General features: G+C 47.1%; 1 protein-coding gene and 1 long non-coding RNA gene across 2 annotated transcripts; one reads left to right on the plus strand and one right to left on the minus strand.

Moving 5' to 3' along the window:
• Positions 1–260: 260 nt before the first annotated feature.
• Positions 261–7,038, minus strand: Arsi (arylsulfatase family member I). Its single transcript, XM_034518611.2, has 2 exons — positions 6,415–7,038; positions 261–2,470 (listed from the first exon to the last, which is right to left on the minus strand). Exons 1-2 carry the CDS (start codon positions 6,723–6,725, stop codon positions 1,063–1,065), a joined length of 1,719 nt encoding a protein of 572 aa, XP_034374502.1. The 5' UTR covers positions 6,726–7,038; the 3' UTR covers positions 261–1,062.
• Positions 7,039–23,779: 16,741 nt separating this feature from the next.
• On the plus strand, positions 23,780–44,674 carry LOC143434397 (uncharacterized). The gene is made up of 5 exons (XR_013103868.1): positions 23,780–24,070; positions 24,745–24,922; positions 34,794–34,899; positions 43,733–43,967; positions 44,480–44,674. It is a non-coding gene; the product is annotated as an uncharacterized LOC143434397 (long non-coding RNA).
• Positions 44,675–64,260: the final 19,586 nt, after the last annotated feature.

Consider the following 64,260-nt stretch of genomic DNA (forward strand, 5'->3'; position numbering starts at 1 on the left):
AGGACTCTTGAATCATCCACTGTATGTAGAGAAACACAGAGGCCCAGAGAGGGTCAGGGGTTTGCCTGCAGCTACACTGTGAAGCTGTGGCAAGACCTCCCTCCCTCCCTTCCTTCCTTCCTTCCTTCCTTCCTTCCTTCCTTCCTTCCTTCCTTCCTTTCTTCCCTCCTTCCTTCCTTCCCACCTTCCTTCCTGTTCCTTCTGCTACCAGTGAGTTTGCACAGGTCCCCAGGACACACATGGACACACAGAGACCAGCATCTCTTGCCTCTGGATAATGGCACTTTAATCAAGTTCACAGGCTCCTCCACAACCATCCGCTTGGCCAGTTTTCTACAGCACCGTGAGGTAGGCAGAGCCAGGGCTAACATTTCCCTACGCCTTTGCAAGTAGGGAAATCAAGGCCCTGTAGGGAAGGAAGAACTGTGTTCAAGGCCAAATCAAAGGCTCCCTTTCACAGCTGTCTCCCCCCGCCCCCCACACCTCACTATGTATGCAGCGGCTCAGGCCCAGTTTCCCCTGGATGGTGGGGACCAAAAGAGGAGAATTCCACTAGGAATTCCTAAGTCTTGAGGCTCCAGGAATGTAACGATTCTCAGAGCCTACATGGTCTGTTTTCATTGAGTTGCCCAACAGAGCAGCAGCCAGCTGGACATTCTCCAGCTGATATCCAAGTGCACCACAGAGACCCGGAAAGAAGGTCATGGACTCCTGTCACCTGGAAGGTGGCAAGGTCAGCAAGGAACCCCGCCATGGCCCCAGACACAGGTGAACACTGGAGTCCTAAAGTCACCAGAGCTCATCTTAGGGGTGAGACTGAGGCAGAATGCTGCTATAGGTTACCTGAGGGCAAAGAACAACTGCATCCGGAGAGAGGCAGGACCGTGACCCAGGCTTCCCAGCCTGGTTTGTGTCCTCCCACAAATCCCACCCTATTCAGCTGAGGGCTTCTGTACTCTCTCTCCAGATGCCTGCAGATGAAGACTTGACCTTGGCCTTCTCCCTGAGAACAAAGGGACAGTATCTAAGGGGAACTGAAGATTCCCTGCCGCCCCCAAGCCATCAGATCCGGTGGGACATCAGCCTAGTATTGAGTTTACGGAAAAAAGACCGAAGCTTGCAGATCTTGCATTTCTTCTTGCGGTGACCCCGGGAGAAACTTCTAGCCCTGCCTTCCTCCTCTTCCTCCTCTTCTTCTTCCTCATCACTGGCCCAGGGCCCCCAAGCACCTCCATTAAAGTCAGGATGGGCCCGAGGGTTCGCAGCTGGGTAACGCACAGGGATGGCAGTACGGTTATAATCAGCCAGGCGAGCCAGCAGGGTGCGGACTACATCAGGTCGCTGGCCAGCCAGGTCCTCTCGTTCATAAGGGTCAGCACTGATGTTAAAGAGCCACACAGCCTGGCGGATGCTGGCCATCCGCTCCAGGTTCCACCAGCTGTCAGGGAAGGAGGCCAGTGTCTGAGGTGGGATCCAGTCACCATAGCCTGGGTCTCCAGTGAGCAGCTTCCACTCCCCCACTCGGATAGCAGCCTGTACTGCTGTATTCCAGATGCCAAAGCCACCCTCCAGAGAGCCATGCCGGGCATGGTTGTAGAGGGGGTCAATATTGTGTAGGATCTCTGTGCGTGGTGAGGCCCGGCCCTCGCTAATGGCTGGCCACACATCATAGCCATCCAGTCTGTCAGCCGTCGATGTAGTGCCGCCTGCCAGACCCACCAGTGTTGGGTACCAGTCTGTGATATGGACCAGGGCCCGACTGGTCCGTCTCTTTTTCTTGAGGAGTGGGCTGTGGACAAAACCTAGACCCCTCACACCACCTTCCCAGTAAGTACCCTTGCGTCCTCGAAGGGGCCAGTTGCTACCCCCTGAGAAAGTCTGGCCACCGTTGTCACTGGAGAAGATAATGACACTGTTGTTATAGAAACCATAGCGCTTAAGGGCCCAGGTGATGTTTCGCACTGCCTCGTCCATGCAGGTCACCATGGCTGCATACTTGCGCCGTGCTACATTGCCCATTGTGCGGTAGCGGTATAGGTACTCTCGAGGTGATTGTAGGGGCGTGTGTACTGCCTGGAAGGCCACATAGAGAAAGAGGGGGCTCTGGGGACTGTGGCTGGCCAGGATGTGGCTTGCACGCTGAGCATAGAGCATTGTGGAGTACTGGCCGCTGAGTCCCCAGGCCACGCTCTCACCCTCGTGCAGGTCAAAACCACAAACCCCTGGGCCATCACAGTTGTCATACGTGTAGTAATCCACATTGCCCGTGAGGGAACCCAGGAAGGTGTCGAAGCCCCTGCGGGTAGGCAAGCACTCCTTCCGGTAGAAGCCCAGATGCCACTTGCCCACCATGTGGGTGGAGTATCCTGCCTGCTGTAGCTTCTGGGGCAGCGTCACCTGGTCCAGGGGCAGACAGTTGGGCTGCCGTGGGCGGATGATGGAGTGCTGCAATCCCGTATGGATCTGGTACCTGGGAGGTGAAAGATTGATACATGGTAAACAAACGTAAGCTACAGACCCCCTGCTCTCCAATCAGCAACCCCTAGTTGTACCCTGAGATGGACCCTGGTCCAGAGCCACCCAGTCAGAACAGAAACAAAAGCAACGGATACTGCCAAAGGGCTAAGCACCTACACTACTTTATCTCAAATCATCACATCAGTGAAGCAGGTACATGTGCCAATTTATTGATGAGATGGAATAACTCAGAACAGTTAAGCCGCTGCTCAGGACCACATAGCCAGGAAGCTGGTAGGTGCATCAAGAGTCAAGGCAGGCTTGAGCCACGACAGCAGTAAGAACTAACACCAAGTTCTTGCTGTGTGTTCAGCATCACGCTCCCTTTGACTCTGCTCACCAAATCCTCACTGCAAACTAGGAAGTACGTATTATTACTCCCACCTCCCAAATAAGGAACCGTAAAGCTCGGTGAGTCATGCGGCTAGTATGAAGAACACAGCGCTGCATCTTAGCAGAGGCTACAGACCTGACTGAGTCCCTGAGCTCTAAGCTGGAAACTTAGCACAGAGTACACCAAGTCCCCGTCTCCCAGGTTAACTCCCACTCCTTGGAAGCCTACTGCAGTATTACTCCGTCTGTAGTCTCTCACAACTCAAAAGAGTGAGTTACATTGTTTCTTCCTTTCCCGCAGCGGGTGCACACCTTCACTGTCTACTTGGCCCTAGGATTACAACTGTCTATGTTATTGGGCCCAGATATATAGAATAGAATTGTCTTTGTATTCCTAATACCTCAGTGATACTTAAAGCTCGCTCAGTTACTTATGGAATGAACAAAGGAACAAATGAATGAATGAATGAATGAATGAATGAATGAATTCAGAGGGTTTGGAAGCCAGAAGTGAAACAGTCTAGTTTTTAGTTTTTTCATCTACTAAAAAAAAAAAAAAAAAAAAAGGAAAAAGCAACAACAAAGGTCAGAGGGCAGAAGGGGCTTTGTTTAAGGTCACTCAGCAGTCCAGGGTAGTGCTGAGACTTGAACATGAAACCAAATAGTTCAAGCAGCAATGTTTTCAAAGGTAGACCGCCCACCTCCTCCCACGTGGGACCAGTTGATGTTTGCAGGTATTAGTGAGCTGGCTGGAATGGCAAATCCCTGACAGCTGCCCTGCTCCCAGACTTTATGAGACCAGTGCCCCCTCTATCCCCAGCTGCTGTGAGCCCCCTCCACCCCCACCCCCAGGCCTATGCAACAGTCAATGCCTTGCAGGTCCCTGAGTTTCCTTTACACATTTGTACTGCATCTTCTGCTGCTGTGATTTGCTTGAGGTGAGTTGCAAGTAAAGCCACCTGGAATGTCACAGGGGAGTTAGAATTCCCCACCTGTCCTTACCCCTAGGCAGCTGAGTTAGCCTGGTATTTGACACTAGACTGTTTCCTTATCTTAAGGCCACTCTTAAGACTTTGTGCCACGTGAAAGCGTTATCTCGTTTAATTCTCTCTGCACCCTGTGAGTGTGGGTGTGCATGTGTGTGAGTGTGTGTGTGAGAGTGTGTATGTGTGTGAGTGTGTGTGAGTGTGTGTGAGTGTGTGTGAGTGTGTGTGTGTGTGTGAGTGTGTGTGAGTGTGTGTGTGAGTGTGTGTGTGTGAGTGTGTGTGAGTGTGTGTGAGTGTGTATGAGTGTGAGTGTGTGTGAGTGTGTGTGAGTGTGTGTGTGTGTGTGTGGGAGTGTGTGTGGGATTGTGTGTGAGTGTGTGTGTGAGTGTGTGTGTGTGAGTGTGTGTGAGTGTGTGTGGGATTGTGTGTGAGTGTGTGTGTGTGAGTGTGTGTGGGATTGTGTGTGAGTGTGTGTGTGAGTGTGTGTGTGTGAGTGTGTGTGAGTGTGTGTGTGTGAGTGTGTGTGGGATTGTGTGTGAGTGTGTGTGTGTGAGTGTGTGTGAGTGTGAGTATGTGTGTGTGTGAGTGTGTGTGAGTGTGTGTGTGTGAGTGTGTGTGTGTGTGAGTATGTGTGTGTGTGTGTGAGTGTATGAGTGTGTGAGTGTGTGTGTGTGTGTATGAATTTGTATTGGACTTCCAGCCCTGAGCATGCTCTGGAAGCACTCTACCACTTAGTTCTATTATGTCTTTGGCTTTTTTTTTTTTTTCTTTTTATCTTGACACAGAACCTTGCTTAGTTGACCAAGCTGATCTTAAACAAACTCTTGTGAAATACATACAACACATTACCATAGTCTCCATTCTACAAATAATGAAACCGAAGCTCCGAAAGCGTAGCATGTGACCCAAAGTCAGACAGCTGGCAAATAGTAGAACTGTTCAGACCCAGGTCTATCCAACTCATGCTCAAAAGTCTGCATGATACAGCTTCTCCTCCTCTCAGCAAGCTGAGGTGATTGGAACTGACAGGAGACGAATCCTAGGGCCCAGAATCCCAGCTGAATGTCTCCATATAAGGGTGGGGTGCCTGAGCACTGATTTGTAATGTGGGTGGGCCTGCTAAACCTTGCCAAAGTCCATTTGTCAGTGAGCAACATAAGACACTTTGGCTGTCTCCAGCAACACCAAACAGGACTGGCTGCATAAGGAAATGCCAAGCCATGGAGTAAGCATCCACGAGACAGAGGTAGCTGCCGAGGGTGGGCAGACAAGGCTGGCCCTGTAATGCTCAGCTAATTTCACCAGTAAGAGTCTGGAGCACTGTGCTAACTGTCCATTCAGCAGTTTACCAAAGTCACATCCATCTGGGGAAAGAAACATCAACAGGAAAACTCAAAATGCAGGTTCTCCTGCCTCTTCAGGGGCTAGTCACTGTCCCATGCCAGCCAGCGTCTGTCACCACCACTACCAAGCCACACCTGCAACACAAACCTCCCACCTGTCTCCCTCTCCCTTGCCCTTCTTCACAGTCCCTGGATCTAAAGGCAGACGGAATACAGGCGAGAAGAGAAAAGGCACCGCAGTTTGATTCCAGCTCCAAACCGCCAGCCCAACATCTAACTTCGCAACCCTCTCTTTCACAAAACTCTGAAGTTGGGAGAAGCATCGAGCTGACTGGCCTCTCTGATTCCAAGCCTCATTGTCCCACCCAGGAAACAGAGATGGGCCGAGAGAGAGATGGGCCATGGTCCTAAGGTCTCCGTAGTGATCCAGAGCATGCAATGGCCTCTTTCCCAAAAGGATTAGCTTCAGCCCAACCCCGGGGATTTTTTCCTAAGCAAAGGGAGTTTGCCTTCCACAACCCCTTTCTGATCTCCAGCTCTTTTACTCCAGTGATCCCCAACCCCATGAGGGAGCAGCCCCTTACAGAGCCCCTTACAGAGCACACAGAACCCCTGGGGTCTTTTCAAACAATTTGAAAGGATTCTTCGGATGAAAAACGTGGAGACTTGGAGAACGGAAGCAACCAGCTTCCTGCTACAGGTAAGTGTCGAATCTTACCAGTCCCTTGGTCTTCTTCCGATGGAGCCATCAATAGCATAGGACCCAAATCTTTCCAGTTATACAGACAGAGGCTGTCATTTATTGACTGCCAGGCAAGCTACATACAATTCATTCACCTTTCATTATTTCTCTTCAGGACAGAAACTGTCTTTCAGTCCATTTTACAGACCAGGAAACTGAGAGTTAAGTGACTTTCGAACTGACCCCATATCTGTCAATATACACAGAATTCAAAATAAGAGTCAAAGATTCCTCTGATTAAACAAAGGAACAAACTGTGGAACACAGAGGTCTCGAAGATGATCAGAAGGCTTGAAATAAGAGAGTTGGGGAAACAGAGGCCTAAAGAAGGCAAGGGACTTATGTTTGACTTAACAGATGTTGCAGGAAAGCTAGCCCGGTAACACGTGTTTCTCAGGTCCATGCACAGAGCTATTCTGCAGGGTTTGCAACCTACCAACTGGGTGTGCTGGCGGTTTGGACACCCAGTCCCGCGGGTCTGGGCCGTGCCTACCTGCCAGTGAGGAGTTGGCTCCTCGAAGGTGTACATATGGGTTGGATGTAATAATTCTCCAGTTTGACGCCCTCAGCTGCCAGCCGGTCCAGCGTGGGGGTCTCGATATCTGAGCCATGGTATCCCACGTCGTGGTACCCTTGGTCGTCCGTGAGGATGAAGATAATGTGTGGAGGCTGCGGTGGAGCCGCCGAAGGCTGATCGCCAGCCTCTGCAGGCCCATCAGCCACAAGGCCGGGCTTGGCCCAATCCCAGGACAGGTAGCCCAAGCTGAGTAGGCTGACCAGGGAGAATCCTGAGAGGGCATGCATCGCGACGCCGGGCTGGGCGAGCTGGGTTCCCAGGACCTCAGAGCCTGCCTCGCTAGGGGCGCAACGCCTGCCCTCCTGCCTGCCTGGATGCAGCGAGAGCCCTCGGGGGTCTCGTCCAGAACCCGCGGCCGGGCAGTAGGGCGCTCCAGGAAGGTCAGGCTCGCGCTGAGCCTCCTCCCGCAGCCCCCGCTCCCTCTCCCCCAGCTCTGACGGGCCAGCCCGAGTTGTGGAGTGGAGGCTTCCCAAAAGTGCTCTCCACCATCCCCGGACTCTCCGCTTCCCTTTTACCCGATCCCTCCTGCCTCTTAATTTCTCTCGCTTCTACTTTCCATTTCTTCTCCCTCCCTCGACCCCCAATTCCCCCAGCTGAGCTTCTGACCCCGCCTGGTGTCCCCGCAAAGCAGTGCTCCGGGCTTGGAGGCGGGCAGGACCCCACAGGGGGAAGGGGAGGGAGACACGGGCTGGGCGGGTCTGGGAAGGGACACAGCCCGAGATCGGGCGAAAGAGTTGTAACATCTGCCGGGCTGAGCCCCAGGTGGAGGGGTGGGACGCCCGAAAAAGGCCCCGCCCCTGGGCAGGCAGCCCAGACCCGCAGTGGCCGCTAGTTCTAAGGCCTGCTCCTGGCCCCGGACTCCAGAGAAGGGAGGGGGATTGCTAGGAATTCAGTGGAACAATTCCGGAATAGTCCGGCCAGAACATTCCTTGATTATGGAATCTTAGCAGATGAATGCCAGCCCTAGAAAAGTCCAGTTCGCTTTCTGAGCCAACTAGGTCATTTCTAGAGATGGAGAGACCAAGGTCCTGAGATGACAAGGAACTCACTCTGCTAAATCACAGAGCTCCGTGGTGCTGCTTGGGTGGCAGCTTACTTCTGGCTCTGCCAGCTTCCCTTCCCTCCATCTCTAATCCTTCTCACACCACTTCTTAGCTAGTTATAAGGTGCTTAGGGTTCACGCCTTGGTCTAGATGGCAGAGGTGTTGTATACATCTTATATCCACAGGTTCCCTCCATGCCCAGTAAGAACTCAACGCTGTCTCTTCTCAACACTGTTGCTTGAATGAATGCAATGGATGGTTGAGTTACTAGGCTCCTGGAATCACCTGGGCCAACTGCACTCTGAGGATGTAAGCTGGGACACTCAAAGTCAAGCCTTATGGAGACAGGGGTGGCTGTTCCAATTGTTAAATGTTTCTAACTAATTTAAGCACTGTGTGAGCCACAGCAAACCTAGCCAAAGACTAGAGCAGGCCACCAAGTGCCCACAGGCAACTTTGACTAGTAAGTGCCAGGGCCCAGTGAAACCACTGAGCTGGACCACTCCATGGATGTAAAGAAGGGTTTATTGTCAATATAAAACTGCTGAGTGGCGCTCTCACAGGTGGTAGAAAAAGAATAGGCAGAGGCATTTGGGGGAGCCCAAAGCTGCCATGGCTACCAGAAGTGCGAGGCAGAGAGGATAGTACGTCGGTGACTGCCAGGGCTATCGGGGTGGCAGAGAGAAGCCTTACTTGTTAGAAATAAAAACTGCTGGGCCAGAAGGGAAGTTTGCAGACCTGAAAACTCTGGAGTTAGCATAGTGAAGGAGTGGCAGGGTAGCAAGAAGAGCCATGCCAGGCAGTGGTGGCGCACGCCTTTAATCCCAGCACTTAGGAGGCAGAGGCAGGCGGATTTCTGAGTTCGAGGCCAGCCTGGTCTACAGAGTGAGTTCCAGGACACCCAGGGCTACACAGAGAAAAAAAAAAAAAAACAAAAAAAGAACCTGTCTTAAAAAAAAAAAACCAACAAAACAAAAAGAAAGAAAGAAAGAAAGAAAGAAAGAAAGAAAGAGAAAAAACATACACACAAGGCAAGAAGAGCCAGGAAGAGGGGCTTGTGGCCCAGAACAGTCAGTGGCTTTGATGTGCACCTCAGGTACATGTGAATAGGGAGGTTAGTGTGGGCTTTGATATGTCACATAGTATATGCCAATAGAAAACCATATACCCCATTCCCCACTGCCTGGGGAGGAGGGAAGTGACTCCTCCCAGCAGACATTTTACATGTATGTAAAAATGTAAAACCCATTTTACAGGTTTCTGAGGAATACTGAGAGTGGGTATTTCTCTCTGTCCGTCATCTCTCAATTTCCCCTGTCAGCATCCAGCCTGAGGTGACCACAGACTGTCATTTTGCACATAAGCAGTGGTACCAACCTTTGTAGAATGGGGGAAGGGGGGTGGAGGGGCGGGAACTGATGTGGATCTGCGTAAGTTCCAGTTTTTTTATTAAGCTGTATTTATTTGCTTATTTAGTTCGTTTTCTATGTGAGTATATGGGTGGGGTTGATACTGCTGTGCCTGCATGGCCCTCAGAAGACAACTTTGAGGGAGTCAAACTCAGGTCATTAAGCTTGTGGCTTGGTGCCAAGTGCCTTTACCTGCTGAGCCATCTTGCACCCAGGACTTCACTGTTTAAGGTGGACACTGCTAGACAATGAGGGGCACTAGCAATGCCAGACTTCCCTTTGTTATGTGACCACCATGTGATCTTCTTAAAGGCCAGTGTCTTAGAAACAAAGATTCCCAGGTATGTCTTCCCTCCTAACACCTTCCCCCTGCCAAGATCCCTCCTCTCCTACTGAGAACCACTGTGTGTGGAAGGAAACCAGACCTCCAAAATAGCAGTGCAATTCGAATCTCCATTTGGAAATGAGGGCTGCGTGGGGCCAGTGCTCCTGTTTGCTCCAAGCCCCATATTTAGGGTGACCAGATTTATCAAAAGGGAAAGCAGCCTGTTGTTCTGGCAAAAGAGATGCTGAGGACAGACAGGAAAAGCACAGCCTCCCGGGGGAGCAGTTGCTAAAATGGTGCTTCCGGAGGCTACAACAAGGTTGTCCTGGGTGACAAGGTGAGTCACCAGAGGTCACAAGAACCGGGGCTTTTAAGTCTCTACATTCATCCCAGACTATTGGCCAAAGTGGCCTTCCCCTTACTCATACACAAAGAGAGATGGCAAGGTGAACCGGCTGGAGTTCTAGTCTGCCCCCCTAAAAGGCTAAAAGGATAGGTTCACAAGGGTTCATAACCCCATGGGGGCTGTCATACTCAGACAGTATTCTAAGGACAAGGCTCTGATGTCAGACTGTCTGAGTTCAAATCCTGCTACTTAATTGGGGTCTGGCCTTCACAAGCTAGTTTCTTGTTCTCCCTGGCAATTTCTCCATCTGTGAAATGAGATAATCACACAAATGAGAGACATTGTCACGCTCTGTGAGGTGTCCTGCTCAGAGTCAGGGCTCAGCGGCTGCAGATGGCTCATTGTTCTGCTCCCTGCTTTTGAGAACTGAATCTTGTGGGTTAGAGTCACTAGGAGGCAGATTCCAGACCAGTTTAAGGGATTTCTTTTATAAACACTCTGGCAGCTTCCTTAACAAAAGGATGTCAACAATGGGTGAATGTCCAGGGAGGAGAGGTGGGTGGAGCACTATTGGAGCCCAGCCTTTTTTTCCCAGCACTCAAACACAGCCTTTTGGCAATCCCCAAAACCTAGAGTAGAAACCTAGCATGCCTCAGAAGTCATTGTCCCCACCAATGCTCTAGGGAAATAAATGCAGACCCACGACTCCATCTTAAATACCATTTCAGCTGCCTGGCTGGAACATTTGGAGCAGACATTTCCAAAGGCTCAGAAACCACAGGGTGGAAATAAACAGTGTAATGCAAGATCCAGGTCATGTGACTCACACGTTGAGCTGGTTATCTTCTTTTATGCTTTCCCAGGGTACTTGCCCTCTTTCCTGAGACAAAGTCCATCAACATGCCCCACCCCACCCCCACCTCCAACACACACACATACCCAGAATGTTAAGGTATCTCAAGTTCAGGGCCACTCTCTGGCCAAATTAATCCAGACTTTGAACATCCCGATGCCTCCAGATCCAGCTGCTTCCTAGATGACACGATCATGGGTGCCCATCTCATTCAGGTAATATCTGCTTCCCATTCACATAAGTGTGTTCCTATCCCTTACCCCCCCCCCAAGACATCCACATCAAAACACTGCAAGAAACTTAACATCTTCCCACGAAATGCAGATCAGACATGGCAGGGGTGTGACTCTGTTACTTCCGAGCTGTCAGAGATTTCATTTCCACCCATGAAGTCAGACTCAGAAAAAAGTGAGTTCCCCATTCCCAGATCTAAGCAAGAAAGGAGTGAGATGCCCACCTGTGTAGAGGTGAGGTTTCTGAATCAAAACGGAAGGCAATGCGAGAGGACTTTGAAAGGTTTCTCCAACTTAAAGGTGACATTATTCTAGCCCTTTGTCCCCAAGACAATTTATAGGGTACAGAGATAGTAAAGTGAAAAACTGGATGAGTCTATTCTGTGACTCTGTTGTTGCTATATCTGTGCATGTGTCTGTGCACCTTGCACATACACAACGTGTGTACATGTGAGTGAATATATGTCTATTTAGACATCTTTGAACTAAAATTATCCTATATATAGCTATATAGATCCTTCTGGTTATACTCCTTGGCAAAGGCCCCATATACTGATTATGTATGCTGACATCTCACTGAAGGGCATTTGTCTAGGCAGGACTGTGTCAGAGACTTACAAGATTTACAGCGGGCCTTTGACCATCAGAAATATCACAGAGTTCAGTCCCTTGCATAGGAAGAGAGCCTTTCTCTCCTTACTCCAAACCTTCTGCCTCTTACTTTATACACAAGTCTTACAAGGAAGTCATTTTATTCCCATTCCGAGAGTATCAGACACATCTCAGAGGACATACAGAAAGGCAGCTGGAGGCGATTGCCTATTTTATAGTAACGTAGGCACACAGAAAAGCATTAGAGAGAAATAACAGGAATAAACAAAATCAGGCAGGTGAATTCCAAAAACCTGGTAATTTGAGAGCATGCAGTGCCATAGCAAAGAGCTATATCTCCAAAACGGACCCAGGAGCATCACCCAGTCACTATCCTGAACAGAGAAAGTGATGGGTTATTTAAAACCTACTCTAGAGACTGATTATAAGACAAGAAATGCCTACTCATCGTGTGTGTGTGTGTGTGTGTGTGTGTGTGTGTGTGTGTGTGTGTCTGTGTGTGTCTGTGTGTGTCTGTGTGTCTGTGTCTGTGTGTATGTGGTGTGTGTGTATGTATGTCTGTGTGTGTGTGTGTGTCCATGTCTTCAAAGGTCAGAGTGTCCTTCCAAAGAACACTAGCTGCCTTGTCTTTGAAACAGCTAGGCTGATTGGCCAGTGAGCCTCAGGCATCCTGTTGACCCTGCCTCCTAGCAAATCACCAGTACACCACCATGTCCAGTTTTTAATGTGGATTCTGGGACTCCAGTTCAGATCCTCATGCTTACATGGCAAGGACTTTACCAACCCCGATATCCCATCAGCCCCTTGTCTGTTTTTTAATGTTTTTAATCCTGAATGGCTGATATGAAAGTGCACAGTGCAAGCTCCCTTTCTGCGGTAGGACATTCTTCCTTCAAACTTGGGTTCTGGAGATGAGAAAGTCTTCCGAGAGTTCTGTGACAACCAAGGAGCTGCACCGTTATGACACTGGAGGTTAGTCACAGTGAGTCAGTGTGTGTGGCCATCTCAGTGGCAGACCATGTCACTACCTTCTTCCTGTTCTTTGTAGCATCCACACAGGTACCTCCATTTTAAAGGTGTCCACATCTCGAGCCAAACACTCCTCCAGAGCTGGAAACAATGCATGTGGTCCCGAGTATAAGGGTACTGCACCCCTCTTCTGTTGCCCTCTGACAGCCCAACCATGACCTCCTAACCAGCTGCTCCTTTTGGAGGGAATCCTTCCGAAGAGAGTTGCCAGGTTTCCTCGGTAACCTGGTTTAGTGACGGCTATTCTTACCAGACCATCCATGCTCTATGGGAGGACAGTGATAATCACAACAGTTAATGATCATTAGAAAGATGAGAGGTGGCTTAAGAATGCCATGCTGGTTGTGCCATGGAGAGAGTGGTGGAGCACCTGGAGCACTCTTAGGAAGTCCTGGAGAGACAGGCCTGTTCATAGGTCACTGTCGCCAGAAGGCAGGCCCACTTGGCATCTTAGAGGCCTGTTCCTTATTAAATATTACTTAGACAATGTGATTCATGGAAGAAAGGGGGTTCCTTACTTTACATGGGGGTGGCCATTAGCATTTCTGGGGGAATTCACACGTTTTCTTGATCTTTGCATCCTACCCTCTGAGCGGTCTCCCCTGAGTCCGGTCTTAGTGCTCGGGAACACTGCATGGGACATATACCTAAGCCAGGAGCAGCAAGAGCCACAGCTACTTAGCCCCTGTCTTTAACCCTTCATGGAGCCCCAGCCCCAGGCGTTTCAATGGCTTCTTTCTCTGGCATTCAATGAAACATTCTTCAGAGCCAGTTATTGAAAGCAAGAGCCAGCTGCACAATGGACGCCCTGTGCTCACAGCCGCTGCCCAATCTGTTTTCCCAACCTGACTGCGGCCTCACCTCTCCACACGCTCCCCACCCTCCACCCACGACCCCGACCCCACCCAGAGGCCAGCTCAAAGGGAGGCCACATGAAAAGACTTGTTCTCTTGGCTCTTAGAAGTTCCCGCCAGGGCCTCTGCCAGCTTCGGAAGGAAAGCCTAGGGGGACCGAGGCCTGCTTCCAGCCCATCCATCCGGGGCTCTGCCCACTTTGATGTCTGGAATCTACCATCCCTAATGGTCAGCCAAGGTTTTCCTCTATGTGCTCCCCCACCCAACACCTCCCTCAAAGAAAAAGGTAAAATCCCAGAGAAACAGAGTGTGATTATCAAGACAAATGAAGTCTCTACCAAAAGAGAGGTTGACAGGCTGTCCTCTAGTCCCCCAGTCCCCGAGGGGTCTATAGCACCTCTGTATAAAGTAAGGGCTTCATGGTTTCAGAAAAGTAAAGAAGAACGTCAGGCAGGGAAGGTGGTTCAATCTATAAAACACAAGGACCTGGGGTTATTAGACAATAACCCACTCAAAGGAGAAAAAATTTCAAATAGTTTTTACAAATTAAAACTGTCATTATGGCACACACCTGTGATCCTGATGCTGGCAAGGCAGAGACAGGAGAATCTCTGGGTCTCACCAGCCAGCCAGTGTAGCTAAACTGGTGAGCTCCAGGTTCAGTGAGAGACCTTGCTTCAAAAAGTAATGCAGAAAGTAGGTGGTAAAAATGTCTAGTGTTGACCTCTGACTTCCATATGCACAGACCCACGGATCACAGAATGTCCTAGTTAACTATGAGACACCTAAAACCAGCTTTGCCATAGTTTAATCCCACTCTTCACTTGGTAGTGGTATGAATTTTACCAAAGTGAACATTTCTGTGTCAGAAATTTCCTTATGTATAAAGTAAAAATAACAAAGCCTGCTAACTAAGGTTGTCATGGGATGACGACAGAAAGATTTGCGCCACTCTTAGTCCAGAGCCTAGTGTGGGACAGGCTCTCCCACAATTCCACTGCTGTTATTCTGACAACATCACTATACTGTCATTACACTTAGATTCTATTTCTACAAAGATGAAAATCTGCAAGATCCCCTTGTTTTTCTGCTATGTTTTTGATGGGCCAAGCTGCCTATAGGGTAATGCTTACAGCTGCCATTCAATACAAGCTGTGTCCCTTCTTCCTGGGCACAAGGGAGGCAAATGGGTTCGAGCACCGTGTCTGTTTATGTCATCTACCTTTCTTTCTTTATTTTTTTTTAATATTTATTTATTTTATTTATGTGGCTACACTATAGCTATACTCCAGACACACCAGACACACCAGACACACCAGAAGAGAGCATTGAATCCCATTACAGATGGCTGTGAGCCACCATGTGGTTGCTAGGAATTGAATTCAGGACCTCTGAAAGAGCAGAGGGTATTCTTAACCGCTGAGCCATCTCTCCATTCCCTTTCTTAAAACAGGCTATTAGCACAAACTATTAGGAGGCTCTGCAAGGAGTAGGGACCCTGAATTCATACCAAGATGATATCCAGAAGCAATAATATTGGTTGGGGAGATAGCACAATCAACAAAGCCATTGTCTTGTCGTTCAAGCACTAGGACCTGAGCTCAATCTTCAGAACCTATGTTAAAAAAAAGGGGGGGGGAGTCACGTAGTAGTGTATGCTTAGACTGTTAGCACTGTAGAAGCAGAAACATGTGGATTCCTGGGGTTCATTGGCCAGCCAGTCTACTTAGTAAGTTCCAAGTCAATGAGAGAGCCTGTCAAAAATACACACACACACACACACACACACACACACACACACACACGTATGTATGAGCATGCATACATAAAGGATGGAGACCGAATACAAGACCTGAGGCTGTCCTCTGACCTCCACATTCACAGGTACACACACACGTACACTTGCAAGCATACCAACACAGACGTTAAGCATTCACTTGCATGTGTGCACCCCTCCACACAGAAGCAATAGTACTTTAAAAGCTCACGTTTACTGAATACCTGCGTGCCAGGTTACCAGTGTGACTCTTTATAAATTAGCTGTCCTACTTCATTCTCACACAGTCCTGTGAACTGGGTAAACTTATTATCACCTATGTCCCACTGAGGAACAAACGAAGAGACACGGGAAAAGCAGGCAGTTCGCCCAAGCTCACAAACTTGATAGTGTCAAAGCTAGGATTTGAACCTAGACCTCACTCCATCCTAATGCCTGTGTTAGGAGACAGTTTCCTGAGCCCAGCTTCTCAGGAACAGGCTCCACCTTGCTGGCAGAGTCAAAATTGAGTTCCTGATCCCAGGCTTGGGACCCAACTCCTGTCCTGCTTCTTCAGATGTCTCTGTCTGTCTGTTAACCAGTGAAGGATGTAAAGAGGGGAGATGCTGCTATCCCGTTCTGTAAACTAAAGCACACAAGTCATAAATGTGCTGCCTGTCTTGACTTAAGACTATGTGCCGCTTGTCCACTCATTTTTTCCCTTATTCTAAAATTCCAGGCCAGAATCCAGGAGGGGCCCTGGTTGCAAAAGCTGACTCAAGGACCCTGAAACCAGGTGACCAGGATAAGGCCTGGTCACCATCGTTAACTTCCTTGCTTAACCCCTTGTGTCAAAATACAATTGGTCAATGCGACTGCCTCCACCCCCACACGGCTTTGTGTTCCCATCCCTAAGTGCTCAGAAAAATAAAGCTTTCAAATGGACATCCACAGTGAGCACTTCCTGGAGGCCGCTCTTCAGCCTGTGTCCTTCCCACTCCCTCCCAGAGTTACCACAACCTGCTCTGGTTCCTTCAGGATGTCATTAAGCCCTCAGGAGGCAGAGGCTTCCCAGACCCAGGTGTCAGACCTGGCTCCCTGTTAAACACTCACACGCCCAGGGCACCAGTCTTACTGAGCTACTCTTCTCAGGGCACCAGCCTGCTGCCTCCTGGCCAGGCTAAAGGCTAGGAACCAGGGATGCTCACTACTGACAGGGATGAAGAATGTTTCTGTTGCCATGGTAACCACTGCCTATCTACTTAGGCAATCACTTTTGAAATTCCTGCTGGTGTGAAAGTTGTTTTGCATAGAAACACTGAAGCCTTACCCAAGAGCTCTAAAGAGATCGGTCTAACAAGTTGGTTACCTCCCTCCACACGTACACTCTTACACACATAGTTTGTTGAAGCCCTTTAAACTTTAAAGCTCAGTTCAAATGCCTCCTCTTCTAAGATAGCCTTCTAGACCTGCTAGCCTTCCCTCTGCACACTCCCTCCCCCCACCCCCCACCCTGGGGCCTGTTTATGGTTCTGGAGATCAGAGTGAACCTGTTTCACAGTTAGTTATGTGTCTCCTTTGGAGCCCCTGGTGAGCCCATAGTAGGTGCTAAACAAACATTTGTTTGAATTTATTTGAATTTCTCTTTCAGGGTTTTTTTTTTTTTTAAATTACTATTATTAACAGCACAGGCTGTTACTAATAATCCCTTATGCCTGTAAAATTATTTACAGTTTATATATAGTTTCATGCTTGAGGGCTCTGCTTTCAATGCCGGCTCCACCCTTCCTGGCCCTGTGACAGTGTTCGAGCCTTGTAACCTCTCTCGGCTGCTTTTTTATCAGCAGGATGGACGTCTGTAAAACAAAAATAAAGATGTAAAGGTTTTACTTCTTCACACAGGACCTGCCAGGCAGTGCCTCAGTGGGAGCTAATCCTATGACTCTTGATCTCACTAGGACCTCACAGTTGCTCTTAGAAGGGAGCCAGGACAGACTGAACTTTGGTAGTGTCACCAAGCTCTTCATGTTATACACAGGGAGACCTAGACTCTCAGAGGCTCTGCCCAGACCTCAGACTTCTGTCAAAAGTATGCTAGACCTGCTTGCCGTCTGCCATAGCCACTTCCTTCTTCCTGGTGTCGGAATATAGAGTTTCCTTGATTAGACTACTCCACCCCCCATTGGTGGGCCAGCTCTAGGAGCTCTTGGATCAACAGAATTTCATTATCTCTAGCTCCAGTCCCTAATTCAAAATTGGGGAAGGTTGGGGGAAGACCTGAAATTTGCTCAAAGGGACCGAATTGGGTGGGGGGGGTGGGGGGGGGAAGTATTTGAAACCATTTTAAGTAATTAATTAACCTACTGATATTTGTGTTGCTGGGGACTGAACCTAGGACCTGAGTTTCATCCCAGCCCGTCTTATTTTGCTAGAGAGCAGGCCTTAGAGTTCCCATCCTCCTGCTTCAACCTTCTGACTAACTACCAGAAATTAAAGACCGTAAGCCCTGTACCTGAAGTACACCCACTATGAAATTCACATAGCGTAACTTCCAGAACCCCTCCCCAAGCCAACCCCTTTCTAAGCCCCAAAGGGGCCCCAGCAGAATGTACTCATGGCCACTGGCTTCCTCCTAGTCAGCTTGGCTGCAGCTTCAGTTCACTTCAGTGCAGGGTTGACTACAGCCTGGTACGGACAGTGACTCTCTCCGCCCAACCTCCTTACTGTCATTTTTCCTGAAGTCTGGCAGTCTCAGAATAGCTGTGGCATTTGAGAGCTCTGACTCAGGGTGGATTGGGGGAGAGGGCACCGAATATTTGTATTTAGTGGACTTCTAAATCCCAACGTGAGAGCTAATCTTGGTTGTCAACTTGACGACATCTGGAATTAACTAAAAGCCAAGTGTGAAGGATTTTTCTTGAATGGATTATTGGAAGTGGGAAGTCCCTCCCCACATCTGGGTCTTTTAATGTTCAAAGGACCTAAACCTGGGCCATACCTTCAGGAAGATGGAAGAAGGAACAGAACATGGAAGAAGAAAGTGTTTGCTTTTTTTCCTCTTGCCCTCACTCCCACCGGCATTCATCTACCCTGTCACTGAGCCACCCCTTTGCTGGTGTTAGAACCTAGTCCTTCAGGATACCAACCATGGACTGAAGACTGGCAGCTCTCTGGGACTCCCTGAGACTCCAGCATCAGATTGGGACAGCTGAGACATCCAGTCTCATGAACTGAGCAACTACCGCATCCTTGGCCTTTCTACCAGGAGACAGCCATGGTTGAATAATCCCGTATCTAATCAGCTCTGTTCCTTTACAGGACCTTGATGAATACACCCACATATGCTTGGTTCTTTTCAGAATTCTCTAAGGTTTTTTTTTTTATAGACTTTATGTTTATTCCATGTACATTGATGTTTTGCCTGCCTGTATGTTGGATTCCCTGAAACTGGAGTTAGAAACAGTTGTGAGGGGCCATGTGAGTGCTGGGAATTGAACATGGGTCCTCTTCAAGAGTAGCAAGCAAGTACTCTTTTTGTTTGTTTGTTTTTGTTTTTTTGACACAGGGTTTCTCTGTGTAGCCCTGGCTTTCCTGGAACTCGCTCTGTAGACCAGGCTGGCCTTGAGCTCACAGAGGGAGATCTGCCTGCCCCTGCCTCCCAAGTACTGCAGAAGTCCTCTTAACCACTGAGCCAGCTCTCCAGTCCTCTCATGGTTCTTGATGCCCAATAAGATGACTTGCATTGTCTAGCAACACAAAGGTGCAGGCAGCTTAGGTGGTAATGACACCATATCCTCCCATGCCTAGCAATAGAACTAACGTTACAGGGAGCTCACCAGAGTTGATCACATAGACATAGCATATAGCCAATTTAAAGTTGTTATTCCAATCAACTGCACTACTTGCCTCCCCAACCACTTGGGTGTGACTGCAGCCTGCTGGAATAAAGACTTTCAATTAGCTATACACTGAATATTCATCTCTGGTGAGCTCCCCATAACATGTGGGGCTCAGTGGGACCTCCAAATGTTATGGGTAGTTCAGCAGAGATGGCCACTCAGGCACAACGTATAGCCAACTGAAAGTTTTTGTTGCAGCTGGTCTCCAAGTGTTTAGGGACCCAGATGTGGCCCCCAGTGTCCAGAACATAAGGTTTTTAAGGGCAAAGACCTTGTCCAGGCATCTCAGCAGCTGCAGTTGGAGGCTCACAGAACAAGCAGTTTGAAGCAAACAATTTTAACAGAAGCTAAGATGAGCGTTTAGCTGCAGGAGGTTCATACAAATAAGCAGTCTTAGCAACAGCTGAGATAAGTTAGCTAGGACTTCCTGACCTTTGCTTTCTAGAACAGAGTTGGGTACTTTTCCATAATATTCTCCATCAAGGAGATCAGATTCTAGTTAAATCTGGAAATGGCTTCAGCAAGAACACAAGATGGAGGAACCTTGGCCCCATCTTGCCCCATCACACTAATAGAAATGAAATCAGAGGAGCCAGACAGCAGGCTGTGGAAAATTCTTCCAATTATCAGACCTGTAAAATTGGGAGCAGAAGGTTCAGTGCTCAGAAATGCTTAGACAAAATGGGAACTATTTTCCCATCAGAAAGAGGCTCTCTAACATAATGTATACAGTTAGTTATAAATGTGCTGTAATTGGTTTTTCTTTTCTGATGGGGTTCCAAGAGTTTTCTCCCTGGAGGGAGACTATGCAATGTCACACCCTCTTCATAAAGTCCCAATGACAAATGGAAGCTTTATTCTACCAAAGCTCACCCTAGGGAACCAATGAGTTTATTAGACTGACTTTCAGAGGGTGAATGAGGGGTTACAGGCAGGAGCACAAACAAATCTAAAGCAGCTGCACTGGACAGTCTGCTCCCAATGTGGGTGATGGCTTTCTAACAGCTACACAGAGAAAGCCCCCTTCCCCTAGTCTTCCCAAGCCTGTGTACTCTAGACTCTCCCTGAGACCCTCAAGAGCATGTGCAATTCGGGCAGAATTAAAACAACTAACTGGGAGGAGTAGCTTGCTATTCAGTTAAGGATCAAATGACTCTCCCCATCCCCTCCTTCTATGAAGGAATGTCAGTGTCAAAAGTCAGCAAGTAGAGCTGGAGAGATGGATGGCTCAGCGTTTAAGAGAACTGACTGTTCTTCCTAGAGGTCCTGAGTTCAATTCCCAGCAACCACATAGTGGCTCACAATCTGTAATGCGATCTGATGCCCTCTGCTGGTGTGTCTGAAAGACAGTGACAGTGTACTCACATACATAAATAAATCTAAAAAAAAAAAAAAAATAGTCAATAAGCCCCAACTGTGGCAGTTGTTTTTTGTTTGCTTGTTTTGTTTTGTTTGGGATAGGGTCTGTGATGCTTTGCAAGCAGACACAGATGGTCTTACAAAATGACTGCCATTCTGCTTGGAGGATAGAGTCATACAATAAGTATTACACTGTAGGTTAAATTGTATCCCCTTATTAAAAATATGTTGGACCAGAAGTCCTTGAAAACATGACCTTAGCTGGGCGGTGGTGGCGCACACCTTTAATCCCAGCACTTGGGAGGCAGAGGCAGGCGGATTTCTGAGTTCAAGGCCAGCCTGGTCTACAGAGTGAGTTCCAGGACAGCCAAGGCTACACAGAGAAACCCTGTCTCAAAAAAAAAAAAAAAAGAAAAGAAAGAAAGAAAGACAAGACAAGACAAGACAAGACAAGACGACCTTATCAGGAATCGAGGATTTTACAGAGGTGACCAGAGGGATCCTTGGTGCCTATGATTGATGTCCTTCTAGAAACAGGAAATTGAAACACAGATGCAGAGGGAGAATGACACATGACGACAAAGGCTGAGGCTGTAGTGATGACTCTGCAAGCCAAGGAACACAGGAAGGCTGCCAGAAAACTGCCAGCAGCATGGAGAGAAGCAGGAACCAGCCCTCCTCGCTCTCAGAGGGTCTCAACCCTGCCGATGTCTTCATCTCTGACTGTCTGCAGAGCTGTGAGGTAACTCGCTTCTGCTGTTTAAGGCACCCAGTTCGAAGTACTTGCTTAAGGCAATCCTAGAAAACTAGTGAGAATGACAGAGACCACATAGCATAGCTCCGCATGAAGCCCAGCTGCCTGCATCCCAGCTCACAAAACTAAAGGAGGACCTGCAAGGTGGCTAAAGGGGTGTGCTGTGTGTATGTGTAAAGGTGGTAAAGAAGCTCGCTGCCAAGCCTGACTCCTGAGTTCAATCCCCAGGACTCAGATGGTAGAAGAGAGGACCAAGTCTGGCAAGTTGTCCTCTACAGATGCATACACACACACACACACACACACACACACACACACACATTTACACACATGCACACACAGTTTAAAAATACTAGAGAGAATTTCATCCAAGGGAAGGGTAAATTATCTTTCTATTCTCTATATAGATATTAATTCCGAAATCAATTCCTATCAAAGGCATGCCTAGCATTCACCTATAGATCCTCCTCCTCTTCCTTATCCTCCTCTTCCTCCTCCTCTTCTTCCTCCTCCCCTTCCTCTTCCTTCTCCTCTTCCTCCTCCTCTTCTTCCTCCTCCCCCTCTTCTTCCTCCTCTTCTTCCTCCTCCTCTCTCTCTTCCTCCTCCTCTTTCTCCTCCTTTTCTTCCTTCTCTTCCTCTTCCTCGTCTTCCTCTTCCTCCTTTTCCTCCTCTTCTTCCTCCTCTTCCTCCTCCTCTTCTTCCTCTTCCTCCTCCTCCTTCTCCTCCTTCTCTTCCTCCTCTTCTTTCTCCTCCTCTTCTTCCTCCACCTCCTCCAGACAGTGTTTGCTTCTACCTTCTAGGCCTTTCCTCTGTTCCCTACAGCTAGGGCTCCCCTTCACACATTCTCAGGACTGGGGCTCTGTGCTTCACAGATCCTATTAAGGAAAACAACTGCCTGTGCTCGCCCCTGGTCAGGGAGGTGATGACGCTGAAAAGCAGATGTAAGTCTCTGGAGGGAGAACCAAGAGGCAGAGTGGTCTGGTCTCTACAAACGCCCTTCTCCATCACTCTCCACTCCTTTCCTTCACCCAGAAACTGGAGTTACTTCTCGGAACCTAAAGAACATGCCTCCGTGTTTGGCCACAGAGAGGCTGTCTCAATTACTGAGGTAAAGGGCATCTAAACATTGGCAATTCCGCTGGGTTTTTCTTTCCACCCTTTCCTCCCTCTCCCCCAGCCTGGTCTCTGGCCTCCCTTCTGATTTCCTTGTTCCACCTTGTCCTCAGGGGAACCCCAGGCATCTCCCACACAACCCACCTCCCATCCACCTTAACCACAAGCCTCTTCCGCCTTCTCCCCAGTCATATGAACTGCCAGGATTCAATTTGTGCCTAGGTTCTGCCTGGGGTCCTGTCTTCAGGCCTTGGGAGGAGTAATAAGAACTTCCCCCAAAAAATCCAGCTATGGGGGTTCTTCATCCCCAACTAGGGAGTCATCTGTGTTCTTCCCTGCACAACCTCCAGCATCAAGCATAAGCCATCCAGATCTTGTAACACTAGGAGGGAGTCAATCAAGACACAACCCAACAAGTAAGCAGGCAAACAGGGCTTCTCTAACAGTGTAACCAAGCACAGGACACAGCTCAGCTTCAGGTGTGGCTGGGACTTGTTCAGGTTTTGCCTCTACAACTCTGGGAATAATTTCTACTTTTGCATGTAAGTTGCCCTCAAGAGTTTGAGAAAGGCCCAACATCAAATGCCTGATTGCTGGTGGTTACATAGAATAAAGCAGCCATAGTACTTAACAGTTTGACAGTTTCTCCCAACATTAAGTGTAGGACCCTGAAACACCCCTCCTAGGTAAACACCCAAAATAACTAAAAACAAAAACTTAAATAGATATATTTATATAAATATTCATAGCAGCACTATTTATAACAGCCTAAAAGGTGAAAAAAAAGCTCAAATGTTTCTCAAGGGATGGATACACAAATTAGTAAATACATACAATGGAATAATACTTGGCTATAAAGAGACATAAAGTCCTAGTGCACCTACAACTCAGATAAATGTAAAAAAAAAAAAAAAAAAAAAAAACTACACGGAGTAAAAGAAACCATAAGCAAAGGTTCACATAGTGTGTCAACTATCCAGAGTGTAAATCCATAGAGAGCAAATTCAGATCAGTGATTGCCAGAGGCCGGAGGAAGCAGGGGCGGGGCGGGGCTAGGCAGTGTTTCCTTCTGAGCTGGCAGAAAGGTTTTGGAATTAGGTCAACATGACATCTGTACATTATTAATGCACTAAATACCCTTGAATTATTTGCCATAAGATGTTTAGTTTTAGGTTATACCAATTTTGCCACATAAAAAAATTAAATCCCCAGAGAGGAGCTGATTGGCTAAATCTGGGTCAAGTGTCTATGCTGACCAATGAACACAGCCTAGGGGTGGGACTTAGGGAAGACATGCTGTTCCCGCGGAAGGTAGATGGCTCAGAGGAATCACAGGCCTAAAGTGATTGAGCCTTGATTTCTATAAATAAGACAACCCGATGAATTATCAGAGTGTAGGGAGCTTAGAAGTATTCCATCCAGTAGCTCTGGCTATGTATGACTGTTTAGATTCAGATCGTTTCAGTCTTGAATGATGCTGATGCCCTTCAAGTGCAGGTAGCAGCTTACTGGGTATCAAAGATGTATAACTTTTCATTGAGCTTTAAAAACGTGTATTTGTTCATTTTTAATAATTTATCTGTATTGTATGTGCATTGATGTTTACCTGCACGTATGTCTGTGTGGAGCGTGTCTGTGTGAGGATGTCAGATTCTCTGGAACTGGAGTCACAATTGTTAGCTGCCACATGGGTTCTGGGAATCGAACCTGGATTCTCTGGAAGAGTGGCCCCTGCTCCCAACCGCTGAGCCGTCTCTCCAGCCCCTATTTATTCGTTTAAACATTTTGTGTATGAATGTACAGGTGCAAAACTGCCATGATGCCTATGGGAAAGAAAAAAGAAGAGCTCTAAGCGGTTGGTTCTCTCATTCCATCATGTAGGACCTGGGATAAAACTCGGACTGTTGGCCTTCGTGGCAGGCACCTTTACCCAATGAGTTGTCAGCCCAAACTGTAAAGAGTTCTATCGGGAAGAATGCTAACTCAGGTATTACAGAGAACAGCTCTTTCATTTGATAGAAAGTGAGGGCTAGCACGAATGGCTTGCCCGTGAAGTGTTCCCATAATGCCCCATTTGTGAAAGGTCCATGAGCTCATGCTGAATGAGCCATTAGGTGGTGTGGCCTGGTGGGAGGAAGTAGGTCACCAAGGGACTTGCCTCTGAGGGATATAGCTTGTTCTCTGACATCTCTGCCTCCCGGTTACCAGGAAGTAGGTAGCTCTGCCCTTCCATGACCTGCTGCCTCACTGAGGCCTAGGAGTGACAGAGTTTTTGAAACTCCGAGCTAAGACAGCTCAGCCATTCTTCAAGTCCTCTGGTCTTTTGTCACAGCCATGACGACAGAAGGGACTTACCTAAACACAGGCAACAACTCAGGCGCAACCAGACAGTTCAGATCTTGGTGTCAGGGGACAGGTGAAGTTCTTAATTGAAAAGAGGTTCAATTATTTGTTTATAAAAGCACTATCCCTGTTTCGTGAAGATTTTAAAACCTCAGAAAAAGTAAAAATCAACATAATTTTCATGACTCAGAGATTATCCTAATTAACATGCATGTATATATACATATCCCACTAGACTTTGTTCCCTATGCGAGTCTACTTATAGAGAGGTATATATGGAGAGAAATGCATTTTATTCTGTCTCCTTTTTTTTTACAGTGTATTTCAGACATTTCTTATGTCATCAGCTGTAGGTTCTTGCCATCATTTTAATATCTGTGGGAGATGGATTCCGAACGGAAGCTTCAGAAAGGCTTAAAAGTGATTCACCGCATGGCACAGGTCCTTGAAGAGACAGAGTGAGGGCCAGGGCTTGCTCAGCAGAGGACAGAATGTGGTAAGAGTCCAGATGGTGACAAGGTATCCTGTCCACTAAAAGCTGGTCTTTGTAGATGCTGGGGGAAGGAGTACACTAAAGATGACATCATATCACAGGCCTGTGCAGGCTGCTGAGTGTCCCCACCACCACCCCACCCTATCACAGCCCCAACAGGGCCTCATGAGAAGCAGAGACCATGACAAGGTGGCCTTTGGCCTTGCTGTTCCATAAGGGCTCTCAACAGCAAACCAGGAGTCAATCTGTCGAGCAGTTGAACCTGAGGAGTGCATAGCTTGCCTCACCTAGACATGAGGTCTCCCAGCAAATGGATTGTCAGGGGTGGGACCAGAACCTGTGACTCCCAGGCCAGAGATTTGGCACCCACAAAGTCCAGACTTGTTTCTAGTTCTTGAGGCCCTGCCTTGCCTGTGTCTCGCTGATTCTTAATCAACTGCATGTGCATGTGTTCTGTGCACGGACAGGGAAATAAATGAAGGCCTGCAGAAAAGAGGTGCCTGCTGTCTCTGAGCTAGGCAATAGTGACCACTGATGTGTGTAGCCCATCAAGTGTGTCTAGTACAGGACTGAGACCCTCATCTGACCCATCCAGAGGGCTGAGCCTAAGTAGCTTCTGAGACACAGAAGGCCTGCTACACGAGTCAGCAGCATTCATAGGAGCCCAGAGCCCCACGGCTTAGCCTCGGGCTCTTCCCATAAGTCTTGGTGAGCCTGGAGTGTCCTCTAGCTAGCTGAGAAGAAGGAAGCCTGACAGTGGATTCAGGTCATGGCCTGAAGGTTTGGGGGCTGCCCTGTGGGATAGCCACACTGATTCCATGACTCAGAGATCCCAGACACTTCTGCTGTCTGGATGTTTGTTACTGACCCTGCTTGCTCTCTGTGAGAATGCACCAGGCAAAAGTTTCTAGAAACTGTGAGGACTGAAGAGGACAATGGGAGGCAGTAAAAAGCTTCCCCAGTACCCTACAACCCATCTTTAGACAAACTGCTTCCTATTTGGGGGTGTCAGGGGCAGGGGATAGAAGCACAGGCTGCCACAGACAAACTGGCTACTGGGCTTGCAGTCTGAACTCTGTGTCTTCTTTAGTATGACCATAGACTGAGTATCTCTCTAGGCCTCTGAAAAAGGGGAAGCCAGGGTCTCCTCTCCAGAATTGCAGAACTAGATGAAAGCCTTGTGTACAGTGCCTAGAGGTAGCACAGGACCCTGAGAAAGTGCTGGGAATTTGTGACTATGGTTAACACGATAGAACACAATGGCCAGGGTCTCTTCTTGTGTTCTCCTAATTCAGTCATTCATTCCTTTGTTTAATGTGTGTTTATTAAGTGCTTGCCAGTGAGCAGAGAGCTCAGAAAAAAAGACTTTCCAGGGACCGAGGATCCAAGAATTGCTAATGTTAACAGATGCCCACAGACATGGTCTGTACCATCATAGAATGGACTTGCTAAAGAGGAAAATGAGAACTAGATCAAGAGATCATTAAAAAAATATAATCTGACATGATGGAAGATGTTGTCTGGGCCACTGTACATGGAGCAAGTAGAAGGGAGGAGGTGGAGGCTGTACTGAGACAGGAAGTGGCTATGAAGCAGCCTGCCTTAGGAAGAGGCAGCAGTGTTTCAGATGGAGTGAGGGCAAGGAAGGAAGGCGAAGCTGGAGGAGGCTGGCTGTAAAAGACCAGCTAGAGCAGTGGTTCTCAACCTGCCAGTTGAGACCCCTTTAGGGTCACATATTAGATACTCTGTATATCCAATGTTTGTATTACAATTTGTAACAGTAGCAAAATTACAGCTACGTAGCAACAGAATAATTTTACTCAACATGAAGAACTGTACTAAAGGACCATTGCATTAGAAAGTTTGAGATCCACTGTTCTAGAGGGTCAGCGGCCAGTTTGAGGGGAGAGCGAGAGATAAAAAGGCAAGGAGGTCAGGATGCCCACCATTCTTCCCAAGCCTAATCCCATGTCTCTGTAGCCTGAGGTGCCAGAGCAAGCCCCTAAACACCAAAGCAGGACTGAGCTAAGCAGAGTTTAGCTGCCTCCTGAGTTAGAACCCCACATCTACCCAGGCTGCTGTGATGCCATGCCCCGCCCTTCCTGGCGCCAGTCTCAGCAGGGCCTGGTGAGAAGCAGAGATGACAAGGATGCCCTGTGCCCCCCACCCCCGTTCTATGCATATGGGCCTTCAGCAGCATGCCAGGAGCAAATCTGCCAAGCAATTGGACCTAGGAATGCATGGCTGGCCCCACCCAGACACAAGGAGCCTTTTCTTGGCCAGACTTCTAGAATACGGCTTTCCAGGGGCTGGAGGTGGGGGTCACCCTCTTTCTCCTATTCATAAACATGATTAAGGCTTTTGCTAGTCAGAGCAAACACAGCTGCAAGCCAGAGCACCTGCAGGGAGGCACAGGGCAGGGGAGGGAGGGATCCCTAGGTTCTCTGGGGTCCTCTTTCTGCCTATGGAGCCCAACTACCCCAGTCTTCAAGGATCTAAATCTACTGTGGCTAAGACTACACCATAGATGATCCTCTGAACCCACTTCAGAGCCAGAGAAACTGAGGCCAGGGAGGGGTGAGTCCTCCTGAAGACCCCCATACTCGGGAGACCCTTCCTCAAGCCTCCGGAATTGCGACCACCCAAAGATCACAAGAAACCATACCTGGATGCAATCAGCAGAGGTTTATTAGGGAAAGAGCTGGCAGCCAGCGGTCTGACCAGGTACTCGCGCTGGAGTCAAGGTCCGACCCCCTCGGCCAGTCCTTGGAGGGTTTTAAAGGGAAAAACCACAAACCAGGGGAGTGGGATGGGGTTGTTAAAGATACAAAACATGAAAACAGTGGAACAATTCAGAGGTATTCACTCTAAATGATTAGTGTCATGTGGAAATCGCCCTGCATTCTTCTCAAAAATGTGGTTTTTACCATGCCATTGTGCCCTATCCGGCCATTTCAGATTGCTATCTTTACTTTTTCCGGCTATAGGGCTAGGGCCCCACCTAGGTGGTAGCATCTTTATCTGTAATCAGGAATGTCTTCCTGCCTTGGGCGAGGCTTGAGGAATGTAATCCAGCAAGTGTCCTTCACCTGGAATGTGAAGGCCTGAAATCTTATTTTCAGTTCTGTAAGGCAAAAAATCTACACATATTTCATAAAATGGCCTTTATAATTTTTCACTCTACATTCCTCACTTTTTCCGATTTGGCTATGTTTTTAATCATAAAAACTCAATTATTAATAAGTCTATTCTCACCCCACTTTTTCCGATTAGGATCTTTAGAAAAGTTTAAACTCCAGTGTCATCATAATTACCATTTTCTTGACCCAAAGTCTTATATTGGTGGCGCAACACAAAAAGCTGAACAGCATTTATCCTTTCTCTAACAAAAGTTACTAATCTATTTTAAATGTAGGGGCCTATGGTTAAGAGCAAAAGTAAAATCACAAGGGGTCCAGCAAGGGAGGATTGAACCAACTCTCGAATCAAAGTTGCTGTGCATCTCTATCTTGTCTCTGGTCTAACTTTTTTTCTGAATTTACTCTCTGGTCACTCTTGAATGGTCTACATAATAGTAACATTTTTTCTTAGAGCAGCACACAGACTTTCTCCTTTAAGAAACAGCAAGTCTAGTAACAACTTAACTTTGTTACTGACTGTTCTAGGGCTCTCAAATCCACATCAGTGGCAGCCCTCAGCTGATGAAAGTAATGAGGTGTCTGTATCAATGTAGTTACACCTGTCTCTATACCTATGGCCACTCCTAGTCACAATGTAACAGCTAGAGTCAAGGAAAATAGGCTGTCTGCAGAATCATCTAGGGTGTATCTCAAACTCAGTTCAAGAGTACCTGCAGGATCTAGCTGGACAAGTACACAATAATCTTTGTTTTCATCAAAGATAGCAGTGGAAACACATGGTGTTAACCCGGAGCTGTAAGTCTACCATTTATCAATTTTAGGCACTAGGTATCTGTTAGCAGGGGTTCTTGGGCTCTATTCTATTGACTAGGGGTTTCAAAACATTTCCTTTTCTTTGTAGCACACTTTCAAAGTTGTCTTCTGACTTTTCCACATTTTGTGGCACATAGCTGTCTACATATACATAAAATCACATATATAATAAAGAGAAATTGCAAAAGGAACAAATCTATATAACTCTAGATTCACATTTCAACTTCAATCTTGTAATCACAAGCTGTCATTTAACCTTGGGTGTACACACACTAAGTCCCACCCTCCAAGGCAGCATTTTCCCTGTGCCTCTGGGGTGGTCTCAGGAGTCAAGGCCTGCTGCTTCTTTAGCCTTGTAGAATAGCAGAAGACCTGGAGCCAAAGAGTAGGGGGTTGTTCAGGCATCTGGATCTTCTCCAGTTGGCATCAGTCACAGGTGGTGATGGTGAACTTCAAGGAGGTCGGATGGTCCACAGCACCAGGAACAGTCTTTTAGTAGCCTGAAAAATCATTTCTCACACAAAATGGGCATTCTGGGTATGGAGCAAGAACAAGGGACACTCTAGCCAGCGCCAGTTCCCAAGGGTAGTTTAATTTTAGGGTCCTGTATATTCTCTCTACCTGTCCTGAGCTTCGGAGACAATATAAACAGTGGATCTTCAATTCCTGACTTACCTTAAAACTGCTCTCTGATCTAATTACCTAGGACACTTGAAACCTCGGGAAGGTCCCTATTCTAGGCTGTTTTCTCCTAGGTATTTCTTATCTACTCTAAGTCCTATTATTTCTCTGGCTTAGAACCTAAGGTCCCTTATACGATTTAAGTCTCTTAGCTGCTTGGTTGCACTCATATCTTAAGAGTCCATCTGTGTATTATTTAGCCTGGTAAATCCTTTGCTTTCTGGGGAGTATAGTTCTCCCTTCTTGTGTGCACCATTGTCTCTTTTTCTCTAGATAGTATCTGGCAGGATGGCTAGCAATCTGAGTTCTTTTTCTTACTCTGTGCTTTAAGTGAGGCCATCTCTTAGGCCCACAACTGGAACAGGCTGCCGTATCAAGACACTTGATCTGTCCGGTTATTGCCTCAGGCCACTGAGTCTCCTCCCTTTTGGTGTCCTGGGCAACGAGTACTCACAGTTGCTGGCTTCATCAGGGTTTCCTCTCTTGGCATATAGCCTTGCAGGCATGGACTGTGGCAAAAGCATACCTGTTGTCCATGCAGATGTTGGTCTTCTTGTCAGCCCCAAGTTCCAAGGTTGTTCTCTGCACCGATGATCTCAGGGGTGGGGAGTCAGTCCAGATGGCATGTGTCCACCACAGTAGCGCTGGCTTGTCTCTGACCAGCATGGAGAAAACTGCTCCCGTCTGTAAAGCACGTTACCTCGGCTCCCGGCTGGAGTCAGTAGGAGGAGCCTTTCCTCTACCCGTGAGTTCTTGTCAGTTAGTTGCAGCCTGTCTGGGCCCCAATCCTGGGGAGTAAGTCTCAACCCGACAGAGGGTAGGAACAGTCTAGGATGACCATAAATGAATGGGATACCCAGCCCATCTCTTAGTCCACCATTTTCGGGTAGTCCATGAATACCTTTTGACCCATTGGCCTGGAGGAAGCCCCTGTGTCTATCAAAAGTTGGGTGGCTCCAAGCTGCCCCGTCTATCTCAATAGCCGTCTTCACACAGAGCTGTTATCTTCGCCACTTGGGGTGTTTTTCGAGGCCTGGGACTTTCTGGCCATGGCTTCTATTTGTTAGGACCCTCTTGGACCCTGAAGCTGGCTCCTTTACTTGCAATGCACACACTGGTCTTTTTCAAAGAGTTTTATCTCTCTTTGATTGGAATCCCTTTTTTCTGCTTTCTGTAAATTCTTTCCTGTCACCTTTCTCTTTCTTCACCTCTCTCTAGTCTCCTCTATTCCTCTCTATTCCTGTGGACTCACAGCAACTGATCTCTATTCTTCTTCTCTACTCTTTTCTTCTAGACTTACACTAAACCTTCTCTATTCCTCTTCTCTATTCCTTTCTTTTAAATCTTCTCTCACTTGCTATTACCATCAATCATTTTAATATGTAGTATACTTCCTAAATCTTTCAATGACTTATCTTGTAGTCTCTGTAGCCTCTAGAGCCTTGTCTACACTGACAGAATGTCTCTATGAGCTAGTTTAGAAAGGCTGTGGGTAACTTATCTGATCTCTGCTTAACCTCATGTGTCCCGATCAAACTTAGTGGGGTCTCATATAACCCTCTCTCTCAAGACCTATCAGCGGAATCTGGCGTGGGCCTCTGGGTGTCCCTTACCTTCTGTCACATGGAGGTCTCAGTCAAATCTGCTCCAAATTGACCTGCTGCTGACCACGGCCTGATCAATTGACGGGGTCCCCAATCTGAAGACCAGAACCTGCAAAGGTCTTGTGAAAGCAAAGCTTTTACCTTATTTATTGCTTTGAACTCTGTGTAGACTGATGCATTTGTGAGGCTGCATGACTGCTGTTCACATCACACTAGAAACCACAACCTAATTCAGTCTGTAAACCTTGTCCACAGGTGTAATGTGAGCTCACCTCTGAAGCTCTAAGAAAGAAATCAAATCAGAACAAATAGCTTTATCTATAGCATTTCACAGTAAGGACTATTACGATGTTGAAGGTTCATACAGTTATTAACAATTTTTAAAAGGCAACTTGAGTTACATTTGACACTTATTTGAATTTAACTTTTAACAAAATAGAAACTTTGGTCATAGTTCTATAAAAACCTTTTAAAGAGTTATTTCTGATTACAACAAGAACAATAAAGTAAACATTTTTATGTCTAACGTAAGAGCACAAGTCTTCACCACTTCTTTAATTTTATCTTGTCAGAACTCTCATCTTTGAACCAAATCTTAATGAAAATCTCATACAAATAATGAAATTGTCTCAAACAGTAATGGCTAAAAAATTTATCAAAACTGAAGGAGATATATATATATATATATATATATATTCCTGACTCATATATATATATTCCTGACTCATATATATATATTTCTGACTCAGGGCAGCCTATAACTTTTAAGCTGTAATTTTAGAAAAAAGCACTCCTTTACTTATAAAACTGGGAAAAATCATTATCAACTTCCTTATTACAGAAGCTAAAAAACTGCTGGCCCCCCTTTTTTTTTTCTACTTTCTGCTGGTGTCCTTCTCCTAGCCACAGAGCAGGGCGAATTATCAGTTTTTCTTGTGTAAATCGAGACTGCCTCACAAGTAAGTTTTAAACTAAATTAAGTAAGCAGTTTTAACCAGTTCTTGTCTCTCTTTTTTTTTTTTTTTTAAAAAAAAATAATTAACTCTCAGGTGAACAATCTTGCTGCGGCTGTTTGTCTAGCTGTCCTGGCTCCACTGCCAGGTTTTTTTCTTTTTTCTTTTATCACCTGGGTTCTCATCTATCTTCATAGGCGGCAGGTGGAAAACCGCCATTTGTTGCACTAGTGACCTCAAGGTACCCAGTACAGCCAGGAATACCAAACTAGGTAGCTGTTGCACGCTGTTGCTGTGCTGGGGAACCACGAGTTGTAGCCCGCCAAGTGGGGGCTGGGTGAGCGGGCTGGGTGAAGGCACCCTCCATGTGCTGTTACCTGAAGCATACCCTACATGCGGTAGGCGGGCTGTAGGAACACGAACCGCGAGCACGAACCGAGGTAGCTGCCCCTTATTAAAGGACCTGCCCGCCTTTCTGCAGTTGTATTCTTGTACCGGCGGCTTCATTTCTCTCTCTGCCGGCAATCATGTTACCTATTTTTAACTCAAGATGTTTAACACAGTAGATTAACAGCTAACACACAGATGATTTGCCAAGAAAAGACACACACATATAAAAAAACAACACAAATAACTCACCCCTCTCACGTGTAGTACATAAAACACAGACAGCTCACCCCTGCCACGGGTGGCACAAATAACACTTAACTACATTTGGTCACGACCCCAGATGGAGAAGGATTCCACGTCTTCTCCCAAGTAGGAGCGCTCAGTCTCTTGAAACCTGACAGTCAGATCCCCTGACCTTCTGGAAGTCCTCTCGCCTTCCAAGTAAGACTCCAATAACCAGACAACGCGGTCAGTCTTCACAGATTCAGATTTAACAGATTCAGACAACTTGGTCAGCCTATGCTGGACCAAGTCTAACAGATTTCTAACATACCAGCAATGAACAACCCAAAAATAGACACACTGCCATGAGAGCACAACTACCACGGTGGCCATTTCTGACCTTTTCTCTCTAGTTTTCATTGTTAACACACAAAAAGACTAACAAAAAAACCCGTCTCAATCACCAGTGCCAGCCAAGAGGGATTCCACGTCCTCTCCGGCACCTAGATGCAAACCTGTGCCAGCCTAGAGGGATTCCACGTCCTCCCCGGCACCTAGATGAACCCCCAAACGTCTCTGGGGGTGCAGCAGCTAGTGACTCTCCAGCACGTCTGCTAATCACTCATTTGTCTCCTCTCGAAACAAAAATGGTTTACTGCCCCTCACGAGACAGAAACAGCTGCCAGTCCAAACCGAAGTGCACTTTTCAGAAACCAAATAATTCAGACAGACGGGCACAAACAACTCAGAAACCAAATAACTTAAACAAACCTAGACAAAACAGCACACGATTTAGGCAACCCTAGCACACGAGAAGTCAGACGATTTAGGCAAACCCGCACATGAAAAACCAGAAATCAGTACATGAAAAACCAGGCAATTTATACAAAAGGTCACACAACAACCAGACAGAAAAAACCGCGGTGTCCCTTTACCTCCCAGCGTGGTTCTTGGATTAAGGTGGTCGCATATCCCGGACGAGCCCCCAAATGAAGACCCCCATACTCGGGAGACCCTTCCTCAAGCCTCCGGAATTGCGACCACCCAAAGATCACAAGAAACCATACCTGGATGCAATCAGCAGAGGTTTATTAGGGAAAGAGCTGGCAGCCAGCGGTCTGACCAGGTACTCGCGCTGGAGTCAAGGTCCGACCCCCTCGGCCAGTCCTTGGAGGGTTTTAAAGGGAAAAACCACAAACCAGGGGAGTGGGATGGGGTTGTTAAAGATACAAAACATGAAAACAGTGGAACAATTCAGAGGTATTCACTCTAAATGATTAGTGTCATGTGGAAATCGCCCTGCATTCTTCTCAAAAATGTGGTTTTTACCATGCCATTGTGCCCTATCCGGCCATTTCAGATTGCTATCTTTACTTTTTCCGGCTATAGGGCTAGGGCCCCACCTAGGTGGTAGCATCTTTATCTGTAATCAGGAATGTCTTTCTGCCTTGGGCGAGGCTTGAGGAATGTAATCCAGCAAGTGTCCTTCACCTGGAATGTGAAGGCCTGAAATCTTATTTTCAGTTCTGTAAGGCAAAAAATCTACACATATTTCATAAAATGGCCTTTATAATTTTTCACTCTACACTCCCATCTGTGAATTTAATGCATCAGCCCACTGATAAGAGTTTAGTCAGCATTTTTCAACCACCCTATGGTACAGTTACTCCTATGACTGACATCTTTATCAGTAAAAAACTGAAGCTTCAAGAGTTTTAATTACATGCCCAAAGTCAGAAGTCAGGATTTGAAGCCCAGCCTTCTAACTAAAGCCTACTTTCTCTTTGTGTTTTATTTACTTACATTAAATTCTTTTTGTTTGTTTGTTTTGTTTTGTTTTCCAGCCAAGGTTTCTCTGTGTAGCCCTGGCTGTCCTGGAACTCACACTCTGTAGACCAGGCTGGCCTCAAACTCAGAGATCCACCTACCCCTGCCTCCATGTGTTGGGATTAAAGGCCTGTGCCACCACCACCCAGCTACATTAAATTCCTTTGCTCAAAAGAAGTTACTTATTGCTATTGTGATCAGATGAAGACTGACAGTAAAAGTAACATGTACCTAATTACGCCAGGAACTGCCGGCTAGCAGCTGCTGCTATCCTGAGAACCAAGGAGCGAGCTGCTCCCTCACCACTGTGGAACAAGAGAGAAACGGGATCTGGAGAGGTGGTTTGCTGGGTAAGATTGAGGACCTAAGTTCCATCTCATTGTGTTCCCAGCACTGGCAGGAGAGAGATGGACAGCCTAGCTTGCACATGGTGATCTCCAGGCCAGTGAGAGGCCTCATCTCAAAAAACAAAGTGTCTGTCTTTTAAGGAGCTCCAGGCTCCCTATTGTATTCCCACATGCCTGGATGGAAGGGGGTACTGGTGACTCAGAAGTGATGAACTGAGTCCTCCACAAAATCAGCTGGGGTAGGATGAGGTTTCACTGTGTGCAGCTTGGTTACTGTAGCTGAGCCACGCAGCCATCATTGATGCTGTTCAGTGGACTCTCTGGTTCTCTGCCTCTGTGGCACCTGGAAAAATACCATCTCTCTCTCTCTCTCTCTCTCTCTCTCTCTCTCTCTCTCTCTCTCTCTCTCTCTCTCTGGTGTGTGTTTGTGTGTGTGTGTGTGTGTGTGTGTGTGTGTGTGTGTGTAATAAGGTCATATGGTAGGTCCCAGCCCTTCCTCAACTGCACATTGATTCAGGGCTAGAACATGGAATTCATACTGTGAGATTACCCAGCAGTCTCCTTCCCAGGGACTGAGTCCCCGTGAGGCCAGTGCAGAGGAGAAAGCTCTCAGCTGAGCCTTGCTGGTTATGCAACCCCAGTGAGGCATAAGCCTGGCTGTTAGGGCCATTAAGAAGTTCAAATGCTTATTTACTGCAGCATAAAAGAAGCCCTTCTAGTGAATGCAGCATGCCATCCGGAATCACACTGAAGATGCAGCCCCCCTCAGCACAGCCCACAGGCTTAATTACCGTACTGTGTGCTAGAACGCTTAAACGCCCGCCAAGCCAAGACTGCAGCAGAGCCTTCCAGCTCCTTGGAGAATGCTTGCTTCTCCTTTGTCTCTCTCCCCCAAACCCACTGCCTTGGAAAACTACCCACCTTCCCCAAAACGCCCTTGACACGCCTGTCCTAAGGATCTGTTTCTGCATTCCTTCCTGTCAGCCACCCAAGGGTTGGAGTTATGAGAAGACTGTTCCCATTGTAGCCTTACCAGCTCTGTCCTCGGGGTCCAGTCCTTAACCTCTCTGGGTCTATTTTCCTGAGCTGTGGAATGGAAGCCACAGTGTAATTCTATTGCACACAGTCAGGACAAGGGTACTGCAAGCAGCAGATGAAAAGAATGCAGTGATATATATATATATATATATATATATATATATATATATATATATATATATATCTCAAACGATCCACATTATCTGTGCCTAGTGAAGACCATCTTTTGAAGCTCTGTTTATATTTCCATGAGGCCTTCTCCAGCCCCTTCTCAAACACCAGTGCTTTTTACTCCCTTTCTGGGCAAGCTACACAGTGTGGCCATCTCCTGGTTTGACCAGAGCAATATCTTTATTCTCCTGATCTCCGGCCTCCCACCATACATGAGGCTGGCTGGGACCTTGCACACAGTGGGGCTAAATAAGGAATGAGGAGTCTGGTTCTTGACTTTGTTTGGGGTCGGGGAATCTTATGACATCAGTGCATCAGGGCCTGTGACCTTCTCTCTAACACCTGACAGCTCACATTGGTTACCAGGTGGAAAAGCTAGGTGTCAGTTTATAGTCCTTACTGTTTTCATACAAAATGCCCAGCAAAAGCAAGGGTTTGTTTGGGCTTATAGTTATGGTCTATAATGGCAGGAAGGTGGTGGTGGCAGATGCTTGAAGCAGCCTGTCACATCCAACAGCCAGGAAACAGATCTGCATGTTCTGATACTCGGCCACCTTCCCCTATATGCAGTTGGGAATGGTACTGGTCACATTTGAGGTAGGTTTTCCCACCTCTATTATCCCAGTCTAGAAACTTTTTCATAGACATGCCTGTTTGTCCCCTAGATCCTGTCAAGTTGACTGTCAGACATTAACCTTCACACGGGGGGAACTAGTTTATGTGGGCTGCTAACACACAGTTTTATAAATGAGGTGTCTTGAAATAAAAGGAAGGTATTCTCTCAGCCTCTCCTCAGTGTCTCTGCCTCTGCTGCTGTATGGCATCCTCCCTGTGCAACCCTTATGCCTCTGTAAAGACAATAATCACACTAGTCATGCTGGATTAGCCCTGCAGCCACCAATCCAGGCTCAACCATATCCAGATAATCTCACGTTTACAGACATGGCTAGAGTTGGCACTTCAGTGTATGTTTGGGAGAGATGCACAGGATTGCAGCCCTTGAAGCAAAGCAGCCACCATCTTTGTCAGAATAGTTCTGTCTGCTTGCAAGAGACCCTCACCAATGGGCCTGACATTCCCTCAAAAAAGGACCCTCCCCTGAGATTTCATCCATTCCTCCCAGTCACTGGCTTGCAATTCTGTCCTAACTGCACATGGCCTAGGGGTATCTGGAGGTTCAGATGGAAGCTGAGGAAGGTTAACCGAGGGGAACTCCATCTTTAGGGGAAGCTTGCATCCATCCTGGGTCAAGACTCTCCAGTGAAGCTGCTCTGGGGTTCCCCATGCTTCCAAAAGTAAGTCTCACTAATATAAGTCTAATAATTTTCTTGGTTTTCGTTGGGACTTTAAGAGGAGGGGGTAGATGCTGTTCATACCTTCCCAGGGAGAAAGTCTTTTTTTTTTTTTTAAATTTGGCCTTTTATTACTTTATAGACTATACACATGAGACATGGTTTGTTATTCATATCATGCATGTATTAGCAAATTGATTACAAGTAAAATTGGTTAACTTGGCCTAAGTTTATTATACTCATAATAAATTAAACTCAAAAATTAATATGAAAAGACCAAAATATATTTAGTCAATATATCCACACAGGTAAAATGAACATAAAATGATAATGGGTTGGAATCTTTTTTTCTGGAATATGTAGCATGATAATATATTTAAATATTAATATCTGTTTATTTTTTTTCTTTTCTTTTTTTTTCTTTTTTTATTGAATATTTTATTTATTTACATTTCAGATGACTTCCCCTTTCCCCATTTTCCCTCCCTAGAAACACTCTTAGGTCGTTCTGCCAAGAATGCCTTCCTTACCCATCATGGAATATGCATTATCTAAGCAATGCACTTCTGTCTTAGATTGGTAAGGCTCTGTGCAAAACCTTACCCATCCTTGGCTTGCCAGCCTGTTAATTTATTAACTCTGTCTGGGGTTCCACTTTCAGGTTCAAGCCATGTACTTTGGCTGCCAACATGTTGATATTGCTAACAAGCTTTAACACCATGGGCAGGAATAAAAGTATTCCTAGGACAAAAAGGGCTAGCATGATCAAGCTACATATGCCATTCTTGAAGCTTGACCAAAATAGAAATACTGACCTCGGGCCATGGGTAATTTTATCCACAGTATCTGCCATATCAATGCTCAGCAGAGCAGCATTCTTTAAATCCATAAGCTCACTATGTAAAGTTAAAACATCCAGAGAGGTGTTAGAATTATGCCAAATACACTGCAAGTGTCTTTAAACTTTTTCCTAATTATAATGACTGTAAATTTTAGAACTAACATGAATCCAATTGTATTTGGCATGACCCTCGAGATGGCTCCTTACTCTTAAACTCTGAACCTTCTTCCAGTAATTTGAATTGGATAAAAAACATCAATCTGATGTTTCCAACGCCTATCTAAATCCTCTTGTATATTCAATACATTAGTAACATTTTTTGCTAAATGATTAACAAAAGTAGCTGTCTTAACTGCTTGTATCAAAGCCATTGCAGAAGCAGTGGTGCTAGCAATTAATGTAATTAAAGCTGTTGTACCAGCAATAATCAAGCCCACTACCCTCTTGCTTCTGCTTAAAGCCTGACTCACTTCTTCCAGTACTTGCAAGCTTTTTTCAGAATACCAAGGTTCTGTGATACTCAGGGCAATAAAACAAAAGCTGGTTGATAGACCTCCATAACTGACATGCAGGATTTCAACACACTAACACAATTAGAAAGTGTACAATCAATACAACTTATATTAAATACTATAGAAGAAACAAAAGTAATTTTAACTTGACAATTAAAAGAGCCTTAACACATGTGCTAACACTTGTTTGAAATCCAGATCCTGTCCCAACTTTATCTCTTGCTAACATCATTTGCAGCTAGCTTCCAAATGTGTCTCTGAAAATGTCTAGAACCAGCCTTCCAAATAATGACTGTTATTTCCAATATTGGATTGATTTCTAGACCAGGCCATGATTGAGTCCGAATAACTGGTCACATTTAAGAAAAATACAAGAGTCATTATAACTTCTCTTTTTGATTCTCTGTTCTACAAGGTCGAAAAACTTGAGGCAAGGCAGCTTGTCCCATCAGGGGTATAGGTAAGCAAAGGTGTGTCGGGAACATATGTCCAATACAGCTTCCCAGTCACCATTGTCAAGGCTTTCAGAAAGCTCACAAGTCAGTATCATTCTTTGTCCCAGCATCAGCATATCTCTCCCATCACTCTGGCAGCCACCATGGTTCTGCATCCTGCAGAAAAACAAAAACATACCCTCTTCTCCATATTAGATACCTGATCCAGATCATGCCATGTGCCAGTAAGTGGATCCTTCCCTTTTACCTACGCATAAGTATGCCTAGTTGTAGAGCGCCGTAGACACTCAGCAGAAAGTTCCTTGGCATCCAAATTTTTAAAATATTTTTAAAATAAAAAGAACATGATTTAAATAAATCTGTGATGTACAGGGATATACTTCCCCCTTTTTTATTTTATGAAGATATTGTTTTAAAGTTCCATGGGCCCCTTCCACAGTCCCTTGTCCTTGACAATTATAAGGACTCCCAGTAATATGGGTAATATTAAATTGCTGCTAAAACGTCTCAAATGCTCAACTGTGATAGCCAATTTCATTATCTGGATTTTTGTTTGTTTGTTTTTCTTTTTTGTTTTGTTTTTTTATTATTGGATACTTTATTTATCTACATTTCAGATGTTATCCCCTTTCCCCATCCCCACCCCAGAAATCCCTTATTCCATCCTCTCTGCTCCTATTTCTATGAGGGTGTGCCCCCACCCATCTACCCACTCCTATCTCCCAGCCCTTGAATTCCCCCACACTGGGGCATCCAGCCTTCAAGGGACCAAGGCCCTCCTCTCTCAGGGAGAAATCCTTGCAAGAGGAAACTAAAGGTAGCTTATAACACAAGGAGTCAGGAAACATAGGCCACTTACCTCAGACTTTCTCTGTGAGAGCTTGAGAAATGGGTGGGAGAGGGCAAGCAAGAGCAACAGCCCAGGAATGAGGCCACCAGGACTCTGCCTTCAGCTCCCACCATGGTCTTGGAGACTTCCCTTCTCCTAGCCTAGAGCTCCTCTTGGTAAAATGAGAAGAGTGCACACACACACACACACACACACACACACACACACACACACACACACACTTAACTAGCAGCCTGGGAGATCCAGGGAATGTGAAGGGGCTCTACACTGGAAGGCCAGACACAGCTAGACTCTTGCAAGAGACCATTTGCCCTTCCCTTGTGCCTTTAGGTGAGACAGAATGAGCCACTGCACAGTGGTCTTGCTCTGCACAACCATACTACTTAAACTCTGTGCCCTCAGCCCTTCCATCTAGGCCTGAGTATTTCTATAAACTCACTCCTTCTGCCCTTCCTTAATATGGTTGTTTAGTACCCCAAGTCTTAGTTCCCCCCTCTATAAAGTGGGCACAGTGGTTGTCACGCCATCGGGTTGCTGCAAGGATAAATTTATCTTTTGATGCATGCGTGTGCATACATGTTTGTGAAAGTCTGTGCACCCGTATGTGGAGGTCAGAGTTGATATCAGATGTCTTCCTTATTTTTTGAGGATCTCACTGGGCCTTTTCAACAAGGCAGCTAAGTTGGTTGGCCAGTCTTCCAGGGATCCACCTGTCCATTTTGTTCCCCACCTCCAACCTCCACCAGCACTGGGGTTACAAATGCATACAGTGTGCTGCTTTGAAATGGGTGCTGCAGATCTGAACTCAGGCATCTATGATTACACGGGAAACACTTTACCCACTGTGCCATCTCCCTAGCCTGCAAAGACAAAACTTTGAGGAAATTAACTGTGTTAATTCAGTATGTGACTGTCACATGATAAGCTTGATTATGTCTTCATCAGTCTTGATTTGGTAGGAAGCAAGCATTGTCCCCAAGGAGCCAGACAGCAGTGGTACCTAGATCCAATTTCTTACTTCCTTGGTCATCCTATGTGAGTTAATCAGCATGCCTGAATCACAGATATTAAGTGTCTGCCCTGTTCCCATTCTGGATTTTGCTCTTTACATTATTGCATGCAGCCTCCAAACTGGACAATTTCTGGGAGGGGCTGTCATTTAGGGTGCTTCTGACTCCTGACTAGACAGGACTAGTAACGGGAGTTGAACAAGTGCCAGGACCTTAGGTCTGTCTCCTGCTCTGCCTTTTAACAAGCTGGAGCAATTTCCTCCCTTCCCAGACTCTGCCCCTCTAATCTACAGCAGAGCCTGTCTGGGATGCGTGTCCTTCCTTTTGAATGTGTGAAGCTTACTCTTGACCTACCCTAGTCAAGGTTCCCAGCTGACCCAAGCAAGCGCTCTGCCCTCTAACAGGAGCATGGCCCTCAGAGTCCACAGGATGCACTTCTCAGCCTTCTCATGTTCTCAGCACACAGCAAGGCCATTCCTTCCCACCCACCTAACACCATTTGTGAATATAAATCCCTGGTGCTTCCCTTCTCCTAAATATCCATGATAAACATGTAGAACACAAACCCCATGAGGTCAGGTGCCCTCTCTGCCTTGTCCAGGTTGCTGTTCCCACACCTGACGTAGGGACCTATCAAGTATTGGGGTGCTCTGTTTCACTTGAGGTTTTTGTTTGGTTGGTTTGGTTTGGTTTGTGTTTTTGTGTGTCATTTAAATTTTGCTTCTTTGCAATTATTTTTGTTTTTGAAACAGAGTCTTATATAGCCCAGATTGGCCTCGAACTTGCTGTAGTATCAAGTATAGAATTTATAGTATATAGTATAGTATAGTATCGTGAACTCCTGATTTTCTTGCTTCTACCTCCTCAGTTTGTAAATCATATACATGTACCACAATGCCTGGCTTCCATATTTGGTATATTTAAAAAAAAAAAAAGAAGAAGAAGAAGAAGAAGGGAAATGGTGCCCACGTGCATGAACTGAGTCTGTGCTCACTAAAACACCTTTCTCTTCTCTCTTTCACTGTTGCCACTGAGGTGGGTTTTTGCTTCTACCATCTGTACAGTCATGGTTTGTTTCAGCAAGCTCTGCTGAGGCACAGTGCTGTGCCCAGGGGGTATGCATGTAGCCCTGATGGCCCAGGCTTCTTCCCCAGATGTTACATCTTCTGAGGAAGGGTGGAGTTAGCAGACAGCTCACATAGGAAGCCAGCTCTGCAGTAGGCAGCCAGCAAATGAAGATCAGGAGATACGTAGAGCAGGGTGGAGCTGGGGACACTGTTCCTAGGGTGTGCTACGGGTCCTGAGTTGTTTTGGTAAAGACCCTGGCAGTCCAGGAAGAAGGCTGAATCCCTCTGGCCTGGCCTCCTCACCTGTTTCCATGACAATACTCTTTTGCCACTTGCCAATGGACCACAGCAATTAAAACATGCTTCCTCTGCACAATGAGGGGCCAGATTCATTCTAGGACTTGTCCCTTCCCTGTCTTGTCCTGGTTCCTGGCTGCCTGGCCCCTTCCTGGGAAACCCCTTCCCTTCTTCCCTCTAACACACAATGCAGGTGGCTCTGGATTCCCTCCTGACCTCTGCTTCTGCCCCAACTCCCAGACTCTGATGCTCCCCCCCCCACCCCACCCCACCCCACCCCACACACAACAACCCAGGAGCACCCTCTCCTGGCTCTGGCCTCTCCCTCTCTCCTCACCCACATTTTCCTTCAGCTTGGGCCTCTGGCATAACCATAACAGGGGGTGTTGCAGGACACTTAAGGTGGCCATTTTCAGGAGGATTTTACTTAATACAAATCACAGGTGCTTCCTACCGAAGACTCCTTCATCTTCCCATTTTACACTTGAAGGCTTGGGCTTCTTATCTAATCAGAGGCTAATCGGAGCATCCAAGTTGGAGGAGGGAGGTATGGAGCTTTCTGTGTGTGCTCTCTAGTTTTTTTTTTTTTTTTTTAATCAACTTGACTCAAGCCAAAGTCAAGTGAAAGGAGGAGATTTCGCTTGAGAAAATTCCTGTATCAGATTGGCCTGTGGTGTGTTTTCTTGGTTGATGATTGCTTTGGGAGGACTCAGTTCACTGTGAGTGGTACTACCCTGGGCCGGTGGCCCTGGGTGCTATAAGAAAGCAGGCTGAGCAAGCCAGTAAACACCACTCTGCCATCGCCCCTGCCTCTAGGTTCCTGCCTTCCTTGAATTCGTTCCCTGAACTCCCTCAGTGATGGATTGTTACCTGGAAGTGTAAGATGAAAGAAACCCTTTCTTCCCCAAGTTTCCTTTGGTCATGGTGTTTTATCATAGCAGTAGAAACCCTAACTAAGGCTCTGTGCGGCTCTAAACCTACATCTTCTTCTGAGAAGTAGACTACGCAAAGCCCACCTGCTTCTCACTCCTGGGGCCTTGCCTGGACTAGAGAACCAAGGGCCTCCTTTCTTTCCACTGAATCTGTTTGTTTTCCCAAATGGAAGGACCAAAATATAGAACCTGTCCAGTTTGGTGAGACCTTGGGGAAGGGGATTTGATTGTGAGCCTGTCCGTTGTGTGTTTTCATAAATGATCATGGCAGCTCCTGCTTGTATGGCTTCTGTATGTATCAGCTGCTGTTCTGAGCAACTGAGCCTGAATTAACTGGTTTCATCCTCACCACTATTCTCCCTGTTTTACAGGCAAGGAGACTGGAACATAGGAGAGCCTTGTCTATATGGCGACTTTGTGAAGAGGCTGCAGTTGGACCCAGCCCATCCAGCCGCCCAGCTCAGCCATATGGGTACAACCTTTCCTAATCACTAATACAGACCTGTACACACAGCTACCCAGATATCAGCCCTGGTGTCGGCTCCTTGCCGGCAGGTCCAAGAGAGAGGAGAATGATCCCAGGTCTCTCTGGGGTTGAGCGGGATGGTAAGTATCGGAAGGCCTAAAAGAAACACACCCAGCCAGGAGTCTTGTCGCCACAGGAACTCAACTTGAATGTATCAGCCTATTGCTTATATAAACTCGGGGCGTAGGGAGGAGGAGTTTTGGTGGGGTGAGATGACGTAGGGAGCGGGGAAGGGAGACTTGACAGGACCAATGGCAAAGCTCTACATCAGCAACAATGGGCCAGAGGCAGATCTTGTGAGTCACCCGTGTACGGTAGTGACAGAGACAGGTCTCAAAACTCGAGGCAGGCTTAGGCTCTCCCACAAGGCCACAGAAACTCAAGCCAGGCTCAGGTTTGTCCACAAGGCCCAAACCAGGGTAGAAATGGGGCCCAACACCCTGGAACATATAAGAGTGCAGGGACCAGTCAACCCCTCCAGCCGTTATCCTTAACTTTTGCAACATTTGTGCTCCAGACCGGAAGCCATTTGTACAGTAACTGGCCTGGATTCTTTTAGAAGAAAAATGTGATTTTCTTTTCCACTCCACAGGCTCCCACTTCTCTCTCCTCCATCCAGGCCTTGTTTATTTCAGTAAAGAAACAGCCTTTGAAGTCCTCCAAGAGGGACAGGGCGGAACTACAAACACTGAAAAGCATGCCACATGTTGGTTGGAACATGGAAGTTTTGTAAGGATTAATAAGTTTTTGGAACCCATGGATACTGCTGTTCTTTCAAGGTGAAATTAAAAAAAAAAAAAAAAAAAAAAAAAAAAAAAAAAAAAAACCTGAAAATTACAGCTGTTGGGGGGAAAAAAATCCTACCAGGGCAGGGAGTTGAGCAGGGGTTTCCTTAGGTGTGGGCAGAGAAGCTGGCTATGCACCATGCTGGCCACTCAAGCACAGACAATAGGACCAGTGATGGTTCCTTTGGTTCCTCTCATTGCTGGTCACTCAGGATTCTGCTCTTGTGGCCTTCTTTGATGTCAGAAGATCCCTTGAGGAGATTATGACTCGACTGAACAGCAACTCTTCATCTGCCTATTTATTCGTAGGTGAGATCGCTCCATGTTGTCCAGTCTGGTCTTGTACCCCTGAGCTCAAATGATCCTCCTGCCCCAGCCTCCTGAATAGCTGAGACTATAAGCATATACCACCCTCTGTAGCTAACGGGAGTATCTTGAGTTCAGGTGGGGGAGGTGATGCTTGTTTGTTTATTTGAGGCAGGATCTTGTGTAGCCCAAGCTGGCCTCAAACGCACTATGTAGTTAAAGCTAGCTTTGCACTCCTGGTCCTCCGTCCGCATGCTAGGATGATGGGCACACATCACTGCCCAGCTGTGATAGCTTAGTGTTTGTGTTCATGTGTGTGTGCACATATGGGTGCACATGAGTGTGAGGCCAGCAGTTGTCTCGGAATCCCTTCCCCAGTCATTTTCTACCTTATTTACGACACATGGTTTCTCCCTGGACTTGGAACTTAACTGGTTCATCTAGACTGACAAGCCCACAGATTCTCTTGTCTCTTCCCAGTGTTGTGACTGGAGCACTGTGCCCCTGTACTCAGCTTTTTGATTGAATGCTGAAGGTCTGAACTTGGGTACTCGGGGTTGTGAAGCAAGTACCTTACCAACTGAACTATCTTTCAGCCCTCTATAAGAACCTTTAAAAGGTGCCTTCACCCAGACAGTAGTGACCGTTCCTATCTCAGTCTCTCCACTCTTGATTTAAAAAAAAAATTTTTTTTAATATGTCTGGGCAGTGAAATCTCACAGCAGTCCACAGAAGTGGATCTCCACATTACAAGCTGGAGTGGAAGCTTCCATTACAAGTGGAAGCAGAGCCTTGTAAACATATAAGCATGTAGGAGAAGGTACAGGGAAGTTGGCACCAGGGCCTCTTCTAACCAGAATGAAAGAGGGTTTGTCAGGGAGCAAGCTAAACAGGGGAGGAAGATACAGTAAATGACCCAAGGGGACACACACTTATCTGAGGGCTCCTGAGATCTCATGTGCTTGTCGACACGATTCTGCAAGGAGCATGCTCCAGTTAGTTACACCCCAAGAAACTGAGGCGTGGAGAGGTTAAATTCACATACATGATCTCACAGTATTGGGGTTCTTACCCAAGCTACTGGGAAGACCAGCTACCCAACTTAATGACCCAATGTGAAGGGGAAGCACGTGGCTCCTTGTTTGCAGATTATAAAAAATTTAAACCTTTCTAAGTATGGGAGCTTGTGTAACTGCTCTCTCACTTACTGAGAACCTAGCCCTGCTGCTAGTCTGAAGGGCCAATTTCTTCCTTTATCTGTCTCTGTTTCTGCTTAGAGAGAGAGAGCCAAACCTAAGATGGTAGCTTTAGTGAAAGCTACGCTGTGCTCATTTTTGGTCTGTTAGAGCTATGCTACATCAAAACACGCATCGATGACTAAGTTCAGAGGGTGAGACAAAGGTGGATGGTTTTCTACTTCTCTATAGAACAATTATGAATATAGATATCACTGTTTCCCAATCCTCCTTCTCTCTCCTCCTTGCCCTCTCTCCCTCTCCCCCTCCTCTTCCCCCTCCCCCTCTCACCCCCCTCTCAGACAGTCTTACTCTGTAGCCCAGGATGGTCTTGTAATTCATAACACTCCCTGCCTCAGCTTCCCAGGTACATGGTGACCTAGGCCACCATGCCAGCTAAGTTCAGATTTCTCTAAAGTAGAAAAGTAGGCACTCATAGATATCTGTCTGATCATGAGAATCTGCAGGGATGCCTGGCCATCCTCCTGATTTCTATAACAAGGCCACTTGGTTCTTTTGCTTCCATCTCCTCTACTCTGGACTCCTACTCACCCTGCTTGTCCCAGCCAGGCTTTCGGTTAAGGTTCTAGTGTGTGAGCAATCAGATCATATGAACCAGCAGGGAGACAGCAAGCCTGGAGAAAGGCTAAGACTTGTCCCTGTTGTGCCTTGAATGTGCTCATGTGTGTTATAACCTTGGGCTGGCCCTTCCCTCTCTGGGCCTGATGCTACATAGGTCCTGTTATACACTGTACTCTATTAACCCCCACATTCCCCATTAATTCCACAGCCAAAGAAATAACTCTGTGCACCCCAAATCTATCTTGTGTTTTAACAAATAACAGAGATGGGGTGAAGGCAGACAGGCAGGCAGGAAAGATTCAGGTCAATGTAGTGGAAGGAGACATGCCAGTCAGCAATGCTCTGGTGAGCCTTATCTGATCCTCTCAGGACTTCTTACCTCTTCAGCACACACTCCCTTGCTCCCAGAATAAATGCCCCATTCCTTCCCCATAGCCAGATACCATTTACCCAGCTGGCCTCACCTGCTCCTGTCTCTATATCTTGTTCATACCCAATCTGCCATTTTGGTCTCCCTGATGGACTCCCAAGCTTGCTTCCTCTGGGATCTTTGCAGTGACCGAGCCACTGTGGAAAACGTTCTCCCCCAGACCCTCTACTGGCTGCCTTCCTGAGTTTTGTCACAGCTGCGATATCCCGCTTTCCTCAGCCACAGCCTCCTCCCATGCCAGCATCCACACCGTAACCTTACCATCAGCTTGGTTCCTCTTTGCTCACTGTCATGCTTGCTCCCCAGCCCCATAGCCTTTAGCACTGTGCAATGAAGCCTCATGTCAGGCTCCATACCAGGTCCTTATTTCATAGGCAGTCAATGTCTGCTTGATGAATGAATCCATGAGTGAGTGAGTGAGTGAGTGGGCCTCCATTTACCCATCAGTATACAGAGAGGGGAACAGTTTCAGAATGGCTGGGCGCAAATGCCTCCAAACTGCACTTTGATTTAGAGGTCCTCTGCACGGTGAAGCACAGATGCCGAATTTTGCATCATTTAGACAGAATCTGCATTCCCTGAGGCCTACTCCAGAGTCCTTGGTCTTGCTTTGAGCTTATCAGCTTGAGAAAGAGAAAATAACAAAGATCAAATGGCTGTTCCCTGGACTTTGAAGTGGTCTCTCATTTTGGTGTTACTGTTTGTAACGTTTATGTTTTCTCACCTGGGCCCCAAATGCCCCCTTGGTAGCACCCCCCACCCCAGCCCAGCTCAGTCCCTAACAGCACACTAACCAAGCAGCTGGGCAAACTTGATTAGTTTTGCTTCTTGGTTGGCCTCCAGCTTCCCCTTCAGGGCCTTTCCCTTCCACTTCCTGCTGCCAGGATCTTAAGACAGACTTGGGACCCTAGAGAAATGGGCTCCCTAACACCAACATGGTCCCCAACCATAAAAATCTTTCAACTTCATAACTCCTAACAGCAGAAATCTGTCCAAACATTCCTGGGCGGTGGGAACTATTGATGTTGGCTTGCAGGCCTGCGTCCAGCTGCCAGGGCTTTAATGAGGAAATACTTAACAGTTCGAGTCTAGTCCAGGGTGATGCCAGGCAGGGTGGGTGGGGAGCTGGGTACTGTGCCAAGGAGCCGATCACTGGCCTGCATGAAGCACAGGGAGCAGGACTGGCCATGGACCATTTTCGAGAAGAGTGGTGTCACCTTGGTCTTTAGACCTTCAGGGGGGATGTGTGAAAAGACTGGAGTCTATACAGGGTCAGGGATGACGGGATAACTGGTAAGATCAGAGCTTGGCTGGGCCAACCTTGTATTTTTGGGACTACACAGCAGGGCAGATGAAAGAGTGCCTTTTCTCTCCCTGGCTAAGGAATGCTGTCTTTTCCATGATTAATATGGAGAGAATGGTTGAGATGCTTTTAGAGGCCTGGTGAAGGAGAAGTGGTCCTTTCTTTCCTCCTCTCCAGGCGCCTGTCTGGGGGACGGTGGGCAGGGAAGGGTCAGCATATCGGCAGGCCACATGGAACCTGTGCAGGAATCCACATCACTGAAGGCCAAGGGCCCTTGGCAGCTACGGAGACAGGCTGCGGGTGACCTCGGGAAGAGAAGGCTGCTGTATCCTCAGCTCGGCAACTACAAAGAAGCAACTGCCCATGGTATTTCCCTTCCTGGAACCACATGAAATGTTTAGTGGGGGACAGGGAGGGTACGCGCACAGCAGAAGTGAGTGTGATGACTTGGGTCTGGCAGACAGGATGCCGACCACGAGAAGGGGGCAGCACCTGGAAACCTTGGTGAGGTCCCAGCATGATCATTGGAGAAAGAGTCAATGGGAAAGTAAGGACAAAGGCCACTGCTGGCCCAGCCTACCTTCCACCAGAGGACCCTCTCTCCACACAGTGTCATGAGGGCTGAACCCTACAGGCAGCCCTGTTTGTGCCTGTGGATAGATGCTGAGTATGTAGACATAGCAAAACAGAGTAGCCACACAGCCCAGCAGGGTGCCCAGCCTGCAGACCCAGTTCTCTGGCTGGTTTGTTATTGACCAAGAATAGTCATATGTTCCAGGACTGTGGAGAAGTAAGTTTACTCCTGAAGGAGCTAAGCAATGCTTTTGTCAACAGATGTCCTGTGTCTTACTTCTTCATATCAACAGCTCAAACCCTTGCCTTGCCTAATGGTCCTGATAGAGACTTTCTAAGACTCCAATGACATGAAGGCCCACTCACTTTATAAAGAAGAGACCCTGGAAACCACCCTGTAACTCCCCAGGGCAGGAAAATGAGTTGTGTATGTGTCTGTTTCACAGACGGAAAAACTGAAGCCCCAGAAAAAGCTGAGTTCAAGTCATAGACTGGATTCCCTTGGAAACTTCCTGGCACACATTGCTTTTGCAAAAGGACTCTATGCTCAGCAAATGGCAGTCTAATTGAGCCCCCAGACACCACCACATAGCACTACAAGTCTCTCTGCCTTAGGACTCCTAGGCGAAGCCTCTCCTCACTCTGCAGCCACTTTTGATGAGAACTCAGCAGGCTGACCCTCTGCAGATTTGCCCCGGGTCCCAGTGAAGGCCAGGCCAAGGACACAAGAGCCTCAAAAACTTTGCCATAGCTCCAGGGAGCCAAAGATGGTCACAAGGGCAGAGGTCAAAGAGCTTCCATCTCAGTCAATTCTCTGATGGAAACCCTATGGCTTTGGGAGCAGGGAAGCTTGACAAATTATCTGGTGGTAGAAGAACATGGCTTGTTTCACAAGGCTCTTTTCCGTGTGTTAACTCATCCTATCTTTTTCTATTAGGCCTCAGTTTCTCCACATCAGGATCAGGGCATTGAACTGACAGGTGGCGTCAAGGCTTTCTCCTTCACGTGCTCATTTTTTTGTGTGTGAAACCGTTTTATAGCATCTCACATATTATGTGGTTTATTTTAGAATTTATGGTGCTAAGATTTTTTGTGTCCTGGGGTTCTAGAATCCTGGGCTTCTAAACCTCAACCGTCTTTGATTCCGAGAATATATGACTTTTTTGTTCCATTATTGCCCGTGTGTCTGTGTTTCCCAGAATTCTGCTCATTTCTGTACTGCCTTTACCACATAGGTGTGCCTGCGTGGCACCTGTATTATTATTCGTTTAGGGTTTTTCTTTAAATAGACTCTTTTTAACTTAAGTAAATGTCTTTAAAATGGAAACTTTATGTCAGTGTTGCAAGTGGAAAACCAGTCTCACCTGCCATAAATAGGAGTAAAGGTAAAAATAAATACAATAAAACAATGCCATTAAACTCTAACTAGATACTGTAGCTTGCCAAAGACTCCAAGCCCAAGGCTTGCTCTTTAAAGAAAGATGCAGATGTGCGCATATATATAAGTGTATGTTTATACACGTTCATGCACTAGCAAGGTGTGTGTGTGTGTGTGTGTGTGTGTGTGTGTGTGTGTGAGCAATTCCTAGAGAGGCGCGCGCATGAGAAACATGTTAGCATCAAACAGAAACATTATTTTGAGAAAAGACCTGAAAGCAGAGATAAAGTTTCCATGTCTCTCATGAAGTGATTTTATGCTTTTCAGTGCCATGTCTGACCTACACGTTCACCACACGGTGTGTTCCTCCACCAGACAAAATGTGTCTCTCAGCTTGTATCGGCAACCTGAACTCTCAAACACCCTCCTGACGGCATAGCTGGTGTCTCCTCTCCTTTGTATGATGGCAAAACCTGTCAGATAATTTGGGCTTAGGGATCTCCCTGCTCCTTTCCTTCTGGGTTAGGAAGCTACAAACCTTCAAGGCCTCATCCCTGGAGACTGCAGAGACATCAGTGGCCCTAGAAACATCACAGGCCTCATCCAGAAGAATACATCTGTGTTAATCCAGGAGATAACTGAACCTGTGGTTGATGCCTTTGTCTGGGAGGAAAGAGAGCAGTCACTGCCCTGGGGTACTGACCCTACAAATTGTAAGTGTATGATACTGTGGAAACAGCCTTGGGTTACCCAATATACAGATAGAGGTCCAAGACGGTGTGTGTGTGGCCTCTGAGAGCTGTCTGAGAGTCAGACTGAAGATGGTATCGGGACAGACCCTGCTCTATGGGCAGGAGGATCCAGGTTCTAATCCCACCTAGCCCTGACTCATTGCATGACCTTGGGCAAGTGGCTCCTTTGTGACCCCGCTTCATCAGTGTTTCTTTGAGGACACACAGTGCTCGGTCCCAGCAAGAGCTGGCTCTCTTTAAGCACATTTCTCAAGTGGCACCTGCTTAATCATTACAACAACAGCATTTACTGTTTGATCTGGTGATTCTTCACGGAAGGGCAGGAGGTGCAACCATTTTCCCAAGGGAGGGGAGACCCCTGTGATGTCTGAGAGACACACAAGCACTCCATAAAGTCATCAGCCTTGTTTCTTTTTTTCTTTCTGCGAGAAATCAGATCAGGCAGCAGGCACGGCTTAGGCTCAGCTTCAGGACCTGGCTTCATGACGGTAACCCTAGCCTTCCATTCAAGGCAGCCTCTCTTTGACTCCATAGCAAACCAGGGCTGCCTTGCTCTCTGCCCACATCCTCCAGTCTTTCAGTCTGCCCACTCCTCCCCTTTCTGACGCTGCTCTCTATCTTTCCCGTTTTCTGATCCTGACCTCAAGATCAGCGTGAGACCCAGATGATGGTCCTAGCTAGGCCGATGATACACTGAATACCTTGGGTCATCCCCTTGGCATCTCTGGGCCTTGAAACATTTACCTACTTCATATGTGCACATACGGAATCAATAGATTGAAGCACGTGACTGCTCAATTTCTTCCAGTCCTGGCACTGGGAACAGTGGGTGCAGTCATGTCTACCGTCTCTAAGGGGAACCATCCTGGCTATTTGGCCCAGTGAAGAACCTGCCAAATTTTCCACTAGGCAGGCGGCTCCACCTGTGAGGAAGGTGTGGCCTTTACCTTACAGACTGTAGAGAATAGAATCATCTCTCTGTGTGCAGATCCTCACACCTCAGCTCGACTCAGTGCTGACACATAAACATTGTTCACTAAATAATTGACAATGGGCTAGAAAGACAGCCCAGGGGTTAAAAACACTAAATGTTCTTCCAGAGGACTCAGACTCAATTCTCAGCACCCATATGGTGGCCAACAACTGTCTGTAAATCCAGAGGATCCAGAGGATCTCTTCTGTCTCCATAGACACCGCACCCATACAAGTAAAATAAAAATAAATAATTCTCAATAAGTGATTAAATGCCAAATGAATCCATGCATGCTCAGACTGTAGGCTGAGGGTTTTCCTTATTATTCTCTGAATAATAAGTAGTCACGTGCAATCAAATTAGTGCCCATCAGCCTTAGGCTCCAAGAAGAAAGGCCCTCTGTCATTTCAGGATCAAACTGCAACATCAACCTGGTTAAAAAGCTGAGGTGGGGGAAGGGGGAACAGAGGCAGAGAAAAATGCACATCAAGGAAGAAGAAAAAAGTTTTATTATTTTATTTTGGTAAATACAGCAAGTTTCAGATCCAAAACCTCTTTGGGCCTTCTCGGCTCTTTGCCCTGCCTGGTCTACAGTCCCTGACTTGACTTCTCCTCAACTCTCGAAATCTCTGTAAAGCTGGGGCTACCGGGAGGCTGTGGCGGGCAGGCATAGAATCAGAGCACTCGACGTACACTGCCCCAGTGTTGACAGGGTACCTTGGGCCCATCGCTTGTCTTCTGCAGGCTTAATGTGCTCACCTGTAAAATGGAGAGTTGAGAGTTAATCATCTCCAAGGACACACCGTTTCTCATTATTTAGGGTCTTATCTTGTGATCTTATCTGACCTATGAGCTGCAGATTTCCTAGATCATGTGGGGTCTGAGCATTTTTAAGTGGTCTAGAAAATAGTACAGGCATCAAGCACTGTCTGCAAACGATACTCAAAATGACAGTGATGCTCAGATCTGCTGGCATGAGGAAGCTATGCTTTTTGCAAAAGGACCTCATGCTCCAAATAGCAGAGGTATGTTGGCTTGAGTGTCACTGGTCATCTTCCTGACTTGAACACAGATCGCTGTCTGGTGGAGAACATAAATCCCAGGTACTCAGATACAGCGAGAGAGACAGGTTCCAAGGTAGGAAATACTAAGGTCTTTCAGCAACTAGAGAACTCACAAGAATCTAAGAAAATTATTGACCCCCCTCAATATGAAATGGATCACGTCTGTTACATAACTTCTGTGTTGAAGGTCAAGGCTAGCTGGCATAGGTAAACTCATAGTTGCTGTAGTCAGGTGCATCTGAAGCAGATCCAGACTTGAATTCTCCAACAAGAGACTAGAGATATGATGGCCACGGTGACACAATGAGGTCAACGTCCTGGGGACCTGTTCAGAGACAAAAGAAGGCTGAAGGGAACTTGGGTGAAATTAAACCACTTTCTCGGTTTCTTTTGCTAGACAAGCAGTTCTTTTACAATGTCTTGGAATACTAAATCCCTTAAGCTGCAAAACGCAAGCAAGCAAAGCATCTTAAGTCACTGGAGGAATTGTTTCTGAATATAATCACCAGATTAAATAGTCTGTCCACCATAAACAGAGTGTGAGACTGAGACCCCACAGCCTCCATAACCAGATGCAGAAGAACAGAGTCAAAATAGGTCTCCTTGGAGATGAGATATCTCCCCCATAGGATCTCACATCAAAGTAGTCCTGAGTCAAGAGCACCAGCTAGAAAGCCCTGTTTCCATTCCTGGGAATATGACCCTGGGGATGGTAAAAACTGGTAGGCATGTATAATTTAAAAGGAGAAAGTGATCCAGCATGGAGGGGCTTTAATCCCAGCACTTAGGAGGCAGAGGCAGATGGAGCTCTGAATTTGGGGGTCAGCTTGGTCTACAAAGTAAAAGTTACAGGATAGCCATAGATACATGGAGAAACTCTGCCAGAAGAAGGAGAGGGAAGAGGAAAAAGAAGAGGAGGAGGAGGAGGAAGAGGAAGAAAAGGAAAACAGGAAGAAGAGGAAGAAGAAGGAAGAGGAGGAGGAGGGAAGAGAAGGAGATGAGAAAAAGGAGATGGAGAAAGAAAAGAAATAAGGAAGAAAAAGAAGAAAGGAAGGGGAAGAGCGAAAATACATTTTTTGCTTTTTAAGTGTAATCATTTTAAAGGTTGAGGCCAAAGCTGCCAGCACTACAATTTTGCTCAGCGTGTCTGTGGCAAAGGACAAAGGCCCTAACGATCAAGTGCCGTTTGATTGAGGCATTCAGGCTGCTAGGCTGCCAAGGACAGACTCCCTGGGCGACTGTGGGGGTGGAATGGCCTGGGAGTCAGCGCTCCTCACACTTTAATGTATATCTGAGTCACCTTGTTGCTGTGTGGCTGCAGATTCAATAGGTCTGAGAGCCTGCGTGTCCCAGGTGTTGTTGATAATACTGCTGCTTACCAGACCACGAGCAAGAATCGACAGGACAGTGCAGAGCATAGTTAAGTCTATGGACTTTTAAATCAGGCCTGCATCTAAAGCCTGCCTTCTCATTCCACTGACTGAGGAACATACGTTACTTAGCCCGTGTTAGACTCAGCTCCTTGTCTATAAAAATGGATAACGGCAGGGTTGTTTGTTTAGTCAATAAATATGCATTAGGTATCTACTGTGTCAGTTTTGTGTTAAGCCCTGGGGATGTCACGGTGAGACTAAACAGGCCCGATTCCTGCTCTTGTGGCCTGACAGTCTTTCAAATGACGGATGTGAATGTTTAACACGGTGCCTGGTACACGGAACTGGGGCACAAATGATATCTTTTATTAGCAGTAGCAATAGCATTATCAGTTGCAAGCTCCCGGGGGATAGAACCCTTCTGCTGTGGGCTGACGGCTGGAAGTTTAGAATTGATTCTTCGATCCAGAGGATCTGGATGTGAAGAGTGTGCATCACTCCCCGGTTTAGTGGGGAGGGATGTGTGTATCCCAAGTGGCCCCTGTGAGCCACCAGGCTCTCCCTCAAAGAGCACAAGTTAGGCAGACTGTTCACTTTGCACACAGCCTTGATCCTGAACTCCCTTCTGAGAGCCAGTGGTGGTCCTCCACCAGGGGCCCTACTTCCAGCTTGGGCTTTCCAGTCTGCCTCTCATTCCTTCACTTTCCACTATAGTTCTACTGGGAAATGCTCTGTCTGGCACAACTCCTGCTAGCCAGGAAAGCCTGCAGACCACCACCATTGAGCTCTGTGCTGCCTCTAGACCTCCCAACATGTCTGCCCACCAGGGCCGTGTAATGCCATCAGCCCAACATCTAAGGACATGAAGATTCCTGATCCTGGAAATCTGGGAGAAATATTACAGATTTAGGTCCTGACCCCTTTGGGGCGGGAGGGGGGATCAAATGACCTTCTGTGGGGGTCACCTAAGACCATCTGGGAAACACTGATTTACATTACAACTCATAACAGTAGGAAATGTACAATCATGAAGTAGAGCCACAAAAATAATTTTATGGTGGGGGGTGGGTGGTCACGACAACATGAGGAACTGTACTAAAGAGTTGCTGCATTAGGAAAGTTGAAAGCCACTGTTCTCTAGGCAAAGACTGTCTGAGTGAACTCAGAGCATCTGGACCTGAGCCTTCTCTGCTCTGCTTTTGAGAGTGTTTGAGAGAGCGAGGATTGTGTGTCAAGGTCGGTGAGAAGGTGGGAAGTGGTAAAGTGTGACTTTAAAGGAAAGCACAGAGAAGGAGACCTAGAGGCAGCCCCAACCTTAAGCTTCACTCTGAACTGACTGAACAACTTTGCCAAGCAGCATTAGGGAAGCAGTGAGAAGCTGGCATAGACCCTGGCCTCATGAGATTTACACTGTAGCCTAGAACGCTGACAGGTTGGCAAGGATTACCACTTGTGTGCTAGGCATCATCACCGTGTTCTATCTGTGCTGACAGACCAGAACTGGAATGAAGCATGACAAGGGCTCCCTGGGAAGGATACTACCTGAGGCCTGAAGGGAAAGAAAGTTTGGAAGGGTAAGAGGCCAAGACAAAACGTTTCAAGGTGAGTCAACAGTATGTCATACTTGAAAAAGCCAAGAGGAGGCAGCCGGGCAAGGTGGCGTACACCTTTAATCCCAGCATTCTGGAGGCAGAGGCAGGCAGATCTCTGAGTTTGAGGCCAGCCTGGTCTACAGAACTAATTCCAGGACAGCCAAGGATACGTAGGGTGTTAGGAGACAGTTTTCTGAGCCCAGCTTCTCAGAAACAGGCTCCACCTTGCCGGCAGAGTCAAAATTGAGTTCCTGATCCCAGGCTTGGGACCCAACTCCTGTCCTGCTTCTTCAGATGTCTCTTGTCTGTCTGTTAACCAGTGAAGGATGTAAAGAGGAGAGATGCTGCTATCCCGTTCTGTAAACTAAAGCACACAAGTCATAAATGTGCTGCCTGTCTTGACTTAAGACTGTGCCGCTTGTCCACTCCTTTGTTCTTTATCACTGTGGATTTCAGGTCAGAGTCCAGAAAGGGACCTGACAGCAAAAGCCAACTCAAGGACCCTGAAACCAGGTGACCAGGATAAGGCTGTCACCAGTGCTAACTTTCTTGTTTAACCTCTTGTGTCAAAATATGATTGGCCAGTGGAACTGCCCACCCTGCTACCCCTCGCTTTGTGTCCCCATCCTATAAAAAATGTTGTGCCATTTCCCTTTGGGGACACCGTTCAGATCCAAAACTGGCCTCCTCCCTGCTTGTGCAGAAAGTAAGGCTTTCATTTTTCTTTTTTCTTTTTTTTCTTTTTTTTTTTCTTTTTTTGGGGGGGGGTCTTTCAAGACAGTGTTTCTCTGTGTAGCCCTGGCTGTCCTGGAACTCACTCTGTAGACCAGGTTAGCCTCGAACTCAGAAATCCGCCTGCCTCTGCCTCCCAAGTGCTGGGATTAAAGGCGTGCGCCACCACTGCCCGAAGGCTTTCATTTTTAAGCTTCTGTCTCTGAAGTGAGTTTTCTCCGGCTTCCACCCCGAACCCAACAAGAGAAACTCTGTCTTGAGAAACAGACAACGAAAAGAAAGTCGAAAGGATGAATCTGTACGCCCATGAGTGTGAAAGGTGAGTGCTAGACCTTCCAGAACAGGCCACAGAACTCCGTGTTCTAAGAAATTTGAGCACTTTTCTGACCACAGTTGGGAAGGTGTGGACATGCTCCCTAGTACAACTCAGCCTGCTTTTACAGGTTTGGAAACTGAGGCACAGAGGCATACTTAGGTAACAGCTTTGAGAGCATACTACCTGGAGCTGGGACCTTGGCCAGCATGAGCCAAAGCCTGCGCTCTCCTGCCTGCCCAATTCACAGCAAGTACAAATGTACAGCCACACATTAAATACACAACAGTATGAGCCAAGTCTCAACCGCGAGCCTCACAGGCAAAGGCGAGCCTCACAGGCAAACTGTATTTAAACCCACTTAACGAGGAGGCTCTGAACGACCTCATTAGCCAGGACAAGGCCCTTAGGAAACTTGAGGGAGGCCCTGCTTTCAATGAGGCTTCTTTGAAGTGGCCACCCTCTGAAGCCGCCACCTGAGAAAGCAGGTAACAATGCCAGCCTATGATCCTGGCAACTGCCTGGGCAGGAGCCATGGGCTCTCAGCACAGCAGGAGTTGGCCTGGGTGTGGCCCAGGGCCCCTAGTGGGTTTCCATTAACTTGTTCCTACTCTCCACAGGCTCCTTCAGATGGGCAATGAGATTGGCTGGTGAGGCCATGGGTTATGAAGGCAGCGACAGGAGACTGTGAGCCACCCCACACCCCAGACCTCACTCTCTCAGGTCTAGGCTACCAGTCTCCCCATTCTGGGACATGCTCCATGGCTCTTCCTGACAGCAGGCTGTCATGTTTCTGCAATAATCTCTCCTCTTTTTTTTTCCCCCCAGACAGGATCTCTCTATGTAGTTCTGGCTGTCCTGAAACTCACTATGTAGAACAGGCTGGCCTCAAACTCAGAGATCTACCTGCTTCTGCCTCCTGAGTGCTGGAATTAAAGGCATGTACCACTATGCTCAGCCATCCCATGTCTAGACTGTACCAGAATTCTGATCTCCCTTGAGGGCAATGCCTGACCTGTCACTGAACGCAGTTGTGGTAACCCCATGCAGACATACAATACCAGTTAGGAATACCTGTCTCTGGCCAGGATGGAGGAGCTGCTCCCTTCACTTCAACTACACTCAGTGTCAGGGAGAAAGTGTCACTCCAGCAGGGCAAGGTCATGTAACATCTCTATCAGAAACCTGAGGTCTGTAGTCACTACAGACCTTCTGAGAAATAAGAAACAGGCAATCGTCCCACCATGGGGAGTAAGACTCAGACAGTCAGAAAGAGAGATTTCACCTTGCAGAACTGCATGAGGCCCTCCCAGCTTGCTTCAGCTCAAGCCCCTGCCTATTAATAGTCAAGCAGCTGTTTGCTTCCCTGAATGAGACTCTTTATTGCAAGCTGCATTGACAAAACAGATCCTGCTCCTTCCTGCCCAGGATATTTTGGGGCAGATGGGCTATATAGCAAGATATGTGCTTCTTCGAGGGAAACTGAGAAGGTCAGCCCTGGGAGATTTCTCAGCAAGAGTCCCTCAACAGCAGGGAGATCAAAGTCAGGCTCACCATGACCACCCCCTGTTCTCACACACCTACCTCAGTTCCTCTCCCATCAAGTATCCCTAGTGATCTATTGGTATTTTTCTTTTTTTTCTTTTTCTTCGAGACAGGGTCTCACTATGTATCTCTGGCTGTCCTGGAATTCACTAAGTAGACCAGGTTGGCTTGGAACTCAGACTGCCTACCTCTGTCTCCCAAATGCTAGGATTAAAAGCTCACACCGCTATGCCAGGCTCTTGGTCTTTTCTTGACATGCTCCTCTCTCTTTGGTCCCACCCACCCAGAAACCTAACCATTGAAGACTTGGGTAACTGATCCTACTAGCATCTGGCCTCACCTCCGGTGTCTCAACCTCTCCGTTCACTGTGGCTCTGGCTTTGTGTATCCCCACACTACTTCCTCTGGTTTGTGCTTCTTTCCCTGTCTCCACATGCCCTAAGGCTTCTCTCAAAGAACATTCTAGAAAGCCTGGTCTGGCTAGCCCATTTCAGTGTGCATCACCATCTACTGAACCATAGTAAATCATCATCTAAAGTTCCTTCTGGAAAGGCAGAGGTTCTTTTACTTCATTCTAAATCTCTACCAGCCAAGTTTACGCTGAGTTGAATCACACAGTAGGACTGGCTGAGTGTGGTAGTACATGCCTTCAGTGCCAACAGGTAGGAGGCAGAGGCAGTTAGAGGCAAGCTGATCTCTGAGAGTTCAAAGCCAGCCTAGTCTACATAGTAAGGACTGCTTCCTTCTTTTCTTTTTTTTTTTCCCTCAGATCCCATGACCCAACCAGTCAACAGAACCATTGCTGGTAACAAAAATGTAAGCATGCCGTCTGGATTTGAAGATGGCTCTGCCACTTAACACTTAACAGGAATCTTGGGTGACAGACATGAGCTTGCAAAGCCTTGGTTTCCTCACCTGTGAGATAGAAACAGTCACGGCCACTGTCTCACACAGCTACTATAGGAAGTCAAGGGATCATGTTTGTAAAACACCTAATCCAATGTCTGGCATTTCCTAATCTGACCACAGAACCTTCCCCATCATGTAGCCAATATCCCATATCATGTGCTTAGGAAAATACTGTGCAGGCTAACCATCTACACTGGAGCAGGAGCAGAATGTGAGACCAGAAGTGCCGGGAGAAGAGCAGAGAACCCAAACATTAGGCATTTTGGCTGGACCAGGACAGCCTAGCCCACAGCCACATGCTGGTTCAACAGTCTCAGTGGCAGGCCTCCTGGGCCCCAAACTAGACCACCAGGCACCTTCACCTTAGAGCTGAAGGGACATGGACTGGAGTGGCCTAAGGCATACAGATGCCAGTAAGACACTGGTTGGGTCCAGTTCTGCCAGATAGACTGGAGAGGTTCCTGGTGGTGGGATAGTGAAAGGAAAAGCATTCCCTTTAGCTAGAAGCTGATCCTGTCTGCCTCCAGGAAGTCAGCTAGCTGTTTCTACTCCCCAGAGCTCCAGAACCTTCTCTAATTATCTTTGTTCGTTTAATTTTTTAAAGATTTATTTTATGCTTGAGTGCGTTCTGCTTGCATGTTTGTATGTGCACCACATGAGAGAATGGTGCCCTCAGAGGTCAAAAGAAATCAGATCCCCTGGAACTGTGGTTACAGACGTTTGTGAGCCACCATGTTGGTGCTAGGAACCAAGCCCTGGTCCTCTGCAAGTACCACACGTGCTCCTGATGAACTGGCTTACAGTTCCTTATTTGTTTATCTTTTACATTTATATATTCATTCATTCATTCATTCATTCATTCGTGTGTGTGTGTGTGTGTGTGTGTGTGTGTGTGTGTAGGGGAAAGCATGCACCTGTCACAGCTTGTACATCAGAGAACAGCTTGCAGGAGTTGATTCTGTTCTTATGCTATGTGGGTCCTCAATTCAGGTCATCAGGCTTGGTGGCAAGTGCCTGCTCGCACACACGTGTGCGTGTGTTATACTATGTGCATAATTGTGTGTACACTCACTTGAGTGTACATGGAGAGTCCAATTGCCATCTTTTTTCTTTTCTTTTTTTGTGTTTGTTTGTTTGTTTGTTTGTTTTTTGAGACAGGGTTTCTCTGTGTAGCCCTGGCTGTCCTGGAACTCACTCTGTAGACCAGGCTGGCCTTGAACTCAGAAATCTGCCTGCCTCTGCCTCCCAAGTGCTGAGATTAAAGGCGTGCGCCACCACCGCCCGGCGGCATCTTTTTTCTTTCTCTATTACTTTCCACCTTATTCTTTGAGTCAGGGTCTCTCACTGAACCTCGTGCTGGGGATAGGAGTCTATGCCACCACTCATAGCTTTTAAACGAGCATCTGGGATACTAACTTAGGAACTCATGTTTGTCCAGAAGGACCTTTATCCACTAAGCCATCTCGCCAGCCACATTTATTTACTTATTTTTTTTTTTTATTTCCTTGAGACAGGGTCTTACTCTGTAGCCCTGGGTACCCAGGTATTCATTGTGAAGCCAAGGCTGACTGAGAACACATGACAATCCATGAAGCCAAGGCTGACTGAGAACACATGACAATCCTCCTGCCATAGGCTCCTGAGCACTGTATTTCAGGTGTGAGGCATCATACCCAGCTTACGTTGTCTTTAAAGAGGGAACAGTAGTCTTGACTTCCATTATCTCCCATGATGCCTTAGACAGCCTCCCTATGAGCAGAGTAACACTGTCCTCAACTTGGATTCTCAATGGTAGACTAACACTCAAAAAAACATACATGTCCTAAGAAAGGACATGGAGTAAGGGTCTGACTGGGCTGTGGCTGGGACCTTGTTTCTTTTCTTGTTTGTTTTTTGTTTTATTCTCTCATATATTACATCTGGACCACAGTTTTGTCTCCCTCCTCTCCTCCCTTTCCTTCCCCTCTCCATTTCCCTTCTCCCCCAGATCCACCCCTCCTCCGTGTCCCTTCAGAAAAGGCCAGCCCTCCCAGGGATGTCAACAAAACCTTTTGATAAGACCAGGCACCTCCCTTCATATTAAGGCTGGACAAGGCAATCCACTTGGAGGAAAAGGGTCCCCAAAGCAGGTTAAAGAGTCAGAGACAGCCCCCATTTCCACTGTTAGGAGCCCCACAAAAACACCAAGCTACACAACCATCACATAGATGCAGAAGACCTAGGCTAGACACAAGCTCCCTGATTGTAGGGAACCTTGTCTCTTAGCTCTCCAGCCTATACTCTGCGGTACTACCTGTCTATAACACGCAGCAGAATGTTCTGTAAACTGAAGAGACTTGAGCTTTTGTTTTGCTTTTTTTTTTTTTTTTTTTTTATTCTGGAGACAGGGATTCTCTGTGTAGCCCTGACTGTCCTGGAACAAACTGGGTAGCCTACGTTGGCCTCAAATTCAGAGATCTGCCTGCCTCTGCCCTCAACCCCCCCACCCACCCACCCAGTCACACCACCACCAAGTGACTGACTTGAGCTTTTTTAATATATCATTTTTATTTTCTGTAGATGAGTACTTTGCTAGTATATATATGTACGTAACCTATGTGCAGTATTCATAGTGTGTATATGCACACTGCGTGCATCTGTGGAGTCCCCTAGGAGTCCACACGAGGATATCAGGTCACTTAGGACTGGAGTTACAGTATAGACAGTTAAAAGCCACCATGTGGGTGCTGGGAATCGAACCTGTGTCCTTGCAAGAGCAGCAAGTGTTCTTAACCACTGAGCCATCTCTCCAGACTTCTTGTTTCCCCTTATGTAGCACAGGCTGTCCTTGAACTGTTGATCTTCCTGCCTCTGCCTTCAAAATGTTAGGGTTCCTGGAGCCTGTGCTAGCAAGCCTGGCTCAAGATGTTCAGCCATATTAAGATTCAGAGAGATGAAGATTAAGGTAATTACGAAATATCATTTCACACCCACTAGGTTGGCAAGAAATTAAGGAAGCAGATAATACCAAGTGCTGGCAGGGCTAGCGCTCAACAGATGTTTAGTCAGTGCTCGCTCGGGGAACAGGGAAGGGAATGCGGCACTTGGAAAACAATTCAGCATTGTCTTGTAGATTTGTGTCCCTTTCCTTACAGGTAGTAACTCCCTTCCCCGATACTCTACATGTGTCTCAGGCATGCATGCATCAGTGCTCGTGATTTTAAAAACATTGTCGGTCTCTACTTTGAAATGTTTCCCTGCCACTTGGCAAAGGACGACTCTCTCAAGTTTCCTTCACTCTTGTTACTACCATGTGCCCTAGTGTGCTGCCTCAGCCCCTCCTCTGGGGTCCTCCCAACTTCCCCTTGACCAGACCTCTATAAAATGAATATGACCCCCAAAAAGTATGTATGTAAGCAAGCGCATGCGCGTGCACACACACACACACACACACACACACACACACACACCACCCACCCTCCCACCAGGTCAAGCTTTTACCTGGTTGCCTGGATCCCTTACTTTCTGCTGTTTGTTGTCATGCTCACCCTGGAGGAACCCTGACTCACATGCACAAAAGAAGTGCACAAGGTTAGTCATAGCATCAATGTTTTTCACAGAAGCAACTCCAACAACCACGATGGCCAAACCATTATAAATAACCTGGCTTTTTCAGATGGGAGACATGGGCCCCAGCTGTTTCCTAATGTCAGCTTACACATGCTCTCCTGGGATTCGTGGCAGTTGAAAGGCAGCAGTCCATTTTCCAGGGGGCCTAGTCCCAGCTGGACAGAAGGTCCTAGGAGCTCTCTCTGGGCCCGTACCATGTGCCTTGGAGTTACATCTCATTCATCACTTGGGTTAGTAGGTAACTCTTCTTCATGCTCCTTGTAGAGGAGCCCATGCCCAAAGTCACATGTTGTTTTTTGGTTTTTTTGTTTTGTTTTGTTTTTTCAAGACAGGGTTTCTCCGTATAGTCCGGGCTGTCCTGGGACTCACTCTGTAGACCAGGCTGGCCTTGAACTCAGAAATCCGCCTGCCTCTGCCTCCCAAGCGCTGGGATTAAAGGCGCGCGCCACCACAGCCCGACACATGTTGTTGATCTAGGACTTGATCTTTTGACTCTGAAGCCTAAACCTTTCTTCATCACTATGAGCATACACTGTGAGCTCTTGGGGTCCAGGACTGATTTTGCTTGGGACCCCAGACAAATAGCACAGAGTCTGACCCTCAGAAGATAGATACAATAAATAGGGCCATCAATCTCCTAAGGCCAACTGTGGCTAGAGGATGGACCTTCCCCCCCACCCCCCACCCCCGATCCCTGAAGTCTGGACCAGAATTCCCTTTGGCCCCCAATTCCCTTCTTCTCTGACATGAACCTGGATGTCAGAAATGCATCTTTCTTGAGATTCTGCCAAATCTGTTTATAGTTTTGTGACAGGGTCTTTCTATGTACCCCAAGATGAGCTAGGATTTACTATGTAGACGTGGCTGGCCTCCAACTCTCAACCCTCCTGACTTGGGCCCTTGGATGCTTTGCTATTGT

The sequence above is a fragment of the Arvicanthis niloticus genome, chromosome 14 (assembly GCF_011762505.2).
Source record: "Arvicanthis niloticus isolate mArvNil1 chromosome 14, mArvNil1.pat.X, whole genome shotgun sequence".
Classification (NCBI taxonomy): Eukaryota; Metazoa; Chordata; class Mammalia; order Rodentia; family Muridae; genus Arvicanthis; species Arvicanthis niloticus.

Coding starts and splice junctions, on each gene's coding strand:
- Arsi (XM_034518611.2), bottom strand. CDS start 6,725: ATGCATGCCCTCTCAGGATTCTCCCTGGTCAGCCTACTCAGCTTGGGC. Junction 2,471..6,414: donor AGCCAACTCCTCACTGGCAG/GTAGGCACGGCC, acceptor TTCACCTCCCAG/GTACCAGATCCATACGGGAT.